A 67476-nucleotide genomic window follows, 5' to 3' on the forward strand; every position below is an offset into this window, starting at 1 on the left:
CCATCACCAAGCAGCTTGGTGAGAGGGTGACAACAGTTGGTGCGATTATTCGCAAATGGAAGAAACACAAAATAACTGTCAGTCTCCCTCAGTCTGGGGCTCCATGCAAGATCTCACCTCGTGGAGTTTCAATGATCATGAGAACGGTGAGGAATCAGCCCAGAACTACATGGGAGGATCTTGTTAATGATCTCAAGGTAGCTGGGACCATAGTCACCAAGAAAACAATTGGTAACACACTATGCCGTGAAGGACTGAAATCCTGCAGCGCCCGCAAGGTCCCCCTGCTCAAGAAAGCACATGTACAGACCCGTCTGAAGTTTGCCAATGAACATCTGAATGATTCAGAGGAGAACTGGGTGAAAGTGGTCTCAGATGAGACCAAAATCAAGCTCTTTGCCATCAACTCAACTCGCCGTGTTTGGAGGAGGAGGAATGACCCCAAGAACACCATTCCCACCATCAAACATGGAGGTGGAAACATTATGCTTTGGGGCTGTTTTTCTGCTAAGGGGACAGGACAACTGCACCGCATCAAAGGGACGATGGACGGGGCCATGTACCGTCAAATCATGGGTGAGAACCTCCTTCCCTAAGCCAGGGCATTGAAAATGGGTCAAATACTTATTTCCCTCATTAACATGCAAATCAATTTATAACTTTTTTGAAATGCATTTTTCTGGATTTTCTTGTTGTTATTCTGTCTCTCACTGCTAAAATACACCTACCATTAAAATTATAGACTAATCATTTCTTTGTCAGTGGGCAAACGTACAAAATCAGCAGGGGATCAATTACTTTTTTCCCCCACTGTACATACATATATATGGAAAAGAAACATTACAAGTATAAATCACAATAAGATGTAATAAGGTACAGATAAACAAAGTGTAATAAAATGTGATCTGTTTGAAAATGCAGGGACGTCACTGGAAAAGATGATGTCTGGATGGCAGCATATGTTGCTCCAAAATGTGTACATCTCTTCTGCAAAAATGGTGCCCTCACAGATGTGCGAGTTACATGACAGACAGACAGACAGACACTCGCACACACTGTCACACCCACACACACACTTTCACAGAGAGACATATACACACACACACACACACACACACACACACTTTCACACAGAGACAGGCACACACACGTACAGACACACACACTAACTTTCACACAGAGACAGACACACACACACACACACACACACACATACATACATACATATGGAAAAGAAACAATACTTTTATAAATCACAATAAGATGTAATAAAGTACAGAAAAACTAAATGTAAGAATGTGATCTTTAATACACACAAATATGTATGGCTGGTCGGATGCGTCTTGGACTCGGGTTCCTCTTCATTACGTATAACGCTTTTGCCTTTTGCTAAAGCTTTCCGTGGAGGGGATCGTGGGTGAGTTTGTACCATTCTTGGGGGGCTCTGCCTTGTTGGGGCGGAGCTGTGATCCAGGTGAACAGCAGATCGGGCATAGGTGGGCATGTGGGCAGAGGAGTAGGAAGGCCGGTCAAGCAAATAAGCTTGCTAAGGTACGCAGCAGCAGCAAGCAGCCCCCCCATCCAGCCAGCCAGCCAGTCTGGCTGGCAGTGACTGAGTGGTTGACAGACGGCAAGCAACGGAATGTACGTGCTCTGTGATGTCATAGCAGTCAGCTGAGAGAGGCTCGTGATGTCATCGCTGAGCTGGCTGGCTGGCTGGCTCTGTGTGTGTGTGTGTCTGTGTCTGTCTGTTTTTCTGTTTGTCAGTCTGTCTGTCTGTCTCTCTCTCTCTCTCTCTCTCTCTCTCTCTCTCTCTCTCTCCCTCTCAATTCAATTCATTTGTATTGTCAAAGCAATTGGACATACATACATACATACATACATATATGTAGCGTAAGGTACACTTATACATTTCAATTAAAGAAGTGAATTCATAGTATCACCTTATCACGAATCCTGGAGTCTTGTAGAACTCAATTTCTGTAATAATTGGACGCAGACACCAATTCCAAAGATATAAATTGTCAAATTTATTTAAAAACAAAGACTAAATGTAGCACTACACTAATTATACAAAAGGGAAAAACTAATTAAAATTCAACTCTAGATCAACAAATCAAAGACAAATCACTTCCGTGACCAAATCAAAGACCATGGGATCCCATAGGATAACACACAAATCGTTAAACAAAAAAGGTTATAAACACATTGACTACAATACCGGTTAGTAATTCTAGGAATCACTAAGAAACAGTTGAAAGTGCTAAATTGCAGTTTCAGAAGATGAAAAAAAACTGTAACTGATGGGATATGTAGTACTTTATACTCGAGTGGTCTATGCGATTACACCCTATTGGTGTTATTAAGAACGCCAAGTACCAGAATGCAGAGCGGGACTGTTTTTTGTGCCGTGACTTGTCGGGGGAAAAAGGCGCAGAAAAAACGGACGAGAAGGTGAAGGTAGTATGGCGGTGATGCACGCGTTGGTGAAGTGGGAAAGCGGGGTCGACAAAGACTCTTACAGCGTGATTCCCACTGCTTGCTTTCGCAATTTTGATTTATTCAGCATTGCTGATGATGACGAAGAGACGACTCGAAACTTCAGAGCAGAGTGGAGAGACACGAACAAACCTCCAAAAGGTGGATGGCCTGTCCATGAAGCGCAGATCATTATGACTGGTAACAATGTTTATTTAAAAAAAAAACATTAAAGTCTTTACATGCTATTTGATATATACAATCACAGTATATTTGAAATGAATGTTTAAGTTATTAATGTGTTGTACTTCTAACATACTCTTATAACATGGTAGGTGGTGGTGAGGGTGCTAAAACTCGTCATACTTGACTGGCATTTGTAAGAACGATTTATTGTGTGTTGTGCTTTACAATAAAATCCCCCAAATCACAAAATAAATTAAACCAGATATAATTTAACTTCAGTTTTGATTCAGTGTTGGCTGTTCATCTTAATTTGTATGGTCAAAGCACAGTATTTTTATGACAAATAAATATAATCCCCAAATATCTGTGGACATAATGCAGGGTTTTATTTATTTTGTTTTTATTTTAGGAAAAGAAGGCGAACTAAGAAGAAAACTTAATGACCTAACAAAAATGCCCTGTCCTAAAATGAAGAGAGTACCTAAACCAAACAAAAAACTTCAAATTTCAGATGATAGTGACCTTGATGAACCACAGTTACCGGTGAGATAATTACTGCAAATATTAAATAAATGTATTGCAGGATTGTTTTTTTTTAATCATTTTCATATATATATATATATATATATATATATATATATATATATATATATATATATATATATATATATTCATTTTAAACTCTTTTCCTCTCTGAATACAGCACAAAATAAGAAAGAAAACCGATGGAGCTTCAAGAATTAGATCCCGTCATATTCTACAGACATTTAAAGAGTCCAGTGAAGTTGAGCTACAGCAAAAAGTTAAGCAGCTCGAAAAGGAAAACACAAGACTTAAAAATGAAAACCAATGTCTTCGAAACCGTATGGTTGATGGTAAGTTTTTTTATTTATAGCAAATAATTCCTTACCTTGATAAATGTTATTCTTCAGTAATTTAGATTCCAGAGTAATGTATTATAGTTGATCATACTGAAGTAATCTAGAACCACAATACACTGTGCACTGTCTAATAGTTTAATAATACTGATTATTAAATAAAGTTTTTCAACATAACTTCATAATCCTACATTAATGACTATATGCATTACATTAGACCTGGTAATTCTTGTATTTTATCTTTTTTATTTTTTTCGTAGCTAATGTTAATGACCCACAAAAAGGTCAGTTTCCCAATAACATAGAGCAAGTCTCTCAAGTATAATTGCAGGCATTGATGGTTTTGTTTTCACTTTGTATTAAATATATTACTAGAAATGATTATCATTTAATACTAAGGTTTTTTTCTCCAGAGATTCCAGACCTTTTGGACAATCTGAAAAAAATTGTAACAAAAGCCACATTTATCAGCAATGAAGACAAAAGTGTGTCACCATCAAGTGGTTCTGACAGCCCCACAGCAAATTGTTCTGAATCTGACAAAGAATCACCAAAACAGGTATAACACTCTTGGTCTACAATATTACAAAGACAAGGTAAAAATATATATATTGAAAACAAATATTGGTTGTAAACAATCTAATGATGCTACAGTATCAGTTATATTCATAGTTAAAGTTGATAATAAGAATGTAATTGAATTATGGGTGTCACAGATTCACTGACTTTATTATGTCTGTAAATTAATAAACTTAGAATTGAGACATACTGTGGTCTTTAATAACACATTTCTGTAACAAAATCACAGCCTTACTGATAATGTATTCCACTTAACATAATATAAGAATAGTTTGGGGATAAACTTGTTTTTTATTTACCATTGTCTTTTAGGTGGAAATATTCCCAGGCACTGGAGTTTACATTGACAAACTGTCCTGGATCCTTGCAGAGAGGTGCAGCACGAATACGTCATATGCAAGAACCCTGACGGTTGCTGTCTTTGACTTTCCAACATTACTAAAGAGCAATCTTCGTGGTGGTGGCAGCAAGAGAGATCCAACTTCGGAGACATTAAGATCCTCATTGATGTTATTGAGGATCATATACAGCTGCCTTCGGAAGGACACGACGTGTTTCAGTTGCGGGGCTTTGCAGCCCAGCGGGACCCTCTTAATGCCGGACATCAGCTGCCCGAGCCGGTGCGGATGAACGGAGGGACGTTAGACAGCGTTACCTTCCGGGCAGGAGCAGCGAGCGGCAACACCGGGGTGAAAGTGTCGTCTAACACTGTGCCATTAGCCACTAGCTGATTGAGCAGATCAGTGGTTTTTAAGAAGATAACAATGGCAGCAGACTTGATATTTTCACACCCTGCTACCTCCCCAACCGCTAACACACACTGCTCTAGGGGGCAGAACTGCACCGGAGCGATCTTGACTCCATGGCGTCGGGTCAGTTTTTCAAAAGACGCATTCAGGGGGTCCGACCCCCCGACCCGGGAAGAACTACCGGTACTCCCCCCTCCCCTCCCCTGTTCCCCCACAATAAGAAAAGCACTGAAAACAGAAGACAAAATAAACAAACTGAAAAAAGTAAAGCAACAAAAAAACGCAGCCAAAGGACAGAGCTCTCAGCAGCACTCCCGCTCACTGCAGACCCCTCCCACACACTCCCAGCTGAGAGAGAGAGAGAGAGAGAGAGAGAGAGTTAGTGTCTGTCTCTCTCTCTCTCTCTGTAGATGCATCATAGGGAACATATGTAACAATCTCTCTTTTTGTTTACCAAAAATGAGAATGAACGTATTTCAAGTGGGTGTTGCCTTGGTTGGAAACGTTTTAAGATTATTTATGAAGTGTAAAGTGGATTTGTCTCAGTTCTCCGTAGTTTTCAATGTATGTGCCATTCAGTAGCGTTCATGTTACAGATGTGCCCTATGCAGTGGTAGGGTCAATAAAATGTCAGTAAAACTTTATTTTAGCAATTATGGAGGGGAAGAACTGCAAATAGCGGGTCCCCACTAATTATCTAACTTACCAACAACGTTTCAAATTAGGTCTTGCGAAGCTGCCAAATAATGCTGTATAATCGTATGTGTCTTCATACACCGGCTGCTATAGTCTGATAGCTTTGATTATATATATATATATTTTCTCGTGAACCACAAATGCTATTTGCTTGATTTTTACAGAGTATGTTATAAATACCATTCTTATGAAGCCTGACAAATTGTATGCTGTAATTATGAATATTTTCAAATCATTTGTTTGTTTTTCCTAACATGTTACAAATGTTCCCTATGTGAAAGATGCATTATATCTTAATAACGTCTAAACAATTACAGATATACAGATTATTATTTTCGGTAAAGTTATAACACATTGCTATTAACTATGTGTGTCAGTAAAAGTTTAAATTTCTTAAAGGATTTTTATTGATCTTGCAAAATAAGTGTTTAGGGAACATTTGTAACATAGAGGTGGGTTAGCCACCGGCTACGGGCAGCGGCTCCGGCTCCAGCACCGTCACCATGTCGCTGGAAAAGCGCTAAGTGAGCTCACAGTGAGCTCAGTGTAATGTCTGCTCTGGTGAGCTCACAGTGTGACCTAGTCGTGAGTTCACGTCTTCACTGGGTAGTCCTTGACAACTTAATTGACTCAAATCTTGGGCTTAATTGGTCAAAATGACCATTGGTTGAAGGTACTCAGGGACTGATGTGTAGAGAGACTTATTAAACCTGCAGGATTGTGGTTTTCCCAGATCAGAATTAACCAGATCACCACAAAGGAACATGGTAGGTGCTATTGCAACACAGATTACACAAATACATTGAAATCCAAGTTTGCAGTGGTCCTTGGGCCATTGGGTGGTGATCCAGATCACTTCAGCAGGAATTTTGCAGTGGTCTGGACTACAACTCTCTCTCTCTCTCTCTCTCTCTCAATTCAGTGCATTTGAATTGTCAAAGCAATTGGACATGCATACATACATACATACATATACACTCACCTAAAGGATTATTAGGAACACCTGTTCAATTTCTCATTAATGCAATTATCTAACCAACCAATCACATGGCAGTTGCTTCAATGCATTTAGGGGTGTGGTCCTGGTCAAGACAATCTCCTGAACTCCAAACTGAATGTCTGAATGGGAATGAAAGGTGATTTAAGCAATTTTGAGCGTGGCATGGTTGTTGGTGCCAGACGGGCCGGTCTGAGTATTTCACAATCTGCACAGTTACTGGGATTTTCACGCACAACCATTTCTAGGGTTTACAAAGAATGGTGTGAAAAGGGAAAAACATCCAGTATGCGGCAGTCCTGTGGGCGAAAATGCCTTGTTGATGCTAGAGCTCAGAGGAGAATGGGCCGACTCGATTCAAGCTGATAGAAGAGCAACTTTGACTGAAATAACCACTCGTTACAACCGAGGTATGCAGCAAAGCATTTGTGATGCCACAACACGTACAGCCTTGAGGCGGATGGGCTACAACAGCAGAAGACCCCACTGGGTACCACTCATCTCCACTACAAATAGGAAAAAGAGGCTACAATTTGCACAAGCTCACCAAAATTGGACAGTTGAAGACTGGAAAAATGTTGCCTGGTCTGATGAGTCTCGATTTCAGAGTCAGAATTTGGCGTAAACAGAATGAGAACATGGATCCATCATGCCTTGTTACCACTGTGCAGGCTGGTGGTGGTGGATGTAATGGTGTGGGGGATGTTTTCTTGACACACTTTAGGCCCCTTAGTGCCAATTGGGCATTGTTTAAATGCCACGGCCCGTTGTTTCTGACCATGTCCATCCCTTTATGACCACCATGTACCCATCCTCTGATGGCTACTTCCAGCAGGATAATGTACCATGTCACAAAGGTCGAATCATTTCAAATTGGTTTCTTGAACATGACAATGAGTTCACTGTACTAAACTGGCCCCCACAGTCACCAGATCTCAACCCAATAGAGCATCTTTGGGATGTGGTGTGTAGCGTTATGTTGGGTGTATTTGGATAAGAGTATTTGGGCTCTGAGCTGAAGCACGGATCTAAAGAAGACCTCTCCCCCCCAAAGTTATCAGATTTCCTTAGCTCATCAGCTTGGAACTGGTTTGCATCAAAGTGACAGTTTTGGGGAGGATGGCACCGAGAATAGGCCAAATAGTTTGTTATTCTGCTATGAGATGTCTGGAGAAAGGGGCCTGTGGGTGATAAAAACTCTTTGAAGTGGATGAGAGCCGAAATCCCGACATAGAGCTACGAACCCAGGCCAACCGGCATTTCCAAAAGATGGCATGGATTGACATCAGTCATAAATCCAAAGTCACAAAAGATTAAGTCTGTTTTAGTTACTTGTGATAAATTGTTGATATCCTAAGCGTTGGCATTAGAGTCATTAGGTGATTAATCGAGTACTGTTCTGTTGGGTTGTTACTGAATAGCCAAAACAATGATTACCCAAATGTCCCCATGTGAAGCATTGATTGTTAAGGTACCAGGAACAGAGATTCCTGAATTCCTTGGACGCCTAGGCAGTTTGGACTTTGAAGTAGAGTCGCGTCGAACTCAGTTGGTAAACGACACTACGACGCAACTCGAAAAAGAGTCGATAGAGGTGATGAAAGTTATGGCTAGCTTAGCACTTGCGAGCTCAAGGGTAGTGAACTGGATCATAAGCAAGTTTGAAAAACTGAAAAAGCTAGGAGAAAAGTATGCTAAAGCGAAAGAAGAAAGAGCCAAACGGCATGGAATGGTTTTAGAATTTGAAGGAAAGCTAGATACTTGTGGAAAACAAGTCATTGTGTTGAATGCTGAAAAAGAGGACTTAATTGAACAGAGAGAGCAATTAGGAAATGATTTAAGACAATGTCAAGTTGAATTGGAAACAACTCTGATCCAAGTAAAAGGTCTGCAAAATGACAGATGTAAAGCGGTTGAAAATGAAAGGATAGTTTTGAAGGACCGGGATGTTTTGGAAATGCGTCTTTGCAAAACAGTCAGGAAGAAAGATTTGGGCACTGTAAAAATGGAGATACTCGAAGGCGAGGTCATACATTTAAAAAGGGACAGTGAAGAAATGAGGAGAGTAAATCAGGTGCTTAGGGGAGAACTCAAATCAACTGAAGTTGAAAATGAGCGTCTCAAGCAACAAATAGGGGCCCTGAAAGCTGCCTCTTGGTGGGCTGCAAAGCTGACACCTGACAGCATAAAGGAACAGCCGGAACCGGCCAATGCACGGAGTCGCACACCGTCTCCACATTTAGGCCCCGGGTTGCCTCGTCCTGATCGTACCCCTCCCTGTAGTCTTTCTCCACCCAGGGTAAGAAGCTCGTCGCACAGACGAACTTCCTCTCCCGAGAGTCCAGACCGAAAGGTTAACATGCGCCAGTTGAGAGAACTGGCTAAAGATTGTGAAACCTTTAACCCAGCAGACAAGGAAGGAAATGTGGAAGCGTATATTAAGGACATTAAGTATGCTTTGAGTTTCTATCCTGAGGCTACGGAGAAGGAAAAGGTTCTCCTAATCCGCAAAACTACCTCTCGCCAAGTCCATTCTTGGATGGAGAGGCAAGGGTCCATGGTCTGCGATAGGTTTCAACGCTTGTGCAGAGCATTAGTTAGGGACTATTCCAGGTTCATTGATCCAGTGGCAGCAGTGACTGCCGCACACCAGATCAAACAGGGTAAGCATGAGTCCCCCCGTGATTACTATGAAAAGCTTAGGAAAACCTATTTTGCGGGTCAAGATCGACCCGGGGCCGAGGAAGAGGTGAGCTTTAAAGGGTTGTTTGTTGCTAATTTGTTCCCAACGATTAAGGAAATGATCATATTACATGCAGACGCAACGTATATGAACATAGCTGAAATTCAAAAAAATGGCACAGAAAGCTTGGGAAAGCAAGTACAATAGCACTTCTGATCGTAAAGATTCAAGCACCCAAGTACTGGCAAGGCGCTCTGAGAGCCCTATTTCTCCACTGGAGTTAGAGGGGACAGAGATTCAAAGAAGGAAAGAACCTCCCAAGGATGGAATCCAAGACACCCAGGCTTACAATAAAAAAAAGAAATCTGCTCCTAGCCTAGGTGGGTTAACTCAGTCTCTGAGCAATGTTGCAGTTTCTGAGCTACTGCTACGCTTAGCTCTGCTCCCTTTGCCCCCTCTTCCCAAACTGGAAGTTAGTAGCCAGGGTAAAGGGCCGGACTCGCCACCTAAGGAATGACTAGCTCTGGAACCACCCCCTGTCCCCGCCTCTGTGTTTTTGATTGGATGTGAGGAACAGCAGGGGGGTTTCTCTGACACATCAGCCCACTGGGACCTCCCAGTGGGGGAAGTTGCCTGCAGGCAAGCTGAACCTTTGGTGATGTTACTGGGTGATCTGACACAGAGAGGCAGAGCCAAGCAAGTTTACATAGAAGTGACCATTGAGAATGTGTGGGAGTGAGGAGCCTTGTTGGACACTGGGGCTGAAATTTGTTTAATGTCTGCCACCACAATGGGCAACCTGAAACAAATTATGGAAACCTCAGACCAACGACTGAAAGTGGAAGCTTGTAGTGTGAACATTACAAGTTACACAGAGACTAAGGCACAGCTCACTCAAAAGGCATTGTTAGAGTTCACCTTTGGGAAGATTAAGTTGGTTCATCCAGTTTATATTTCCAAATTTGAAACAGAGAAGTTGATCATTGGTCAGGACCTATTGAACAGGTTGTGGGCTCAAGTTGAATCACCAAAGCCTGTGGAATTGAATGACAGATATGATACAGCCACCAAGGTACAACTTCCCAATGAGACCATTTTTTGTGCATGTCCCTAAAGGGGGCACCGGCTTACCATGTAAGCCAACCATTCGAACCCAGGTCCCTACCAACTATTATAGACATAGTGAAGGTCAGGTGCCTGAATAACACCTGAATTCCCAGTCACCTCCCTCTGTTAATCAACTTCCACCTATTGGTTACCGTCAGTAACCATACTCAATACTGAGTAATACCAATTGTTTTTTTGTTTTAATGTACTTGTGTTATAATATGTAACCTGTATATGTGCTAGTATAGGATTGTCAATTTGATTGGAATACATTCTGCTTAAATAATGAACTATTAGTTTGTTTTCTTTGATTTCTCGGGGTCATGAATGGTGAAGTCCACTGTTGAATTCTGTTACATAACTTTGAGATAAATGCTTAACGTCTTATTTTGTCTTGAAGGGGATAACGCCCTAGTCGACCTCAGTCCCATTCAAGAAAGGGGGTATGTAGCGTTATGTTGGGTGTATTTGGATAAGAGTATTTGGGCTCTGAGCTGAAGCACGGATCTAAAGAAGACCTCTCCCCCCCAAAGTTATCAGATTTCCTTAGCTCATCAGCTTGGAACTGGTTTGCATCAAAGTGACAGTTTTGGGGAGGATGGCACCGAGAAGAGTCCAAATAGTTTGTTATTCTGCTATGAGATGTCTGGAGAAAGGGGCCTGTAGGTGATAAAAACTCTTTGAAGTGGATGAGAGCCGAAATCCCGACATAGAGCTACGAACCCAGGCCAACCGGCATTTCCAAAAGATGGCATGGATTGACATCAGTCATAAATCAAGCCCCCCTCCAATAGGACACTGGGGGCTGAAACCGAAATCCAATCTCAAGAACTCAGGAACCAATCACCTATTGATCTGATAGACTATAAAGGACAAACACGGCCTTTCTTTCTCTCTCTCTCTCACCTGAACCAGTAACTCGCTGCCACAGCTCAACCTGTAGCTCTGTTGACCGAACCGGAACCAGAAACCAACCAAGTCTTTGCCGGCAACAGAAGAGTTAAACTGGGAGAAGGAGATTGAGCCGTACAAAGAATTCTTTTAAAGGACTTTATTAAATAAAGAACTTTACAGACTGCGCTGCCCGCCTGTGCCCACCTGATCAGTGGAGTTTTACAGCTGGACAAATGACTAAGTCGACTGAATACGAAAGTGTCAGTCATTTAAATAGCTATTTGAGTTTTAAGAAACTTGACCCTTGGAACAAACAGGGCCCTGCTTTCCTCAAAGACTTTGTCTTCAAGTAACTACGGGGGAAACCTGCTTACAAAGAAGATTTTGTGCACAACCTTGGAGCCTTCAAACCAGTGGAAAATCTGTTTGGAAACGACTCTACTTTCGCGAAACCCCAACTTCCAGGTGCATCGACTGAGTGGAAGTTCTTGGACAAAGCCGAACCGGACTGCCTTTGTTCCAAACCACACGGACCTTGTGCCGTGTGCTGTTATCTGAGCCCGAAGCCAGAGAGGCCTCTCTGCGACGAAGTTCAGATAAGTTTAACAGTTTGGAGTTCATGATTCATGACATTTGAGAAATCAATTAGAAATGTTAATCTGTGATTCATAACTCTAGAATGTGTAATATCATTTAGTTTTCTTAAATATAAATGTGTGTTGCATTAAACTGTTTTGTTGATAATTTTAGAAATAAAATCTGTCAACGCCGAGAAATATCTTCTCATTCCTGTTTAACTGTTTAGTCTGAAATTGACACAAGTTAATAGACACCAGATTATAGGTGGCCCTGCCTATCCTTAATCATTGAATAATAATCAGTTAAGGGAAATTGTGGTAACAAGTAATGATAGGGTCTTTCTCTCCACCTAAACGTTAATGAGACTGATATATATATAACGAGAAGTTACCTGACATAAATACTAACCTGCGTAGTTATTTAATGTCTGACTAATAATACTAACAAGAGACTCACCTTCATCTTACTAACTGGTATTGTAGTCAATGTGTTTATAACCTCTTTTGTTTAACGATTTGTGTTATCATATGCGATCCCATGGTCTTTGATTTGGTCACGGAAGTGATTTGTCTTTGATTTGTTGATATAGAGTTGAATTTTAATTAGTTTTTCCCTTTTGTATAATTAGTGTAGTGCTACATTTAGTCTTTGTTTTGAATAAATTTGACAATTTATATCTTTGGAATTGGTGTCTGTGTCCAATTATTACAGAAATTGAGTTCTACAAGATTCCAGGATTCGTGATAAGGTGATACTATAAATTCACTTCTTTAATTGAAATTTATAAGTGTACCTTACGCTACAGGTGGAACGGGAGCTTCGTGCCCTGGATGTGCATCCCACAAATCTCCATCAACTGCAAGATGCTATCCTATCAATATGGGCCAACATTTCTAAAGAATGCTTTCAGCACCTTGTTGAATCAATGCCACGTAGAATTAAGGCAGTTCTGAAGGCGAAAGGGGGTCAAACACAGTATTAGTATGGTGTTCCTAATAATCCTTTAGGTGAGTGTATATGGAAAAGGAACAATATGTGTACATCTCTGCATATGGTGCCCTAACAGATGTGCAAGTTACATGACAGACAGACACTCACACACACTTTCAAAGACAGACAGACAGACAGACACTCACACACACTTTCACACACTCACTTTCACAGACAGACAGACACAGACACAGACACACTCACTTTCACACAGAGACAGGCACATTTTCACACAGAGACAGACACACAAACACACACAAACAGACACAGACACATACTTTGACAGACAGACAGACAGACAGACACATGCATATTATGGGTCTTTGTTGGGTAGTGAAATGGGTAGCATCAGTCGCAGTGTGGGTAATGTCAGGGAGCCAATCATAGTTATTTGCATATCGTGGCGCAAAGCATTCTGGGAAAAGCAACTAAACACGTTTAGTCATGTATTTGTCCATAGTTTACACATGAGATGAACGAGACAGTATGACGTATTGAGCACCTAGGATTCCTCATGTGTATGTGAGGGGCAGAGGAACCGGATCCCAAGTGTGCGTCCCAGGTGCTATAGGTTTCAAAGCATGCAGGGGAATAGGCACCCCACCCTGACACGTATATAAGATTGGATAGGGAGATATAAATAGCAATGGGGAGACTCTTGTACTAGGTGTGGCTCTATCCATATAGTGGGGCCAGCAGCCACTTAGCAGGTGCAGCAATAGAAGCTCAGCCTGGGGAGACTGGATTTAGCATTTCCTCTCCATTTTGATAACTATCCAAAATCATTTCTGCAAAATACTTCTATGATACCTATGTATGTTTTTTACTTGTACTATATTATACTATCAAGTATCAGTGTATACATACAATGTGACCTGTTACATTAATACAGAGGCCACGGAAGGCCAGATCAGTAATAGCCACTGTCCCCTGATATTACACTTTTTTACAATCACTTTGGCACTCATTTCAGAACCTTGATGTCATTTTTCAAAACTCTAGACACTAAACTCACACCCGATGATCAAAATGCACATTTTTCAAAACTCTAACACTTTTTTACAATTGCTTGGATACAATACACATCAACCTCAGATCATTTGTTCATTGAACTAAAATGACACAACTTAACATCAAAGTATTACCATTTCAAAATGCAATTCACACATTACATCTGAGATCACTGTCTATTCATTTCATTACAAAGATCTAACTATCAATTGATACAGCTGCTCAAAATGATAAGTGACTGTTGCATTACTCTTAATGCATAGTTTTATGGAAACTGACAAACAGTATTCCATGTTTCGATCATGAAAGTTTCAGGATAATGAGATCCATTGACACCAATAACCGAGGAGCATGGTTTCTTAGGGTTACCATAGACTTGACTGTGTCTTCTTGTTTGTGAAGGAACAGGACTGTGTTTTCCTGTCTGGGTTCCCGCAGGCTTAAGTGGGTTTGACCTACTATTAGAAAAAAAAAAAAAAAGGAGCGCTAATTAATTGTTCAATATCTGATACGCCGGTGATAATATAAAATAACGTGTTTATAGTTTATAGAAGTTTATAGTGTTTATGGTAAATGAAGAAAAGTCATTAAGTTATATACAAGTTCTATAAATGCAAACATTGAAAAGCATGTTTGTTGTTATTCCTATATAGGATTTAGTATTATTTGTGTTTTCTTGTTTTTTGCTATGTTTTCTCCCCTGTCGTTTATTGTTATTTTGCGGGCTTGCACGCCTTGGTTGTTGTGTACAAAACGATACATAGAAAATGGGAAAACGTGTTACTGTGTGGGAACAGCTCTAGTAAGACGGGCGACCCGCCACTTAAAGGTACACATGTAAGGTACATGTATGATAACTATGGAGTGAAGCGGTGCGTTTGACTGGACAATAGGTGACAGAAAATTAAGGTTTCCAGAAGATGGGACTTTTGATTCAGATAGACTTGAGCACCTAAAAACGGTTTTGCAAAATAGGAATACAAAGCATTAAGAAATGAGAAACCAAAGCTAGCTATCTTAAAACATTTGTTAGAGAAAAGAAAGAAAAGACAACAGGCATAATTCAATCTGAATGCCCCGAAGACAAATTAAAAATATATATATATGTTTTTCAGTATAAATGACAGTCCTCAAGATACTGAAGGAAAATTACTAGATAAGTAATAAATAAGGGTAGTTTGAGACACTGCAGGTCAATATAACATGCCAACCAAAACCATGGTATCTGAATTTACTATGGATATAAATTAATATGTGTCTCTTTGTATGTTTGTACGTTTTCAGTTTGCGCAAGGTAAATGTCCATATTTTGACTTTTTCATGTACTGTATAGTCCAGAATATGACTAAGAGAGTCATAAGTCACAAATAGTTACAGAATGATAGCTAAAAAACGCCAGTTAAATATGTTGTAATAACAGACCTACAAGAAAGTCAGCATTTAACTGTACACAGAATGCTATTGCAAACAGAAATAATAATACAAAATTAAGTTATTTAAATAGGTCTTACGAATACAGAAGTTAAAAGTAACATGTTAGAAATGGAATTAGAGCCAAATTTAGAAATAGGAATCCGAGGCAACCACAAACATTCGGTGAAGGTTTCTTACATATTGATAAATAGATAACCAGATACTCCAGGAAATTAACGATGTGCTCATTTGGAAGCTATGAGTTCCACAATGAAGAGTTTTTAAATCCCTAGTAATAGATCCCTAAATACAATGTGTAGGTAAGAAATTAACTATTGATCAGTTCAATCTGGATTCGGGAACAGTTCTTCTGAACCTGTACTGGTGTAGATTGGACTTCAATAGGAGGAAGTGACACAATAAAGACATGAGCCACGCAGGAGGACAGTCTTAGTGCCCACGCAGGTTCTTAGTTGGGGAAATCATTGACTGGACACATTTTTTGAAAATGTGCTTTCCTGAAGTACCTGGACATCATTATTCAGATCAATGAAAAGGCTTATTTTCCAAAGATTAAATACATTCATTAACTACAATAATGTAGTGAAATGTATATAAATAGTAATAATACAAATCGATCAAATATAACTTGCATTTTCTTGTAAGAAATTACGAATAGGAGAAAGAACAGCTGTTGGGATGCAGTGCGATGTTATCCAAAATTGAAAGCGGTTGAGAAAGGAGAGTTTGTTCTGTGTGAGACAAATGTACTGCCACGAGAGACTCTGATGGTGATTGACTGGAATATGAGGGAAAATAATGAAGTTACTACAGGTATAACTAAAGGTGTAACATAACTAATTTAATGAAACATAGTCATGGCAAGTTATAAAACTGTTTGGAAATAGTCCTTTCACAAACAGAAATACCCTATCAATTAGGAAGAGGGGGGCAGGGGGCAAGGGCCGTATGTGCTCCTCTGCTCCCCCTGTTCGCCTGAGCAGACAAGCAGCCTGAGATGAGAGAGAGAGAGAGAGAGAGAGAGAGAGAGAGAGAGAGAGAGAGAAGTCAGAGACAAGGCAGAGACTGTAAGTACGTGTAAGGGTTCATAACTTATTACAAACAGAGCAAGAGTGTAATGAATGGTAATTTACACTGCTTGTATTAATAATGATAATAATATTGATGTTGATACAGACGAATACGTCACATACTAGATGACAACCGCATAAAACTAATAATAATGAAAATAGGAATAATAGGAGTATGGAAATAATTTCAAATTATGGTTTATTGGTAAAAAATGAATTGAGAAACAAAGATTAATAACTGCCATCATTTACCCAACTACTATTAACTATGGTGTTGAAGGAGCTGCTGTAATAGTTATTGTAATGGTCTCAGGTATTTAAGTTAGATAAAAGGACAAAGATAAGCACATTGTTTTGAAACTTTGACAACTCCACACAAAAAGAGTATCTACACTAGGAAGTAAAGCTGATTCAATAAACACAGGAGATATGATGCTGCTGACGACAGCTGAGTGCTGTACTGAAATAATTTGATAAATGAGATAAATTGGAATCAAGATTATTATTATTTTGAATTGTCCCTTTACTAGAAACCTTATAGATTGTGCGAATGTCAACTAATGTGATAGAGATGCCTTTTATAAGGACGATCTCTGATGTTGTGTGAACCACACATTGTGTCTTCAGACTGATTTATTCCACATGGCAGATATGCATATTATGAATCGTGTCCTGAAGGAACCGATGTCTGACCCATATGGAGAAGATGCTGGTGTTCTTGTTGAGACACAGTAGGCCAAGGGCGCGGCTTTAAAGACAGCCTCACAGCAACTTGAACAGACCAATGCTGAGGTCCACTACGCTGAAGTGATGCTTGACTCAGTGGAGAAATAAGTTAAAATACTATAATTAAAGGTTTTCCAGATTATAGGAATCTACAATATATTGTGAAACTGCTCAGATGACGTCCGCAGTAGCACATATTCTTCTATTGATAGTTTAATTTATAATGTACTATTAGTGGAGATGTCACATTATTCAAATGAATAGAATGACAGCCATGAAGTCAGAATCAGTCCATTGCCCTTTACTTAAGATTTGTACAATGTATAATGTTTATAAATCAAAACGCAACAAATATATGTACAATACAGTTTACAAACTGAATTTGTAAAAAAGAATGTTTTGCTGACTTTTGTATTCTCTTTGAAGCAACAAAATGTATGTGTTATGTATGTCGTAACTAGGGTTTGACTTTTATGACCTGGGGCTGGATGAAATTTAATTTGAGATGCACTGTAAAAGCTCCAGGAAATTGCAACTGGCCACTGCACCTTCCATAAGAGAGCTCAAACATTTGCTAATGCATTGGTTGCCTCACAGGCACTCTTTCCCTGGTTTGCCCATGTGGCGCATGGTGTTGGCCACACGGGCAAAGGGGGGATGTGTGCATCAGTCTTTTAAATTGGTTTGCCCCAGGTTTTATAGTAACAGCTTAGCAATATTGTAGAACTTGCCACATTTGTCAAGCTCATAATCCTGCAATATGCAAATAGATTGTGTTCAAGAGCTTAAATGTTGTGGATATGAATATATACTTGTAATAATATATAGGTGTTCTAAATGGGTTGAAGCCTATCCCGTAGGAAGGCTGAAGTAGTAAAAGTAGCAAAAATACAGTTAAGGGATGTTATATGTAGATTTCGCATTCCAGGGAAATTTCCAGTGATAGGAACACTCACTTCACTGGGACAATAGTGCAGGAACTATGCAAAGCCCTGCGAGGTAAACAACATTTTCACTGCCCCATCAGGCTCAGTCAGCTGGAGCAGTGGAGAAACAAAATGGGATATTAAAGAATAAGCTGTCTAATATATGCAAACAAACAGGACTCAAACGTCCAGATCCCCTTCCTATAGTCCTAATGACAATGAAATCGTCAGCAAATTGAGAAAAACAGGTCTTTCTCCGTGTGAGATTATTATGGGATGACTTATGAGACTCTCCATCACTCCTCCATTGTCTGTAAGGGAAATGGACATCCACTTGATGGATGATGCTATGTTGTCTTTTTGTATGGGACTAACACGTGCTTTCGAAGCTGTCCATTCACAGATGAAAGCCGCCCAGACTGAACCATCCCAGCAGGTTTACCACCCCTTCCAGCAAGATGACTGTGTATATCAAAGCACACAAGAGAAAGTCCTCCCAACAGCCCAGGTGGACAGGGCCCTACCAGGTGCTCCTGACCACCCACACAGCTGTGAAGTGCCTAGGAACGACGACATGGATCCACTCCTCACACTGCAAACTTGCCAATCGAGGCGATCAGCACAACCCTGGTGGAGAACAGAGGGATAAAGGAATTGTTCTTCCACATCAGATTTGACATTACTGCATGTATGCAGGCCCTTGTAATTGCTTTTCCAATACTGCCAACTGGTTATTGATGATTGATTTCACATTGTGGTACGAGTATCGAGTGAAATGCGTGCTATCCACCTCAACAACACAGCGATAACATGGAGCCGGCAGGTGATCCAGGTCACAATAGAGGTCAAGCAGTGGGAGGAGGAAGACGTGGTGGTCAAAGGTGTAGCGTAAGGTACACTTATAAAATTCAATTAAAGAAGTGAATTTATAGTATCACCTTATCACGAATCCTGGAATCTTGTAGAACTCATTTTCTGTAATAATTGGATGCAGACACCAATTCCAAAGATATAAATTGTCAAATTTATTCAAAAACAAAGACTAAATGTAGCACTACACTAATTATACAAAAGGGAAAAACTAATTAAAATTCAACTCTAGATCAACAAATCAAAGACAAATCACTTCCGTGACCAAATCAAAGACCATGGGATCGCATATGATAACACACAAATCATTAAACAAAAAAGGTTATAAACACATTGACTACAATACCGGTTAGTAAGACGAAGGTGAGTCTCTCGTTAGTATTATTAGTCAGACATTAAATAACTACGCAGGTTAGTATTTATGTCAGGTAACTTCTCGTTATATATATATCAGTCTCATTTACGTTTAGGTGCCGAGAAAGATCCTATTTGTTACCACAATTTCCCTTAACTGATTATTATTCAATGATTAAGGATAGGCAGGGCCACCAATAATCTAATGTCTATTAACTTGTGTCAATTTCAGACTAAACAGTTAAACAGGAATGAGAAGATATTTCTCGGCGTTGACAGATTTTATTTCTAAAATTATCAACAAAACAGTTTAATGCAACTCACATTTATATTTAAGAAAACTAAATGATATTACACATTCTAGAGTTATGAATCACAGATTAACATTTCTAATTGATTTCTCAAATGTCATGAATCACAAACTCCAAACTGTTAAACTTATGTGAACTTCGTCGCAGAGAGGCCTCTCTGGCTTCGGGCTCAGATAACAGCACACGGCACGAGGTCCGTGTGGTTTGGAACAAAGGCAGTCCGGTTCAGCTTTGTCCAAGAACTTCCACTCAGTCGATGCACCTGGAAGTTGGGGTTTCGCGAATGTAGAGTCTTTTCCAAACAGATTTTCCATTGGTTTGAAGGCTCCAAGGTTGTGCACAAAATCTTCTTTGTAAGCATGGTTCCACCGTAGTTACTTGAAGACGAAGTCTTTGAGGAAAGCAGGGCCCTGTTTGTTCCAAGGGTCAAGTTTCTTAAGACTCAAATAGCTATTTAAGTGACTGACACTTTCGTATTCAGTCGACTTAGTCAATTGTCCAGCTGTAAAACTCCACTGATCAGGTGGGTCTGTGAAGTTATTTATTTAATAAAGTCCTTTAAAATAATTATTCGCTCAATCTCCTTCTCCCAGTTTAACTCTTCTGTTGCCGGCAAAGACTTGGTTGGTTTCTGATTCCGGTTCTGGCAACAGAGCTACAGGTTGAGCTGTGGCAGCGAGTTTCTGGTTCAGGTGAGAGAGAGAGAGAGAGAAAGACTGTCCGCTGTTCCTTATAGTCTGTCAGATCAGTAGGTGATTGGTCCCTGAGTTCTTGAGATTGGATTTCGGTTTCAGCCCCCAGTGTCCTATTGGAGGGAGGCTTTATTTATGACTGATGTCAATCCATGCCATCTTTTGGAAATGCCGGTTGGCCTGGGTTCGTAGCTCTATGTCGGGATTTCGGCTCTCATCCACTTCAAAGAGTTTTTATCACCTACAGGCCCCTTTCTCCAGACATCTCATAGCAGAATTCCAAACTATTTGGCCTCTTCTCGGTGCCATCCTCCCCAAAACTGTCACTTTGATGCAAACCAGTTCCAAGCTGATGAGCTAAGGAAATCTGATAACTTTGGGGGGGGAGAGGTCTTCTTTAGATCAGTGCTTCAGCTCAGAGCCCAAATGCTCTTATCCAAATACACCCAACATAACGCTACATATGTATGTATGTATGTATATATGTGTAGAAGGAAAATTAGAAATTATTTTCTTACACCTGTTTTTCTCTCTTGTATACTTAAGAAAGATACGGTCAAGCTAGAAGGTCAGCCCAGACGATAGTTTGATTTCTGTTTGTTATTTACGATGAGAACCTTGGAGACATTGTCAAACGGTATGACCTACGTGCCTGTTCCCTAAAACCATGTGTTGACCTATGAACTCTGTTCTATAATGATATATGTTCTGCTTAGTTAGCCTTTAAGATAACATTGTAATGACTTTCTAGCATGTATGGATGTATGTATGTATGTATATATATATATATATATATATATATATATATATGTATGTATGTATGTCCAATTGCTTTGACAATACAAAAGAATTGAATTGAGAGGAAGAGAGAGAGAGAGAGAGAGAGAAAGAGAGAGAGAGAGAGACAGACAGACAGACAGACAGACAGACAGCTCAGTGATGACATCACGAGCCTCTCTCAGCTGACTGCTATGACATCACAGAGCACGTACATTCCATTGCTTGTCGTCTGTCAACCACTCAGTCACTGCTAGCCAGACTGTCCCTAAGACAAAGTGTACAATACTTCAATTATATCTCCTCCAGACAGATAAAGAGTATTAAGAGCTACGATGAAGTTACCCAGGAGACGTAAAAAGCTTGCATCACCTGGTATTTCCTGGAGGTCACCCATCCAAGTACTAACCAGGCCCTGGCCCGTTTAGTTTCCAAGGTCTGACGAGATCGGGCACGTTCAGGACGGTGTGGCCGCAAGCCGAGATGCCTGGCTGCATGATGTCTCTTAAAGGCTGGCGGGTATTGACGGAATTTCCAGCAAAAAATAAAAAATAAAAAAATAAAAAAATGGAGGGAAAAATAACAGTGCAGGAAAGGGTGTTGAAAGTAGCCGGGAACGTGTACAATTCTTCAATTATATCTCCTCCAGACAGAAAGAGAGTATTAAGAGCTACGATGAAGTTACCCAGGAGACGTAAAAAGCTTGCAGCACCTGGTATTTCTAGGAGATCTCCCATCCAAGTACTGACCAGGCCATGCCCCGTTTAGCTTCCGAGATCTGACGAGACGGGGTGGGTCCAGGACGGTGTAGCCGCAAGCCGAGAGGCCTGGCTGCATGATGTCTCTTAAAGGCTGACGGGTGTTGACGGAACTTCCAGCAAATAAAAAAAGAAAAATGGAGGGAAAAATATCAGTTCAGCAAAGGGTGTTGAAAGTAGCCGGGTACGTGTACATTTCTTCAATTATATCTCCTCCAGACAGAAAGAGAGTATTAAGATCTACGATGATGTTACCCAGGAGACGTATAAAGCTTGCAGTACCTGGTATTTCCAGGAGGTCACCCATCCAAGTACTGACCAGGCCCTGCCCTGTTTAGCTTCCGAGATCTGATGAGATCGGTCGTGTTCAGGACGGCATGGCCGCAAGCCGAGAGGCCTGGCAGCATGATGTCTCTTAAAGGCGGGCGGGTTTTGACGGACCTTCCAGCAAAAAAAAAAAGAAAAAAGAAAAATGGAGGGAAAAATATCAGTGCAGCAAAGGGTGTTGAAAGTTGCCGGGTACGTGTACATTTCTTCAATTGTATCTTCTCCTGACAGAAAGAGAGTATTAAGAGCTACGATGAAGTTACCCAGGAGACGTAAAAAGCTTGCAGTACCTAGTTTTTCCAGGAGGTCACCAATCCAAATACAGACCAGGTCCTGCCATGTTTTGCTTCCTAGATCTGACAAGATCGGGCGCGTTCAGGACGGTGTGGCCGCAAGCCAAAAAGCCTGGCTGCATGATGTCTCTTAAAGGCTGGAGGGTATTGACGGAACTTCCGGCAAAAAAAAAAGAAAAAAGAAAAATGGAGGGAAAAATATCAGTGCAGCAAAGGGTGTTGAAAGTAGCCGGGTACGGGTACAATTCTTCAATTATATCTCCTCCAGACTGAAAGAGAGTATTACGAGCTACGATGAAGTTACCCAAGAGACGTATAAAGCTTGCAGCACCTGGTATTTCCAGGAGGTCACCCATCCAAGTACTGACCAGGACCTGCCCCGTTCAGCTTACGCGATCTGACGAGATCAAGCGCGTTCAGGACGGTGTGGACACAAGCCGAGAGGCCTGGCTGCATGATGTCTCTTAATGGTTGGCGGGTATTGACGGAACTTCCAGCAAAAAAAAAAAAAAAGAAAAACGGAGGGAAAAATATCAGTGCAGCAAAGGATGTTGAAAGTAGCCAGGTACGTGTACAATACTTCAATTATATCTCCTCCAGACAGAAAGAGAGTATAAAGAGCTACGATGAAGTTACCCAGGAGACGTAAAAGCTTGCAGCACCAGGTATTTCCAGGAGGTCCCACATTCAAGTAATGACCAGGCCCTGGCCCGTTTAGTTTCCAAGGTCTGACGAGATCGGGCGCGTTCAGGACGGTGTGGCCGCAAGCCAAGAGGCCTGGCTGCATGATGTCTCTAAATGGCTGGAGGGTATTGACAGAACTTCCAGCAAAAAAAAATGAAAAAAGAAAAATGGAGGGAAAAATATCAGTGCAGCAAAGGGTGTTAAAAGTAGCCGGGTACGTGTACAATACTTCAATTATATCTCCTCCAGACAGAAAGAGAGTATAAAGAGCTACGATGAAGTTACCCAGGAGACGTAAAAGCTTGCAGCACCAGGTTTTTCTAGGAGGTCTCACATTCAAGTACTGACCAGGTCCTGCCCCGTTTAGCTTCCGAGATCTGATGAGTTCGGGCGCGTTCAGGACAATGTGTCCGCATGCCAAGAGGCCTGGCTGCATGATGTCTCTTAAAGGCTGGAGGGTATTGACGGAACTTCCAGCAAAATAAAAAAGAAAAAAGAAAAATGGAGGGAAAAATACCACTGCAGCAAAGGGTGTTGAAAGTAGTCGGGTACGTGTACAATTCTTCAATTATATCTCCTCCAGACAGAAAAAGAGAATGAAGAGCTATGATAAAGTTACCCAGGAGACGTAAAAAGCTTGCAGCACCAGGTATTTCCACGAGTTCTCACATTCAAGTACTGACCAGGCCCTGCCCCGTTTAGCTTCCGAGATCTGATGAGATCGGGCACATTCAGGACAATGTGTCCGCATGCCAAGAGGCCTGGCTGCATGATGTCTCTTAAAGGCTGGAGGATATTGACGGAACTTCCAGCTAAATAATGAAGAAAAAAGAAAAATGGAGGGAAAAATATCAGTGCAGCAAAGGGTGTTGAAAGTAACCGGGTACGTGTACAATACTTCAATTATATCTCCTCCAGACTGAAAGAGAGTATCAAGAGCTACGATAAAGTTACCCAGCAGACGTAAAAAGCTGGCAGCACCTGGTATTTCCAGGAGTTCTCCCATCCAAGTACTGACCAGGTCCTGCCCCGTTTCGTTTCCGAGATCTGACGAGATCAAGCGCGTTCAGGTCTGTGTGTCCGCAAGCCGAGATGCCTGGTTGCATGATGTCTCTTAAAGGCTGGCGGATATTGATGGAACTTCCAGAAAAAATAAAAAATAAAAATAAAAATGGAGGGAGAAATATCAGTGCAGCAAAGGCTGTTGAAAGTAGCCGGGTACGTGTACAATTCTTCAATAATATCTCCTCCAGACTGAAAGAGAGTATTAAGAGCTACGATGAAGTTACCCAGGAGACGTAAAAAGCTTGCAGCACCAGGTATTTCCAGGAGGTCACCCAACCAAGTACTGGCCAGACCCTGCCCCGTTTAGTTTCCGAGATATGATGAGATCAGGCGCGTTCAGGACGGTGTGGCCGCAAGCCAAGAGACCTGGCTGCATGATGTCTCTTAAAGGCTGGCAAGTATTGACGGAACTTCCAGCAAAAAAAAAAAAAAAAAAAAATAGAAAAAGGGAGGGAAAAATATCAGTGCAGCAAAGGGTGTTGAAAGTAGCCGGGTACATGTACAATTCTTCAATTATATCTCCTCCAGACAGATAGAGAGTATTAAGAGCTACGATAAAGTTACCCAGGAGACGTAAAAGCTTGCAGCACGAGGTATTTCAAGGAGGTCTCACATTCATGTACTGACCAGGTCCTGCCCCGTTTAGCTTCCGAGATCTGACGAGATCGGGCGCGTTCAGGATGGTGTGGCCGCAAGCCGAGATGCCTGGCTGCATGATGTCTCTTAAAGGCTGGCGGGTATTGACGGAACTGCCAGCAAAAAAAAAAAAGAAAAATAGAGGGAAATATACCAGTGCAGCAAAGGGTGTTGAAAGTAGCCGGGTACGTGTACAATTCTTCAATTATATCTCCTGGAGACAGAAAGAGAGTTTTAAGAGCTACGATGAAGTTCCCCAGGAGACGTAAAAAGCTTGCAGCAGCTGGTATTTCTAGGAGGTCTCCCATCCAAGTACTGACCAGGCCCTGCCCGGTTTAGCTTCCGAGATCTGACGAGATCGGGCGCATTCAGGACGGTGTGGCCACAAGTCCAAAGGCCTGGCTGCATGATGTCTCTTAAAGGCTGGCGGGTATTGACGGAACTGCCAGCAAAAAAAAAAAAGAAAAATAGAGGGAAATATACCAGTGCAGCAACGGGGGTTGAAAGTAGCCGGGTACGTGTACAATTCTTCAATTATATCTCCTGGAGACAGAAAGAGAGTATTAAGAGCTACGATGAAGTTACCCAGGAGACGTAAAAAGCTTGCAGCACCTGGTATTTCTAGGAGGTCTCCCATCCAAGTACTGACCAGGCCCTGCCCCGTTTAGCTTCCGAGATCTAACGAGATCGGGCGCATTCAGGACGGTGTGGCCACAAGCCGAAAGGCCTGGCTGCATGATGTCTCTTAAAGGTTGGCGGGTATTGACGGAATTTCCAGCAAAAAAAAAAAAGAAAAAAAGAAAAAAGAAAAATGGATGGAAAAATATCAGTGCAGCAAAGGGTGTTGACAGTAGCTGGATACGTGTACAATACTTCAATTATATCTCCTCCAGACAGAGAGAGAGTATTAAGAGCTACGATAAAGTTACCCAGGAGACGTAAAAGCTTGTAGCACTAGGTATTTCCAGGAGGTTTCACATTCATGTACTGACCAGGTCCTGCCCCGTTTAGCTTCCGAGATCTGACGAGATCGGGCGTGTTCAGGATGGTGTGGCCGCAAGCCGAGATGCCTGGCTGCATGATGTCTCTTAAAGGCTGGCGGGTATTGACGGAACTGCCAGCAAAAAAAAAAAAGAAAAATAGAGGGAAATATACCAGTGCAGCAAAGGGTGTTGAAAGTAGCCGGGTACGTGTACAATTCTTCAATTATATCTCCTGCAGACTGAAAGAGAGTATTAAGAGCTACGATAAAGTTACCCAGGAGACGTAAAAGCTTGCAGCACCTGGTATTTCCAGGAGGTCTCACATTCAAGTACTGACAAGGTCCTGCCCCGTTTAGCTTCCGAGATCTGACGATATCATGCGCATTCAGGACGGTGTGGCCGAAAGCCGAGAGGCCCGGCTGCATGATGTCTCTTTAAGGCTGGCGGGTATTGACGGAACTTCCAGCAAAAAAAAAAAGAAAAAAGAAAAATGGAGGGAAAAATATCAGTGCAGCAAAGGGTTTTGAAAGTAGCCGGGTACGTGTACAATTCTTCAATAATATCTCCTACAGACTGAAAGAGAGTATTAAGAGCTATGATGAAGTTACCCAGGAGACGTAAAAAGCTTGCAGCACCTGGTATTTCCAGGAGGTCACCCATCCAAGTACTGACCAGGCCCTGCCCCGCTTAGCTTCCGAGATCTGATGAGATCGGGCGTGTTCAGGACGGTGTGGCCGCAAGCCAAGAGGCCTGGCTGCATGATGTCTCTTAAAGGCTGGCGGGTATTGACGGAACTTCCAGCAAAAAATAAAAAATAAATAAATAGAAAAATGGAGGGAAAAATATCAGTGCAGGACAGGGTGTTGAAAGTAGCCGGGTACATGTACAATTCTTCAATTATATCTCCTGGAGACAGAAAGAGAGTATTAAGAGCTACGATGAAGTTACCCAGGAGACGTAAAAAGCTTGCAGCACCTGGTTTTTCTAGGAGGTCTCCCATCCAAGTACTGACCAGGCCCTGCCCCGTTTAGCTTCCGAGATCTGACGAGATCGAGCGCATTCAGGACGGTGTGGCCACAAGCCGAAAGGCCTGGCTGGATGATGTCTCTTAAAGGTTGGCGGGTATTGACGGAACTTCCAGCAAAAAAAAAAAAAAAAAATGGATGGAAAAATATCAGTGCAGCAAAGGGTGTTGACAGTAGCTGGGTACGTGTACAATACTTCAATTAAATCTCCTCCAGACAGATAGAGAGTATTAAGAGCTACGATAAAGTTACCCAGGAGACGTAAAAGCTTGCAGCACCAGGTATTTCCAGGAGGTCTCACATTCATGTACAGACCAGGTCCTGCCCCGTTTAGCTTCCGAGATCTGACGAGATCGGGCGCGTTCAGGATGGTGTGGCCGCAAGCCGAGATGCCTGGCTGCATGATGTCTCTTAAAGGCTGGCGGGTATTGACGGAACTGCCAGCAGAAAAAAAAGAAAAATAAAGGGAAATATACCAGTGCAGCAAAGGGTGTTGAAAGTAGCCGGGTACGTGTACAATTCTTCAATTATATCTCCTGGAGACAGAAAGAGAGTATTAAGAGCTACGATGAAGTTACCCAGGAGACGTAAAAAGCTTGCACCACCTGGTATTTCTAGGAGGTCTCCCATCCAAGTACTGACCAGGCCCTGCCCCGTTTAGCTTCCGAGATCTGACGAGATCGGGCGCATTCAGGATGGTGTGGCCGCAAGCCGAGATGTCTGGCTGCATGATGTCTCTTAAAGGCTAGCGGGTATTGACGGAATTTCCAGCAAAAAAAAAAAAAAAAAAAGAAAAATGGAGGGAAAAATATCAGTGCAGGAAAAGGTGTTGAAAGTAGCCGGGTACGTGTACAATTCTTCAATTATATCTCCTGGAGACAGATAGAGAGTATTAAGAGCTACGATGAAGTTACCCAGGAGACGTAAAAAGCTTACAGCACCTGGTATTTCTAGGAGGTCTCCCATCCAAGTACTGACCAGGCCCTGCCCCGTTTAGCTTCCGAGATCTGACGAGATCGGGCGCATTCAGGACGGTGTGGCCACAAGTCAAAAGGCCTGGCTGCATGATGTCTCTTAAAGGTTGGCGGGTATTGACGGAACTGCCAGCAGAAAAAAAAGAAAAATAAAGGGAAATATACCAGTGCAGCAAAGGGTGTTGAAAGTAGCCGGGTACGTGTACAATTCTTCAATTATATCTCCTGGAGACAGAAAGAGAGTATTAAGAGCTACGATGAAGTTACCCAGGAGACGTAAAAAGCTTGCAGCACCTGGTATTTCTAGGAGGTCTCCCATCCAAGTACTGACCAGGCCCTGCCCCGTTTAGCTTCCGAGATCTAACGAGATCGGGCGCGTTCAGGATGGTGTGGCCGCAAGCCGAAAGGCCTGGCTGCATGATGTCTCTTAAAGGTTGGCGGGTATTGACGGAACTTCCAGCAAAAAAAAAAAAGAAAAAAACAAAAAAGAAAAATGGATGGAAAAATATCAGTGCAGCAAAGGGTGTTGACAGTAGCTGGATACGTGTACAATACTTCAATTATATCTCCTCCAGACAGAGAGAGAGTATTAAGAGCTACGATAAAGTTACCCAGGAGACGAAAAAGCTTGCAGCACTAGGTATTTCCAGGAGGTCTCACTTTCATGTACTGACCAGGTCCAACCCCGTTTAGCTTCCAAGATCTGACGAGATCGGGCGCGTTCAGGATGGTGTGGCCGCAAGCCGAGATGCCTGGCTGCATGATGTCTCTTAAAGGCTGGCGGGTATTGACGGAACTGCCAGCAAAAAAAAAAAGAAAAATAGAGGGAAATATACCAGTGCAGCAAAGGGTGTTGAAAGTAGCCGGGTACGTGTACAATTCTTCAATTATATCTCCTGGAGACAGAAAGAGAGTATTAAGAGCTACGATGAAGTTACCCAGGAGACGTAAAAAGCTTGCAGCACCTGGTATTTCTAGGAGGTATCCCATCCAAGTACTGACCAGGCCCTGCCCCGTTTAGCTTCCGAGATCTGACGAGATCGGGCGCATTCAGGATGGTGTGGCCACAAGCCGAAAGGCCTGGCTGCATGATGTCTCTTAAAGGTTGGCGGGTATTGACGGAACTTCCAGCAAAAAAAAAAAAGAAAAAAAGTAAAAAGAAAAATGGATGGAAAAATATCAGTGCAGCAAAGGGTGTTGACAGTAGCTGGATACGTGTACAATACTTCAATTATATCTCCTCCAGACAGAGAGAGAGTAATAAGAGCTACGATAAAGTTACCCAGGAGACGTAAAAGCTTGCAGCACTAGGTATTTCCAGGAGGTCTCACTTTCATGTACTGACCAGGTCCTGCCGCGTTTAGCTTCCGAGATCTGACGAGATCGGGCGCGTTCAGGATGGTGTGGCCGCAAGCCGAGATGCCTGGCTGCATGATGTCTCTTAAAGGCTGGCGGGTATTGACGGAACTGCCAGCAAAAAAAAAGAAAAATAGAGGGAAATATACCAGTGCAGCAAAAGGTGTTGAAAGTAGCCGGGTACGTGTACAATTCTTCAATTATATCTCCTGGAGACAGAAAGAGAGTATTAAGAGCTACGATGAAGTTACCCAGGAGACGTAAAAAGCTTGCAGCACCTGGTATTTCTAGGAGGTCTCCCATCCAAGTACTGACCAGGCCCTGCCCCGTTTAGCTTCCGAGATCTGACGAGATCGGGCGCATTCAGGACGGTGTGGCCACAAGCTGAAAGGCTTGGCTGCATGATGTCTCTTAAAGGTTGGCGGGTATTGACGGAACTTCCAGCAAAAAAAAAAAATAAAAAAAAGAAAAAAGAAAAATGGATGGAAAAATATCAGTGCAGCAAAGGGTGTTGACAGTAGCCGGGTACGTGTACAATTCTTCAATTATATCTCCTGGAGACAGAAAGAGAGTATTAAGAGCTACGATGAAGTTACCCAGGAGTCGTAAAAAGCTTGCAGCACCTGGTATTTCTAGGAGATCTCCCATCCAAGTACTGACCAGGCCCTGCCCCGTTTAGCTTCCGAGATCTGACGAGATCGGGCGCGTTCAGGATGGTGTGGCCGCAAGCCGAGATGCCTGGCTGCATGATGTCTCTTAAAGGCTGGCGGGTATTGACGGAACTGCCAGCAGAAAAAAAAGAAAAATAAAGGGAAATATACCAGTGCAGCAAAGGGTGTTGAAAGTAGCCGGGTACGTGTACAATTCTTCAATTATATCTCCTGGAGACAGAAAGAGAGTATTAAGAGCTACGATGAAGTTACCCAGGAGACGTAAAAAGCTTGCAGCACCTGGTATTTCTAGGAGGTCTCCCATCCAAGTACTGACCAGGCCCTGCCCCGTTTAGCTTCCGAGATCTGACGAGATCGGGCGCGTTCAGGATGGTGTGGCCGCAAGCCATGATGTCTGGCTGCATGATGTCTCTTAAAGGCTAGCGGGTATTGACGGAATTTCCAGCAAAAAAAAAAAAAAAAAAAAGAAAAATGGAGGGAAAAATATCAGTGCAGGAAAAGGTGTTGAAAGTAGCCGGGTACGTGTACAATTCTTCAATTATATCTCCTGGAGACAGAAAGAGAGTATTAAGAGCTACGATGAAGTTACCCAGGAGACGTAAAAAGCTTACAGCACCTGGTATTTCTAGGAGGTCTCCCATCCAAGTACTGACCAGGCCCTGCCCCGTTTAGCTTCCGAGATCTGACGAGATCGGGCGCATTCAGGACGGTTTGGCCACAAGTCAAAAGGCCTGGCTGCATGATGTCTCTTAAAGGTTGGCGGGTATTGACGGAACTTCCAGCAAAAAAAAAAAAAAAAAGAAAAATGGATGGAAAAATATCAGTGCAGCAAAGGGTGTTGACAGTAGCTGGGTACGTGTACAATACTTCAATTATATCTCCTCCAGACAGAAAGAGAGTATTAAGAGCTACGATGAAGTTACCCAGGAGACGTAAAAAGCTTGCAGCACCAGGTATTTCTAGGAGGTCTCCCATGCAAGTACTGACCAGGCCCTGCCCCATATAGCTTCCGAGATCTGACGAGATCGGGGGCGTTCAGGATGGTGTGGCCGCAAGCCGAGATGCCTGGCTGCATAATGTCTCTTAAAGGCTGGCGGGTATTGACGGAACTGCCAGCAAAAAAAAAAAGAAAAATAGAGGGAAATATACCAGTGCAGCAAAGGGTGTTGAAAGTAGCCGGGTACGTGTACAATTCTTCAATTATATCTCCTGGAGACAGAAAGAGAGTATTAAGAGCTACGATGAAGTTACCCAGGAGACGTAAAAAGCTTGCAGCACCTGGTATTTCTAGGAGGTCTCCCATCCAAGTACTGACCAGGCCCTGCCCCGTTTAGCTTCCGAGATCTGACGAGATCGGGCGCATTCAGGATGGTGTGGCCACAAGCCGAAAGGCCTGGCTGCATGATGTCTCTTAAAGGTTGGCGGGTATTGACGGAACTTCCAGGAAAAAAAAAAAAGAAAAAAAGAAAAAAGAAAAATGGATGGAAAAACATCAGTGCAGCAAAGGGTGTTGACAGTAGCTGGATACGTGTACAATACTTCAATTATATCTCCTCCAGACAGAGAGAGAGTAATAAGAGCTACGATAAAGTTACCCAGGAGACGTAAAAGCTTGCAGCACTAGGTATTTCCAGGAGGTCTCACTTTCATGTACTGACCAGGTCCTGCCGCGTTTAGCTTCCGAGATCTGACGAGATCGGGCGCGTTCAGGATGGTGTGGCCGCAAGCCGAGATGCCTGGCTGCATGATGTCTCTTAAAGGCTGGCGGGTATTGACGGAACTGCCAGCAAAAAAAAAAGAAAAATAGAGGGAAATATACCAGTGCAGCAAAGGGTGTTGAAAGTAGCCGGGTACGTGTACAATTCTTCAATTATATCTCCTGGAGACAGAAAGAGAGTATTAAGAGCTACGATGAAGTTACCCAGGAGACGTAAAAAGCTTGCAGCACCTGGTATTTCTAGGAGGTCTCCCATCCAAGTACTGACCAGGCCCTGCCCCGTTTAGCTTCCGAGATCTGACGAGATCGGGCGCATTCTGGACGGTGTGGCCACAAGCCAAAAGGCCTGGCTGCATGATGTCTCTTAAAGGTTGGCGGGTATTGACGGAACTTCCAGCAAAAAATAAAAATAAAAAAAAGAAAAAAGAAAAATGGATGGAAAAATATCAGTGCAGCAAAGGGTGTTGACAGTAGCCGGGTACGTGTACAATTCTTCAATTATATCTCCTGGAGACAGAAAGAGAGTATTAAGAGCTACGATAAAGTTACCCAGGAGACGTAAAAGCTTGCAGCACCTGGTACTTCCAGGAGGTCTCCCATCCAAGTACTGACCAGGCCCTGCCCCGTTTAGCTTCCGAGATCTGACGAGATCGGGCGCGTTCAGGATGGTGTGGCCACAAGCCGAAAGGCCTGGCTGCATGATGTCTCTTAAAGGTTGGCGGGTATTGACGGAACTTCCAGCAAAAAAAAAAAAGAAAAAAAGAAAAAAGAAAAATGGATGGAAAAATATCAGTGCAGCAAAGGGTGTTGACAATAGCTGGATACGTGTACAATACTTCAATTATATCTCCTCCAGACAGAGAGAGAGTATTAAGAGCTACGATAAAGTTACCCAGGAGACGTAAAAGCTTGCAGCACTAGGTATTTCCAGGAGGTCTCACTTTCATGTACAGACCAGGTCCTGCCCCGTTTAGCTTCCGAGATCTGACGAGATCGGGCGCGTTTAGGATGGTGTGGCCGCAAGCCGAGAGGCCTGGCTGCATGATGTCTCTTAAAGGTTGGCGGGTATTGACGGAACTTCCAGCAAAAAAAAAAAAAAAAAAGAAAAATGGATGGAAAAATATCAGTGCAGCAAATGGTGTTGACAGTAGCTGGGTACGTGTACAATACTTCAATTATATCTCCTCCAGACAGATAGAGAGTATTAAGAGCTACGATAAAGTTACCCAGGAGACGTAAAAGCTTGCAGCACCAGGTATTTCCAGGAGGTATCACATTCATGTACTGACCAGGTCCTGCCCCGTTTAGCTTCCGAGATCTGACGATATCATGCGCGTTTAGGACGGTGTGGCCGAAAGCCGAGAGGCCCGGCTGCATGATGTCTCTTTAAGGCTGGCGGGTATTGACGGAACTTCCAGCAAAAAAAAAAAGAAAAAAGAAAAATGGAGGGAAAAATATCAGTGCAGCAAAGGGTTTTGAAAGTAGCCGGGTACGTGTACAATTCTTCAATAATATCTCCTACAGACTGAAAGAGAGTATTAAGAGCTATGATGAAGTTACCCAGGAGACGTAAAAAGCTTGCAGCACCTGGTATTTCCAGGAGGTCACCCATCCAAGTACTGACCAGGCCCTGCCCCGTTAGCTTCCGAGATCTGACGAGATCGGGCGCGTTCAGGACGGTGTGGCCGCAAGCCAAGAGGCCTGGCTGCATGATGTCTCTTAAAGGCTGGCGGGTATTGACGGAACTTCCAGCAAAAAAAAAAAAAAAAAAAAAAAGGAAAATGGAGGGAAAAATATCAGTGCAGCAAAGGCTGTTGAAAGTAGCCGGGTACGTGTACAATACTTCAATTATATCTCCTCCAGACAGATAGAGAGTATTAAGAGCTACGATGAAGTTTCCCAGGAGACGTAAAAAGCTTGTAGCACCTGGTATTTCCAGGAGGTCTCCCATCCAAGTACTGACCAGGCCCTGCCCCGTTTAGCTTCCGTGATCTGACGAGATCGGGCGTGTTCAGGACGGTACGGCCGGAAGCCAAGAGGCCTGGCTGCATGATGTCTCTTAAAGGCTGGCGGGTATTGACGGAACTTCCAGCAAAAAATAAAAAATAAATAAATAGAAAAATGGAGGGAAAAATATCAGTGCAGGACAGGGTGTTGAAAGTAGCCGGGTACGTGTACAATTCTTCAATTATATCTCCTGGAGACAGAAAGAGAGTATTAAGAGCTACGATGAAGTTACCCAGGAGACGTAAAAAGCTTGCAGCACCTGGTATTTCTAGGAGGTCTCCCATCCAAGTACTGACCAGGCCCTGCCCCGTTTAGCTTCCGAGATCTGACGAGATCGGGCGCGTTCAGGATGGTGTGGCCGCAAGCCGAAAGGCCTGGCTGCATGATGTCTCTTAAAGGTTGGCGGGTATTGACGGAACTTCCAGCAAAAAAAAAAAAGAAAAAAACAAAAAAGAAAAATGGATGGAAAAATATCAGTGCAGCAAAGGGTGTTGACAGTAGCTGGATACGTGTACAATACTTCAATTATATCTCCTCCAGACAGAGAGAGAGTATTAAAAGCTACGATAAAGTTACCCAGGAGACGAAAAAGCTTGCAGCACTAGGTATTTCCAGGAGGTCTCACTTTCATGTACTGACCAGGTCCTACCCCGTTTAGCTTCCGAGATCTGACGAGATCGGGCGCGTTCAGGATGGTGTGGCCGCAAGCCGAGATGCCTGGCTGCATGATGTCTCTTAAAGGCTGGCGGGTATTGACGGAACTGCCAGCAAAAAAAAAAAGAAAAAAGAAAAATGGAGGGAAAAATATCAGTGCAGCAAAGGGTGTTGAAAGTAGCCGGGTACGTGTACAATTCTTCAATTATATCTCCTGGAGACAGAAAGAGAGTATTAAGAGCTACGATGAAGTTACCCAGGAGTCGTAAAAAGCTTGCAGCACCTGGTATTTCTAGGAGGTCTCCCATGCAAGTACTGACCAGGCCCTGCCCCATATAGCTTCCGAGATCTGACGAGATCGGGGGCGTTCAGGATGGTGTGGCCGCAAGCCGAGATGCCTGGCTGCATAATGTCTCTTAAAGGCTGGCGGGTATTGACGGAACTGCCAGCAAAAAAAAAAAGAAAAATAGAGGGAAATATACCAGTGCAGCAAAGGGTGTTGAAAGTAGCCAGGTACGTGTACAATTCTTCAATTATATCTCCTGGAGACAGAAAGAGAGTATTAAGAGCTACGATGAAGTTACCCAGGAGACGTAAAAAGCTTGCAGCACCTGGTATTTCTAGGAGGTCTCCCATCCAAGTACTGACCAGGCCCTGCCCCTTTTAGCTTCCGAGATCGGGCGCATTCAGGATGGTGTGGCCACAAGCCGAAAGGCCTGGCTGCATGATGTCTCTTAAAGGTTGGCGGGTATTGACGGAACTTCCAGCAAAAAAAAAAAAGAAAAAAAGAAAAAAGAAAAATGGATGGAAAAATATCAGTGCAGCAAAGGGTGTTGACAGTAGCTGGATACGTGTACAATACTTCAATTATATCTCCTCCAGACAGAGAGAGAGTAATAAGAGCTACGATAAAGTTACCCAGGAGACGTAAAAGCTTGCAGCACTAGGTATTTCCAGGAGGTCTCACTTTCATGTACTGACCAGGTCCTGCCACGTTTAGCTTCCGAGATCTGACGAGATCGGGCGCGTTCAGGATGGTGTGGCCGCAAGCCGAGATGCCTGGCTGAATGATGTCTCTTAAAGGCTGGCGGGTATTGACGGAACTGCCAGCAAAAAAAAAAGAAAAATAGAGGGAAATATACCAGTGCAGCAAAGGGTGTTGAAAGTAGCCGGGTACGTGTACAATTCTTCAATTATATCTCCTGGAGACAGAAAGAGAGTATTAAGAGCTACGATGAAGTTACCCAGGAGACGTAAAAAGCTTGCAGCACCTGGTATTTCTAGGAGGTCTCCCATCCAAGTACTGACCAGGCCCTGCCCCGTTTAGCTTCCGAGATCTGACGAGATCGGGCGCGTTCAGGATGGTGTGGCCGCAAGCCGAGATGTCTGGCTGCATGATGTCTCTTAAAGGCTAGCGGGTATTGACGGAATTTCCAGCAAAAAAAAAAAAAAAAAAAAGAAAAATGGAGGGAAAAATATCAGTGCAGGAAAAGGTGTTGAAAGTAGCCGGATACGTGTACAATTCTTCAATTATATCTCCTGGAGACAGAAAAAGAGTATTAAGAGCTACGATGAAGTTACCCAGGAGACGTAAAAAGCTGGCAGCACCTGGTATTTCCAGGAGGTCTCACATTTAAGTACTGACCAGGTCCTGCCCCGTTTAGCTTCCGAGATCTGACAAGATCGGGCGCGTTCAGGACGGTGTGGCCGCAAGCCGAGATGTCTGGCTGCATGATGTCTCTTAAAGGCTGGCGGGTATTGACGGAACTGCCAGCAAAAAAAAAAAAGAAAAATAGAGGGAAATATACCAGTGCAGCAAAGGGTGTTGAAAGTAGCCGGGTACGTGTACAATTCTTCAATTATATCTCCTGGAGACAGAAAAAGAGTATTAAGAGCTACGATGAAGTTACCCAGGAGACGTAAAAACCTTGCAGCACCTGGTATTTCTAGGAGGTCTCCCATCCAAGTACTGACCAGGCCCTGCCCTGTTTAGCTTCCGAGATCTCACGAGATCGGGCGCATTCAGGACGGTGTGTCCACAAGCCGAAAGAACTGGCTGCATGATGTCTCTTAAAGGTTGGCGGGTATTGACAGAACTTCCAGCAAAAAAAAAAATAAAAAAGAAAAAAGAAAAATGGATGGAAAAATATCAGTGCAGCAAAGGGTGTTGACAGTAGCTGGATACGTGTACAATACTTCAATTATATCTTCTCCAGACAGAAAGAGAGTATTAAGAGCTACGATGAAGTTACCCAGGAGACGTAAAAGCTTGTAGCACGAGGTATTTCCAGGAGGTCTCACATTCATGTACTGACCAGGTCCTGCCCCGTTTAGCATCCGAGATCTGACGAGATCGGGCGCGTTCAGGATGGTGTGGCCGCAAGCCGAGAGGCCTGGCTGCATGATGTCTCTTAAAGGCTGGCGGGTATTGACGGAACTGCCAGCAAAAAAAAAAAAGAAAAAAGAGGGAAAAATACCAGTGCAGCAAAGGGTGTTGAAAGTAGCCGGGTACGTGTACAATTCTTCAATTATATCTTCTCCAGACAGAAAGAGAGTATTAAGAGCTACGATGAAGTTCCCCAGGAGACGTAAAAAGCTGGCAGCACCTGGTATTTCCTGGAGGTCTCACATTTAAGTACTGACCAGGTCCTGCCCCGTTTAGCTTCTGAGATCTGACAAGATCGGGCGCGTTCAGGACGGTGTGGCCGCAAGCCGAGATGTCTGGCTGCATGATGTCTCTTAAAGGCTGGCGGGTATTGACGGAACTGCCAGCAAAAAAAAAAAAGAAAAATAGAGGGAAAAATACCAGTGCAGCAAAGGGTGTTGAAAGTAGCCGGGTACGTGTACAATTCTTCAATTATATCTCCTGCAGACTGAAAGAGAGTATTAAGAGCTACGATAAAGTTACCCAGGAGACGTAAAAGCTTGCAGCACTAGGTATTTCCAGGAGGTCTCACAATCAAGTACTGACCAGGTCCTGCCGCGTTTAGCTTCCGAGATCTGACGAGATCGGGCGCGTTCAGGACGGTGTGGCCACAAGCCGAGAGGCCTGGCTGCATGATGTCTCTTAAAGGTTGGCGGGTATTGACGGAACTGCCAGCAAAAAAAAAAAAAAAAAAAAAAAAAAAAAAAAAGAAAAATAGAGGGAAAAATACCAGTGCAGCAAAGGCTGTTGAAAGTAGCCGGGTACATGTACAATTCCTCAATTATAACACCTCCAGACAGATAGAGAGTATTAAGAGCTACGATGAAGTTTCCCAGGAGACGTTAAAAGCTTGCAGCACCAGGTATTTCCTGGAGGTCTCCCATCCAAGTACTGACCAGGCCCTGCCCCGTTTAGCTTCCGAGATCTGACGAGATCGGGCGCATTCAGGACGGTGTGGCCGCAAGCCGAGAGGCCTGGCTGCATTATGTCTCTTAAAGGTTGGCGGGTATTGACGGAACTTCCAGCAAAAAAAAAAAAAAAAAAGAAAAATGGATGGAGAAATATCAGTGCAGCAAAGGGTGTTGACAGTAGCTGGGTACGTGTACAATACTTCAATTATATCTCCTCCAGACAGATAGAGAGTATTAAGAGCTACGATAAAGTTACCCAGGAGACGTAAAAGCTTGCAGCACCAGGTATTTCCAGGAGGTCTCACATTCATGTACCGACCAGGTCCTGCCCCGTTTAGCTTCCAAGATCTGACGAGATCGGTCGAGTTCAGGATGGTGTGGCCACAAGCCGAGACGCCTGGCTGCATGATGTCTCTTAAAGGTTGGCGGGTATTGACAGAACTTCAAGCAAAAAAAAAAAAAAAAAAAAAAAAAAAAAAAAATGGATGGAAAAATATCAGTGCAGCAAAGGGTGTTGACAGTAGCTGGGTACGTGTACAATACTTCAATTATATCTCCTCCGGACAGATAGAGAGTATTAAGAGCTACGATGAAGTTACCCAGGACATGTAAAAAGCTTGCAGTACCTGGTATTTCTAGGAGGTCTCCCATCCAAGTACTGACCAGGCCCTGCCCCGTTTAGCTTCCGAGATCTGATGAGATGGGGCGCGTTCAGGATGGTGTGGCCGCAAGCCGAGACACCTGGCTGCATGATGTCTCTTAAAGGCTGGCGGGTGTTGACGGAACTGCCAGCAAAAAAAAAAAAGAAAAATAGAGGGAAAAATACCAGTGCAGCAAAGGGTGTTGACAGTAGCCGGGTACGTGTACAATTCTTCAATTATATCTTCTCCAGACAGAAAGAAAGTATTAAGAGCTACGATGAAGTTCCCCAGGAGACGTAAAAAGCTGGCAGCACCTGGTATTTCCAGGAGGTCTCACATTTAAGTACTGACCAGGTCCTGCCCCGTTTAGCTTCCGAGATCTGACAAGATCGGGCGCGTTCAGGACGGTGTGGCCGCAAGCCGAGATGTCTGGCTGCATGATGTCTCTTAAAGGCTGGCGGGTATTGACGGAACTGCCAGCAAAAAAGAAAAAGAAAAATAGAGGGAAATATACCAGTGCAGCAAAGGGTGTTGAAAGTAGACGGGTACGTGTACAATTCTTCAGTTATATCTCCTGGAGACAGAAAGAGAGAATTAAGAGCTACGATGAAGTTACCCAGGAGACGTAAAAGGCTTGCAGCACCTGGTATTTCTAGGAGGTCTCCCATCCAAGTACTGACCAGGTCCTGCACCGTTTAGCTTCCGAGATCTGACGAGATCGGGCGCATTCAGGACGGTGTGTCCACAAGCCAAAAGCCCTGGCTGCATGATGTCTCTTAAAGGTTGGCGAGGAATTGACGGAACTTCCAGCAAAAAAATAAAATAAAAAAAGAAAAAAGAAAAATGGATGGAAAAATATCAGTGCAGCAAAGGGTGTTGACAGTAGCTGGATACGTGTACAATACTTCAATTATATCTCCTCCAGACAGAGAGAGAGTATTAAGAGCTACGATAAAGTTACCCAGGAGACGTAAAAGCTTGCAGCACTAGGTATTTCCAGGAGGTCACACATTCATGTACTGACCAGGTCCTGCCCCGTTTAGCTTCCGAGATATGACGAGATCGGGCGCGTTCAGGATGGTGTGGCTGCAAGCCGAGATGCCTGGCTGCATGATGTCTCTTAAAGGCTGGCGGGTATTGACGGAACTGCCAGCAAAAAAAAAAAAGAAAAATAGAGGGAAATATACCAGTGCAGCAAAGGGTGTTGAAAGTAGCCTGGTACGTGTACAATTCTTCAATTATATCTCCTGGAGACAGAAAGAGAGTATTAAGAGCTACGATGAAGTTACCCAGGAGACGTAAAAAGCTTGCAGCACCTGGTATTTCTAGGAGGTCTCCCATCCAAGTACTGACCAGGCCCTGCCCCGTTTAGCTTCCAAGATCTGACGAGATCGGGCGCATTCAGGACGGTGTGGCCGCAAGCCAAGAGGCCGGGCTGCATGATGTCTCTTAAAGGCTGGCGGGTATTGACGGAACTTCCAGCAAAAAATAAAAAATAAATAAATAGAAAAATGGAGGGAAAAATATCAGTGCAGAACAGGGTGTTGAAAGTAGCCGGGTACATGTACAATTCTTCAATTATATCTCCTCCAGACTGAATGAGAGTATTAAGAGCTACGCTGAAGTTACCCAGGAGATGTAAAAAGCTTTCAGCACCTGGTATTTCCAGGAGGTCACCCATCCAATTACTGACCAGACCCTGCCCAGTTTTTCTTCCGAGATCTGACGAGATCTTGCGTCTTCAGGACGGTGTGGCCTCAAGCCAAGAGGCCTGGCTGCATGATGTCTCTTAAAGGCTGGAGGGTATTGATGGAACTTCCAGCAAGAAACAATAGAAAAAAGAAAAATGGAGGGAAAAATATCAGTGCAGCAAAGCGTGTTGAAGGTAGCCGGGTAGGTGTACAATTCTTCAATTATATCTCCTCCAGACAGATAGAGAGTATTAAGAGCTACGATAAAGTTACCCAGGAGACGTAAAAGCTTGCAGCACGAGGTATTTCCAGGAGGTCTCACATTCATGTACTGACCAGGTCCTGCCCCGTTTAGCTTCCAAGATCTGACGAGATCGGGCGAGTTCAGGATGGTGTGGCCGCAAGCCGAGATGCCTGGCTGCATGATGTCTCTTAAAGGCTGGCGGGTATTGAGGGAATTTCCAGCAAAAAAAAATAAAAAAAAATAGAAAAATGGAGGGAAAAATATCAGTGCAGGAAAGGGTGTTGAAAGTAGCCGGGTACGTGTACAATTCTTCAATTATATCTCCTGGAGACAAAAAGAGAGTATTAAGAGCTACGATGAAGTTACCCAGGAGACGTAAAAAGCTTGCAGCACCTGGTATTTCTAGGAGGTCTCCCATCCAAGTACTGACCAGGCCCTGCCCCGTTTAACTTCTGAGATCTGACGAGATCGGGCGCATTCAGGACGGTGTGTCCACAAGCCGAAAGGCCTGGCTGCATGATGTCTCTTAAAGGTTGGCGGGTATTGACGGAACTTCCAGCAAAAAAAAAAAAAAAAAAGAAAAATGGATGGAAAAATATCAGTGCAGCAAATGGTGTTGACAGTAGCTGGGTACGTGTACAATACTTCAATTATATCTCCTCCAGACAGATAGAGAGTATTAAGAGCTACGATAAAGTTACCCAGGAGACGTAAAAGCTTGCAGCACCAGGTATTTCCAGGAGGTCTCACATTCATGTACTGACCAGGTCCTGCCACGTTTAGCTTCCGAGATCTGACGAGATCGGGCGCGTTCAGGATGGTGTGGCCGCAAGCCGAGATGCCTGGCTGCATGATGTCTCTTAAAGGCTGGCGGGTATTGACGGAATTTCCAGCAAAAAAAAAAAAAAAAAAATAGAAAAATGGAGGGAAAAATATCAGTGCAGGAAAGGGTGTTGAAAGTAGCCGGGTACGTGTACAATTCTTCAATTATATCTCCTGCAGACTGAAAGAGAGTATTAAGAGCTACGATAAAGTTACCCAGGAGACGTAAAAGCTTGCAGCACCTGGTATTTCCAGGAGGTCTCACATTCAAGTACTGACCAGGTCCTGCCCCGTTAGCTTCCGAGATCTGATGAGATCGGGCGCGTTCAGGACGGTGTGGCCGCAAGCCAAGAGGCCTGGCTGCATGATGTCTCTTAAAGGCTGGCGGGTATTGACAATACTTTCAGCAAAAAAAAAAAAAAAAAAAATGGAAAATGGAGGGAAAAATATCAGTGCAGCAAAGGGTGTTGAAAGTAGCCGGGTACGTGTAGAATTCTTCAATAATATCTCCTCCAGACTGAAAGAGAGTATTTAGAGCTACGATAAAGTTACCCAGGAGACGAAATAACTTGCAGCACCTGATATCTCCAGGAGGTCACCCATCCAAGTACTGACGAGCCCTTGCCCCGTTTAGCTTCCGAGATCTGATGAGATTGGGCGCGTTCAGGACGGTGTGGCCGCAAGCCAAGAGGCCTGGCTGCATGATGTCTCTTAAAGGCTGACGGCTATTGACGGAACTTCCAGCAAAAAAAAAATGGATAAAGAAAAATGGAGGGAAAAATATCAGTGCAGCAATGGGTGTTGAAAGTAGCCGGGTACGTGTACAATACTTCAATTATATCTCCTCCAGACAGAAAGAGAGTATTAAGAGCTACGATGAACTCACCTAAAGGATTATTAGGAACACCATACTAATACTGTGTTTGACCCCCTTTCGCCTTCAGAACTGCTTTAATTCTACGTGGCATTGCTTCAACAAGGTGCTGAAAGCATTCTTTAGAAATGTTGGCCCATATTGATAGGATAGCATCTTGCAGTTGATGGAGATTTGTGGGATGCACATCCAGGGCACGAAGCTCCCGTTCCACCACATCCCAAAGATGCTCTATTGGGTTGAGATCTGGTGACTGTGGGGGCCAGTTTAGTACAGTGAACTCATTGTCATGTTCATGAAACCAATTTGAAATGATTCGACCTTTGTGACATGGTGCATTATCCTGCTGGAAGTAGCCATCAGAGGATGGGTACATGGTGGTCAAAAAGGGATGGACATGGTCAGAAACAATGCTCAGGTAGGCCGTAGCATTTAAACGATGCCCAATTGGCACTAAGGGGCCTAAAGTGTGCCAAGAAGACATCCCCCACACCATTACACCACCACCACCAGCCTGCACAGTGGTAACAAGACATGATGGATCCATGTTCTCATTCTGTTTACGCCAAATTCTGACTCTACCATCTGAATGTCTCACCTCTTTTTCCTATTTGTAGTGGAGATGAGTGGTACCCGGTGGGGTCTTCTGCTGTTGTAGCCCATCCGCCTCAAGGTTGTACGTGTTGTGGCTTCACAAATGCTTTGCTGCATACCTCGTTTGTAACGAGTGGTTATTTCAGTCAAAGTTGCTCTTCTATCAGCTTGAATCAGTCGGCCCATTCTCCTCTGACCTCTAGCATCAACAAGGCATTTTCGCCCACAGGACTGCCGCATACTGGATGTTTTTCCCTTTTCACACCATTCTTTGTAAACCCTAGAAATGGTTGTGCGTGAAAATCCCAGTAACTGAGCAGATTGTGAAATACTCAGACCGGCCCGTCTGGCACCAACAACCATGCCACGCTCAAAATTGCTTAAATCACCTTTCATTCCCATTCAGACATTCAGTTTGGAGTTCAGGAGATTGTCTTGACCAGGACCACACCCCTAAATGCATTGAAGCAACTGCCATGTGATTGGTTGATTAGATAATTGCATTAATGAGAAATTGAACAGGTGTTCCTAATAATCCTTTAGGTGAGTGTATATGTATGTATGTGTATGTATGTCCAATTGCTTTGACAATACAAATGAAATGAATTGAGAGAGAGAGAGAGAGAGAGAGAGAGAGAGAGAGAGAGAGAGAGAGGAATATGAGCTCCTAAAAAACATTTGTTTTTATACATAAGCGGATTTAATTTGTGATTTACAAATGAATATATAGCACTATAAACATACACAGAAGACATGGAATAGAAATTCAGAAGAAAAAGTATTCAAAAAATAATAATTTTAAGAGAAACACAAAAAGAAGAAAGCAGAGAGACAGTTCAGGAAGAAAAGTCAGAAAAGAAAAGCTGAAGACAAGAATTGGAGGTAAGAGACAAATAATTAAACAAAAAAATATGTATTAATAAAATAAATAAGCATTCTCAGTAGTTGACTCAGCCAATGAAAATGCAGAGCTCCGATTTGAATAGAGTGACAGTAGGAGAGAGCCCAACTGCCACTGAGACTGATAGAAATCTATCGAACAGCAGTCTGACTGCAGAGCTGCCTTTTGAAATCCGATACCCTGAAGACATTCGCTCTGCACAGGCTAAGAAGGACTACAAACAAGCTGTGATGAGAGCATCTCCTGAGACCCTCATCCTAGACTACACCGGTAAAGGAGAAAACAGGGTCAAGAACAATCTACTGTTCTACACCGCCTTTCACAAAACCCTGTGCCAGACATACCCCAATAACAACAAGAGGGGCATTAGCAGAGGCAGGCAGATCTCAGTGCTGGTAGAGAAAGACACAGACAGTGTGATGCTCACTTTTAATGTATACCACAACGGGACCATCATGGTGCAGGGCAGCGAGAGCAGCCTGGACCAATTAGCTCTCGGCTTCCACACCTCAAAGCAGCAGACTGAGGTAGAGAAACAAGAGCCAGAGCCGGCCACCCTGCAGTCTGCCCCCAGCCACACGGAGCCAGACAGTGCCCCATCTCCCACAGACTGCCCCCCTGTCTCCCCAAAACTCTCCAGCAACATTAAAACACTAAAGGAATGCCTATCAGTGCTGGAGCTGGAGTTTGCGGAGTTCAGGGAGCAGACCTTGAGCACCCTGGCCCAGACCTCCTTGTGTGATCAGCTCCGGGATGAGATGCACAGACTAAAGATGCAGCACAAGGCTGAGATCCATGAGCTGAGAGCAGCAGTGAGAGACCTGGAGGAGCAGAGCCAAACCCTGAGGACGGAGCTGCGCAGAGCAAGGGAGGAGCTGACCTGGACACCCCAGCACAGCTAGCTGAGGAGCCTGCAGAGCCAGCTGGAGGAGCTAAGAGAGGAGCTACACATCACTGGAGCACAGAGACTGCACTGCACTGACCCCACAACACCTCCAACCCCTGACACACCCACTGATCCACCCACACTCCCCACCACTCCTGACACACCCACTATCACCAGACCTGCCACTAATACACAACCCCCTGAAACGCCACTCCCCCAAAACACACCCGCTGCCCCCACCACTCCCGACGCAAACCCGGAGTGGCAGGTCAACGCAGAGGTGGTCATTCTGAGCGAATCCAATGGGAAGTTCCTGGTTGAGAGGCGCCTCTTCCCTAGGCGAAAAGTAAAAAAGCTTTGGTGCTCCACAGCACAGAGAGCCCTGGAGCTGCTCTCCAAGAGGAGGCTTTGCCAAGTCAAACACATCCTCATCCACACCGGCACTAACGACCTGAGTGCCCGCAGGGGCGATGTGGCCTCAGCCCTGAGACAGGTAGCAACGAAAGCCACAGAGGAATTCCCAACTGCCAAAATTTCCATCTCCACACTGCTGCCCCGCACAGACGTGCCCCTGCACATCATCCAGCAATTTATGGAATTTATATGCCACCCGCAGACTCCCCCTACTATAATGAGGAAGGCTTTCATGAGCTTCAAAACGAAATCTGCCACTTCCAGACCCTGGGCTCTGTACTGCTGTGTGGCGATCTCAATGCCAGGACTGGCAGAGAGATGGACTACATCAATACAGAGGGGAACACACACCTGTTCGGAGACTCCCCGCTGTGCCACACACACACCTCCACACTGACACAGCCACGACAGCGTGGTAAACAAGAGCAGGAAGCAGGTAGTGCGCCTATGTAAAAGCCTGGGTCTATATATCATCAATGGCAGGACCAGGGGGTACTCTCTGGGGAGATTCACATACTGCTCGGCTCTGGGCAGCAGTGTGGTGGACTACGCCATAACTGACCTGGACCCACAAGCCAACAATGCGTTTATAGTCAGACAACAATCTCCACTATCAGACCACAGCCAAATAACACTTTACCTAAAAAGATCAGCGCAGCCACAAGTCAGAGCCAAACTTCCCACAAAACTGGTCTCCCTGCCACCCAGTTAGAGATGGTCCGAGCCCAGCACAGAGAACTACACAAGAGCCCTGAATAGTGATGAGATTGAAAACATGTTAGACAGATATCAATCCTCACACTATCAAATAAACCAAAACGGAATAAACTCAGCCACCAAAACACTGAATGAAATATTTGAGAGACTGGCTTTAAAATCAAACATTAAAACAATTAAAAACCAAAATATGAAATCGTCTAAAAGAAAAAAAGAACAGTGGTGTGACCAGGAGTGTGAAACTTCTAGGAAACACCTGAGACATCTCTCCAACACTAAACACAGAGAGCCCGACAACCAGGAGGCTCGCCTCAGCTACTGCCAGGCCCTGCGGCACTACAAGCAACTCCTCAGTAAGAAAAAAGACCACTATATGGGCAGAATAAATACCCCAAAATCAAAAAATGAAATACCAATTCAAAATGGAGAAATCTGGAAAACACACTTTGAAAAACTTTACCAAAATGTTGAAAACAATCCAAAGCCAGAACAGGTTAAAATATTAAAAAACCTAAATAAATTGGAAGAAATCATTAAGAATAACCAAAATCCCTTAGATAACCCATTTACAATACAGGAACTAAAACATCAACTCAAAATCCTCAAACCCAGGAAAGCCAGCGGCCCCGACAGCATCAGCCCTGAGATGCTGAAGCACAGCAGCCCGCAGCTGCAGGAGGCTCTGCTCAAACTCTTTAACCTGGTGCTGAGAGCCGGGTGTTTCCCTGAGGTCGGGAATCAAGGATTGATCACCCCGATTTTTAAAAGTGGAGACAAATTAGACCCCAATAACTACTGGGGCAGCTGTGTGAGCAGTAACCTGGGGAAGGTGTTCTGCAGTATCATCAACGCCCAGATACTGGCCATCCTTACCAAGCACAGTGTCCTGAATAAGAGTCAGATTGGCTTCCTACCAAAACACAGCACAACCGATCATATTTACACTCTACACACCCTCATAAATAAATATACCCAAAACAATAAAGGAAAAATATTTGCCTGTTTTGTAGACTTTAGAAAGGCATTTGACTCAATCTGGCACAAGGGATTATTTTATAAACTTCTACAGAGTGGTGTAGGGGGTAAAGTTTATGACATCATTAAATCAATGTATTCTGAAAACAAATGCGGAGTTCAAATTGGCAACTCAAGAACAGAGTTCTTCACTCAGGGGCGGGGAGTGAGACAGGGCTGCAGTCTGAGTCCAACACTGTTCAACATCTACATCATCGAGTTGGCCACAGTGTTGGAGCAGTCTGACGCCCGCAGCCTAACTCTCCATGACACAGAGATCAAGTTCCTGCTCTATGCAGACGACCTGGTGCTGCTGTCGCCCACAGAGCAGGGGCTTCAGCAGAACCTGGCACTGCTAGAGCAGTACTGTCAGAAATGGGCCCTGGCAGTCAATCTGGACAAGACCAGAGTTATGGTTTTCCAGAAAAAAGCCCCATCTCAGGGAAACAGGTACCGCTTCACTCTGGGCAGCACTGGATTAGAGCACTGCACCAGATACAACTACCTTGGCCTGACCATCAGTGCGTCAGGGAGCTTCAGCCTGGCTATAAACGCATTAAAAGACAAGGCACGCCGGGCATTTTATGCCATAAAGACACAATTTGGGAAAACAACAATACCAATAACTATTTGGATTAAAATATTAAACTCCATCATCCAACCAATCCTGCTATATGGGAGCGAAGTGTGGGGTCCCCTCATGAACCTCAATAACAACAATTGGGACAAAAGCCCCATGGAAATATTCCACCTAGAATTTAATAAAAACATCTTACACGTACACAGAAACGCCCCCACGGCTCTGAGGCTCACAGAGCCCGAACACACAATGACCAAAACAACAACAATTGGGAAAATTGACATGTACCTGAAAAGCAAATACACAAAAGATTAGAGACACGAATTAGAATTACAAAACAAATTGGAATGCTACCGGGCCCTGAATAGAAACATTACATTGGCTGAATACTTAAAAATCCAAAATATAAAAGAGAGACAAAATCTAACTAAATACAGGCTCAGTGACCACAGCCTCGCCATTGAAAAAGGCCGCTACAGAAAATTCTGGGTTGCCAGAGAAGAGCGGCTGTGCAGCCAGTGTGACCTAGGGGAGGTCGAAACACAGGCGCATTTCCTGCTGTCCTGCCCTAAATACACAAAAATCAGGGAGACATACTTTAAAATATTAAAAATGCATATCCCTGAGTTCAGCATGATCCCCGATTGCTGCAAACTCCCCGTCCTGCTGGGAGAGGAGGAGCGCACTGCCTTCTTAGCAGCGCAATATGTATCCACCTGCCACAGCCTGCGAGACAGTGTGTAGACACCAGCCTGTGGCACTCCATTTGCAAAACAAAATAAAAACAGTGATTTTTCTGATGTCATGACACAAATTTTGATACAAACAACAAATATGGTTTATATCCTACTTAATTTTATTTCAATGTGTACTATATTTGTTCCACTGAATCTTGTATTGCAATGTTTTGTCTTGATTGATAGAACATTTGTATCTGCTTTGGCAATATTGTGATAGATCATGCCAATAAAGCACCTTTGAATTGAATTGAAATGAATTGACAGACAGACAGAAACACGCACACACACACACACACACACACACACACAGAGCCAGCCAGCCAGACAGCCAGCCAGCTCAGCCATGACATCACGAGCCTCTCTCAGCTGACTGCTATGACATCACAGAGCACGTACATTCCGTTGCTTGCCGTCTGTCAACCACTCAGTCACTGCCAGCCAGACTGGCTGGCTGGCTGGATGGGGGGGCTGCTTGCTGCTGCTGCGTATCTTAGCAAGCTAATTTGCCTGACCGGCCTTCCTACTCCTATGCCCAAATGCCCACCTAAGCCCGATCTGCTGTTCACCTGGATCACAGCTCCGCCCCAACAAGGCAGATCCTCCCAAAAATGGTACAAACTGATCCACGTTCCCCTCCACGGAAAGCTTTAGCCCAAAATAAGGGACACATTCTGTAACAACATAACGAATGCCCACCCAACCTGTGACAAAACTGAGAAAAAAGAAAAACGCTCAGTCCTCCTGGTGGAGGGACACACAGCCACCCTGGCTGCCCAATATGTCAGCGCCTACAACAGCCTGAGGGACACAGTGACACACGAGCACCGGCTGTAAATATAATGTAAATACTTGTTTGTAATGCATGTCATTGTATTTCAAAAAGGAATCTGGAAATAGTAAACCTATTTTCTTTATTTGAATGTATTAAAGATCACATTTTATTACATTTTCTTTTTCTGTACTTCATTACATTATATTGAGATTCATAATTCTATTATTTATTTTCCGTATGTATGTATGTATGTATTATTGTATGGAAGGAAAGTTAGAATTGATTTTCTTAAACCTGTTTTTCTCTCTTGTATACTTAAGAAAGATAAGGTCAAGCTAGAAGGTCAGGAGGCCATAAGGTAGTTTGATTTCTGTTTGTTATTTACGATGAGAACCTTGGAGACAATGTCAAACGGTATGACCTACGTGCCTGTTCCTTAAAACCATGTGTAGATCTATGAACTCTGTTCTATAATGAAATATGTTCTGCTTAGTTAGCCTTTAAGATAACATAGTAATGATTTTCTAGCATGTATGTATGTATGTATGTATGTCCAATTGCTTTGACAATACAAATGAATTGAATTGAGAGGGAGAGAGAGAGAGAGAGAGAGAGAGAGAGAGAGAGAGAGAGAGACAGACAGACAGACAGACAGACAGACTGACAAACACAAACAGACACACACACACACACACACACACACACACACACACAGCCAGCCAGCCAGCCAGCCAGCCAGCTCAGCGATGACATCACAAGCCTCTCTCAGCTGACTGCTATGACATCACAGAGCATGAACATTCCGTTGCTTGCCGTCTGTCAACCACTCAGTCACTGCCAGCCAGACTGGCTGGCTGGCTGGATGGGGGGGCTGCTTGCTGCTGCTGTGTACCTTAGCAAGCTTATTTGCTTGACCGGCCTTCCTACTCCTCTGCCCACATGCCCACCTATGCCCGATCTGCTGTTCACCTGGATCACAGCTCCGCCCCAACAAGGCAGATCCTCCCAAAAATGGTACAAACTGATCCACGTTCCCCTCCACAGAAAGCTTTAGCCCAAAATAAGGGACACATTCTGCCCAATATGTCAGCGCCAACCACAGCCTGAGGGACACAGTGACACACGAGCACCGGCTGTAAATATAATGTAAATACTCGTTTGTAATGCATGTCATTGTATTTCAAAAAAGGAATCTGGAAATGGTATACCTATTTTCTTTATTTGTATGTATTAAAGATCACATTTTATTACATTTTCTTTTTCTGTACTTCATTACATCTTATTGTGATTCATAATTCTATTATTTATTTTCCGTGTATATGTATGTATGTATGTAATGTGACAAACCAAGGGGCAGGGTCATACATGGCAGATATGTCAGGCCAGGTCTGCTGCAAGGTGTGTACTCTAGGGTAGAATACCGACCCTAGGCAACTACACTCCCCAGAAACCCTCAGGCAGCCATTCTAGCACCTAATGTGGTCACTTGGTGTTACTTCCTCAATTATTCACCAGGTATATAAGGCGGGCCTGAGAGAGAGAGAAGTGAGAGACAATAGGGTGAGTTATCTGGAAAACAGAGGTAGCTCATAAGGAGAAAGCCAAGACTTATTTATTCCAGACTTTGTTTAAAATAGAATGATTATGTAAGATTAGTTACAACTCCAGTGTGAGTTAGGTTTTGTTTTCAGATTTGTTTTGTTTGAAGTAAACATACAGGCACAGCCCTGTATTTGCAACCTCCTCCCTGGGTCATGACTGGTTTTTACTCCTAAGAAGATCACAGAGAAGACCCACACATGTGTACAGCCAAGGCGTTTTGTCACATTTGGTGTAGAATGCGGGCAGCACCTCATGAAACCCAGACTGGCTGAGTGAATTTTTTTATCCAAAAAAAAAAAAACTACAGGCTGTAATAGCCCAACAGGAAGCGACCAGGGTGCAGCAGGTGGCTCACCAGGATGCTATGCGGATGCATCAGGAAGCACTGCAGGTCCAGCATGATACAAATAAAATGTTTAGAGAAGAGCAGGAAAAGGTGACTAAAGAGCTGAAAGAGAGTGTTGAAGCACTTGCAACCAGGATTGGGCCACAGGGGGCTGCAACCCATTCCACTCCCCGCACCAATCACTTTCTGCAGAAAATGACAAAACAGGACGATGTTGAGGCCTTCCTTATGACCTTTGAGAGGACAGCGGAGAGAGGGATGGCCAAAAGATTCCTGGGCAGGGCTTGTGGCACCTTATCTGGCAGGGGATGCACAGAAAGCGTACTTTGATCTGGAGCTGAAGGACGCCCAGGACTATGATAAATTGAAAGCGGAGATAATGACCCGATTGGGCGTGACCACCGCAGTGAGGGCACATCGGTTTCAGCAGTGGGCCTACCAACCAGGACAACCAATCCGAACGCAGATGTTTGATCTGATCCATCTGGCCAGGAAATGGCTACAGCCAGAGGTCCATTCATCAGCCGAGGTGGTGGAGGCCATAGTCCTTGACAACTACCAACGCTGTTTGCCCAAGGATGTTCGACGCTGGGTTGGCCAGAATGAGGTGCTGTCCGCTGACACCTTGGTGGCCATTGTAGAGCGGTTCTATACAGCCGGAGCAGCAGAGCATGTACCGGAGGTTAAAAACTCGTTCCCCAGGCCATGACGAACCAGCGGACCGGGTAAGATGGTTCCAAAGTACTCTGGGAAACATGACGCGCTGGGTTGGAAGAAAAGAGCAAGACTGGGGGGGGCAAAGGTGGGGCCTAAAGCCGAGACTAAGGGTTATAGGGGGTCACCATCACAACCAATTGTCTGCTACAATTGTGACAAAGTAGGACATATTGCGGCCCACTGCCCAGGTAGAGAGGAACCAATGCAATGTAATGTGTGTGATATGGGGAAAGAGAAACCGGTATTTTATGCCTGCCCTGTTGGGACGGATGTTTTCATAGGCGGAGTACCTAATCCAAAACACATGTGTACAGTGATAGTCGATGAGAAAGAAGTGGCTGCTCTACTCGACTCTGGCAGTATGGTTACACTGGTCACAGAAAAACTAGTAGCGACCAACAAGCTGGATAGACATCAGGAGCTCAGTATCACATGCACACATGGTGACACACGCCCCTATCCCACAGCCCTTGTAAACATACAGACAGAGGCCGGGAAACTAGATTACGAAGTCGGTGTGGTACCCAACATGCCATATGATGTGATACTGGGACGATATTTTCCTAATTTTGGAAAACTAGATAGAAAACATAGTAAATTGGAAATGCACACTGAAAACTGTAAGCCAGAAGTTGCCTCGATCCCACAACTAGAGCTAAAAGTAGACCTGGTTCCAGTTGAGTCGACAGTGAAGGTTTTGGTTGGGGAAAATTAAACTGAAAACATAGGGGTGGAATGTAGTGACGTAGATGACCCTATGGAGGGTGAGGAACCCAGCACTAGCAGGGTGGGTGAGAATCCATTCATAGAGACCCCTGAAGCTGACAATGTAGAAGTGTCAGTGTTAGAGGGACTCCCCACTGATTTTGGCAGCGCACAGGTGCGAGATCTCACTCTACACTATGCTAAAGAAAATGTGAAGGTAGTAAATGGGACCCCTATGACTACTGCAGACCCGCCAACAGCTTATCCTTATTTTATGGTAAAAAATGACCTATTGTACCGTGTAAATAAGATAGGGGTGGACATTGTGGAGCAATTGCTAGTTCCCACCCCATTCAGACGAACAGTTCTCAATCTGGCACATGGGCATATCCTGGGGGGACATCTGGGGATGGACAAAACCAAGGATAGACTCCTGAGGAGGTTTTACTGGCCAGGCGTACATGCAGACGTGACAGAACATTGTAGCTCATGTCCTGAATGTCAACTACATGCTCCTAAACCAGCCTTCAGAAGCCCACTGGTCCCTTTGCCCATCATAGAGACCCCCTTTGCTAGGATAGCTATGGATGTGGTGGGACCTCTCCCGAAATCAGCCAGAGGGCATCAGTATATACTGGTTATTTTGGATTATGCCACCAGGTACCCAGAAGCCATTCCACTGCGGACCATGGCTTCAAAAGGTATTGCAAAAGAGCTAATGTTGATGTGTAGTAGGGTGGGGATACCGAGGGAGATATTAACAGATCAGGGCACACCCTTTATGTCTAAGGTTATGACCGATCTGTGTAAATTGTTGCAGGTTAAGCAGTTGAGAACATCAGTCTACCACCCACAAACAGATGGGTTGGTTGAGAGATTTAATAGGACCCTGAAGTCCATGCTAAGAAAGGTAATCGATAAGGATGGGAAAAATTGGGAATTCATGCTGCCCTACTTGATGTCTGCCATTAGGGAAGTCCCACAGGCTTCCCTGGGCTTTTCGCCTTTTGAACTGTTATATGGGAGGCACCCCAGGGGGATATTAGACATAGCCCGTGAAACGTGGGAACACGAGTCCACTCCTTTCCGGAGTGTAGTCGAGCACATCAATGCTATGCAAGAGAGAATAGCCACAGTCACTCCCATTGTGAGAGAGCACCTAAGGCAGGCACAGGAACACCAACAATTCGCCTATAATCGTCAGGCTACACTGAGGGTGTTCCAGCCTGGTGATAGGGTGTTGGTGTTGGTTCCCACTGTAGAATGTAAATTTCTGGCTACGTGGATGGGACCTTATGAGATTATAGAGCGAATACGGGAAGTGAACTATAAGGTTCAGCAACCCGGCCGCCGACCCCCAGAACAAATATATCATGTCAACTTAATAAAAGCCTGGAAGGACAGGGAAGTGTTGATGTTGACTTACCCCCCTCAGCCACTAGGGACACCGAAGGTGAATATTGCAGCTGCCTTGTCACCTGACCAGTTGAAGGAGGTGAACGACTTGATAATACGTAATAGGGAAGTTTTCTCAGGCATACCGGGGCGTACCCATTTAGTCTCTCACAACATTGTGTCTCTCCCAGGAAAGAAGGTAAATATGAGGCCTTACAGGGTACCAGAAGCTCGCAGGAACACTATTAGAAATGAGGTTAAGGAAATGCTGGAGGCAGGGGTTATTGAAGAATCCCACAGTGAGTGGTCCAGCCCTATAGTCATGGTTTCCAAACCTGATGGCTCCTGGAGATTCTGTAATGATTTTAGAAAGGTTAATGAAATTTCAAAGTTTGATGCATACCCAATGCCCCGAGTAGATGAATTGTTAGAGAATATTGGGAATGCTCACTATATTTCAACTATTGACTTAGCCAAAGGCTACTGGCAGATTCCCTTGACCCCGGGTGCCAAAGAAAAAACAGCCTTTGCAACCCCAGATGGTCTGTTTCACTACACAGTGATGCCCTTTGGCCTGCATGGTGCTCCTGCCACCTTTCAAAGGTTGATGGACCACATACTTAGACCACACAGGACGTATGCGGCAGCATATTTAGATGATGTGGTCATTCACAGTCCAGATTGGGAATCACATTTGTCTCAGCTCCAAGCGGTATTGGATTCAATACATGCAGCAGGCCTGATGACTAATCCAACCAAATACAATTTGGGGTTGGAAGAGGCCAAATACTTGGGCTATAAAGTAGGGAGGGGTATGGTGAAACCCCAAATATCCAAGGTTGAAGCCATAAACTCTTGGCCTAGGCCTGTCAATAAAAAGCAGGTTAGGGCATTTTTAGGGTTAACTGGGTATTACCCGAGGTTTATTCCCAACTATGCTACCTTAGCGGCACCTCTGACTGATATGACTAAGGCTACAGAACCCAATATGGTTAGATGGGGTGATACAGCAAACCGGCTTTCCGGAGCCTACAGGAGGCGCTCTGCCGCAACCCCGTTTTAATGGTTCCAGACTTTCAGAAAGAATTTATAGTCCAGACAGACGCCTCTGAGGTGGGGATCGGAGTGGTTTTGTCCCAAAGAATGGGTGATCACGAACACCCGGTGTTGTTCCTTAGCAGAAAGTTGGAATCCAATGAAATAAATTATTTGGTAGTTGAAGAAGAATGTTTGGCAGTGAAGTGGGCTTTGGACAGTCTTCGATACTATTTGTTGGGCAGGCACTTCACCCTGATCACTGACCATGCCCCCCTCACTTGGATGCATCGTTCGAAAGACAGGAATGCCCGTGTGATGAGGTGGTTTTTGAGTCTCCAACATTTTCATTTCACCCTGCAGCACAGGCCAGGGAAGGCCATGGGGAATGTTGATGGGCTGTCCCGGGTGCATGCTTTTTTGCGGCTGTCGCTCGACCTATGGGGTCGCAGCTGGGGGGGAGGATGTGGGACAAACCAAGGGGCAGGGTCATACATGGCAGACATGTCAGGCCAGGTCTGCTGCAAGGTCTGCACTCTAGGGAAGAAAACCGACCCTAGACAACTACACTCCCCAGAAACCCTCAGGCAGCCTAATGTGGTCACTTGGTGCTACTTCCTCAATTATTCACCAAGTATATAAGGCGGAAAGATAGAGTCAAGCTAGAAGGTCAGGCCAGAAGCTAGTTTGATTTCTGTTTGTTATTTACGATGAGAACCTTGGAAACAATGTCAAACGGTATGACCTACGTGCCTGTTCCCTAAAACCATGTGTAGACCTATGGACTCTGTTCTATAATGATATATGTTCTGCTTAGTTAGCCTTTAAGATAACATAGTAATGACTTTCTAGCATGTATGCATGTATGTATGTCCAATTGCTTTGACAATACAAATGAATTGAATTGAGAGGGAGAGAGAGAGAGACAGACAGACTGAAAAACAGACAAACAGACACACACACACACACACAGACATACACACACACACACAGAGCCAGCCAGCCAGCCAGCTCAGCGATGACATCACGAGCCTCTCTCAGCTGACTGCTATGACATCACAGAGCACGTACATTCCGTTGCTTGCCGTCTGACAACCACTCAGTCACTGCCAGCCAGACTGGCTGGCTGGCTGGATGTGGGGGATGCTTGCTGCTGCTGCGTACCTTAGCAAGCTTATTTGCTTGACCGGCCTTCCAACTCCTCTGCCCACATGCCCACCTATGCCCGATCTACTGTTCACCTGGTCACAGCTCCGCCCCAACAAGGCAGATTCTCCCAAAAATGGTACAAACTGATCCACGTTCCCCTCCACGGAAAGCTTTAGCCCAAAATAAGGGACAAATTCTGTAACAACATAATGGATGCCCACCCAACCTGTGACAAAACTGAGAAAAAAGAAAAACGCCAGTCCTCCTGGGGGAGGGACACACAGCCACCCTGGCTGCCCAATATGTCAGCGCCTACCACAGCCTGAGGGACACAGTGACACACGAGCACCGGCTGTAAATATAATGTAAATACTTGTTTGTTATGCATGTCATTGTATTTCAAAAAAGGAATCTGGAAATAGTAAACCTATTTTCTTTATTTGTATGTATTAAAGATCACATTTTTTTACATTTTCATTTTCTGTACTTCATTACATCTTATTGTGATTCATAATTCTATTATTTATTTTCCGTGTAGATGTATGTATGTATGTATGTATGTATGTATGTATGTATATGTATGTATGTCCAATTGCTTTGACAATACAAATGAATTGAATTGAGAGGGAGAGAGAGAAAGAGAGAGAGAGAGAGAGAGAGAGAGAGAGAGAGAGAGAGAGAGAGAGAGAGAGAGAGGAATATGAGCTCCTAAAAAACATTTGTTTTTATACATAAGCGGATTTAATTTGTCATTTACAAATGAATATATAGCACTATAAACATACACAGAAGACATGGAATAGAAATTCAGAAGAAAAAGTATTCAAAAAATAATAATTTTAAGAGAAACACAAAAAGAAGAAAGCAGAGAGACAGTTCAGGAAGAAAAGTCAGAAAAGAAAAGCTGAAGACAAGAATTGGAGGTAAGACCTTTCACCTATAGAGACAAATAATTAAACAAAAAAATATGTATTAATAAAATAAATAAGCATTCTCAGTAGTTGACTCAGCCAATGAAAATGCAGAGCTCCAATTTGAATAGAGTGACAGTAGGAGAGAGCCCAACTGCCACTGAGACTGATACAAATCTATCGAACAGCAGTCTGACTGCAGAGCTGCCTTTTGAAATCCGATACCCTGAAGACATTCGCTCTGCACAGGCTAAGAAGGACTACAAACAAGCTGTGATGAGAGCATCTCCTGAGACCCTCATCCTAGACTACACCGGTAAAGGAGAAAACAGGGTCAAGAACAATCTACTGTTCTACACTCAGTACCCCACCGCCTTTCACAAAACCCTGTGCCAGACATACCCCAATAACAACAAGAGGGGCATTAGCAGAGGCAGGCAGATCTCAGTGCTGGTAGAGAAAGACACAGACAGTGTGATGCTCACTTTTAATGTATACCACAACGGGACCATCATGGTGCAGGACAGCGAGAGCAGCCTGGACCAATTATCTCTCGGCTTCCACACCTCAAAGCAGCAGACTGAGGTAGAGAAACACGAGCCAGAGCCGGCCACCCTGCAGTCTGCCCCCAGCCACACGGAGCCAGACAGTGCCCCATCTCCCACAGACTGCCCCCCTGTCTCCCCAAAACTCTCCAGCAACATTAAAACACTAAAGGAATGCCTATCAGTGCTGGAGCTGAAGTTTGCGGAGTTCAGGGACTAAAGATGCACCACAAGGCTGAGATCCATAAGCTGAGAGCAGCAGTGAGAGACCAGGAGGAGCAGAGCCAAACCCTGAGGACGGAGCTGCACAGAGCGAGGGAGGAGCTGACCAGGACACCCCAGCACAGCCAGCTGAGGAGCCTGCAGAGCCAGCTGGAGAAGCTAAGAGAGGAGCACAGAGACTGCACTGCACTGACCCCACAACACCTACAACCCCTGATGCACCCACTGACGCACCCACTGATCCACCCACACTCCCCACCACTCCTGACACCCCCACTATCACCAGACCTGCCACTAATACACAAACCCCTGAAACGCCACTCCCCTAAAACACACCCGCTGCCCCCACCACTCCCGACGCAAAACCCGGAGTGGCAGGTCAACACAGAGGTGGTCATTCTGAGCGACTCCAATGGGAAGTTCCTGGATGAGAGGCGCCTCTTCCCTGGGCGAAAAGTGAAAAAGCTTTGGTGCCCGACAGCACAGAGAGCCCTGGAGCTGCTCTCCAAGAGGAGGCTGTGCCAGGTCAAACACATCCTCATCCACACCGGCACTAACGACCTGAGTGCCCGCAGGGGCGATGTGGCCTCAGCCCTGAGACAGGTGGCAAAGAAAGCCACAGAGGAATTCCAAACTGCCAAAATCACCATCTCCACACTGCTGCCCCGCACAGACGTGCCCCTGCACATCATCCAGGCCATCAACGCAGAAGTATCCCGAAGATGTGCCCTCCTCCCCAACGTCCACCTGGCACACACTGAGACATCCAGCCACATCACCTGTATGACCACGTCCACCTCAACAAGACGGGTGTGAGGAAGGTCCGTTTTTAGTGTTTCTCTGAACACATCCAAGCTTACCTAGGCGCTACATATTATTTTCAATTACCCGTAATTCTGATCTGTATTTTGGCTTGTTAATAGAAGTTATTGAAGTTGGACTCCTAATTCAAAATAACCAATATGTATCTCAACGTAATTTACTGACAGACATCACTCTTTATCACTTTCACTTTTGAAGGAACTGCTTTGTATTCTGTGTATTGTTTTATTGTAGTGCTGCTTCCTTTCTTGGCCAGGTTTTACTTGCAAAAGTGATTTTATTCTCAATGTAAGCTCAAAGTCAAATAGTTTAAATAAGAAAACAATGTATTGAAATGAGAACATCATGAACCTGTGTAATTGTGCTGAAGGACAAGCACTGAAAGCAGAGAGAATTTTGTGTTTGGCATTGAATAGCCTTAAAGAAAACTATGCCGTTTTTGGAAACTTTCATATTTAAGTTGAATGTAGGCAAAAACATTCCAGTCACTCTGAAGAGAGAATACAGTTTACTGTTCGAATAAGTAGCCCCTGAATTGAAGATAAAAATCAAAAGTGCTGTTCGTAATTAGTTTACACTTTTACATCAGATGTCTTGTTTTTGCGTTCCAAATTGAGGAGTTGTGGCATATAATGTAAATGAAGTTACTTCACTAGTAGTGCGATTTCTACGTTGTGTATGTGTGTTTGTATATATGAAATCATACATTTTTTAAAGATTGTATTTGGAAAACAAATTCAGGTATAGCACGTGTCCCCCTTTTGAATGGGTTCTATATATAACATTTTAAAACGAATGGTTCTGTGTAGAACGCTATGTTTGGGGGTTCTTCATGTAACCCCTTTGAAGGGGTTCTACATAGAACCATAAAGGGATCCACCAGAGCGATTACTCGAGGAACCCTTTATGGTTCTGTGCAGAACAATTTCTTCTAAGAGTGTGGAGTGTCGCCACACAATTTCTCTCAGAGGGCTTTTGACCAATGGCAATCCAATCCTGAATGACGTCACCACTATCCTGTTGTACTTTATGGGAGAGATGTATTAAGTAGTTTATAATGAGAAGAATAACAATAATCACCTGTTTTTCATAGGTTTTGTATCCATGGTCTCCTTCATATTAGGAAAGGAAGTTGATCCATAGCCTACTCAGAGACAACTGAGAGTTGGTCTCTGAGCAGCAGCACAAAGGGGTCGAGTCTCTCAATGTCCGTGTGTTGGAGATATTCCACCATATTGGTCCCAGCCTTTAAAACAATGTTAAAGAAGATGTTAAAGATATTGTAGAAATATATTGCAGAAGAGCAGAACTACAATCACACTTTTTCAATGCTATTGCTGTTTTCAACCTCCCTGGTGAGGTACCAATGCGGGAAGTTTGAGAGAGTATTTCTAAAATGTGTATGATCCAATACACACAGTTATTTAAAAAGCTGACGTCTTGTACATGCTCACCAGAACCAAGCCTAATTAAATAACACATTTAATATTAAATAAGTACATGTGCAGTAGCCACTTGGACAATTACAGATCCCCAGGTCAAAACACAACAGAAAGACATGGAAGATCGTATTTTCAAATCACATCTGTGGCCCCCATAACTGTAATTTGGTATTAGTGGGTCAAAGGATTTATTTGGTTCAAGTGATAATAAGATCATATTTTGAAAACAAACACTACAGGATGTCATATTTAAAATGACTGTGAGTACCTTTCTTTAGTGACGGTTCTGAGGGGGGCAGGGATTAGTTGTGCTAATTGGAGCTGTGAAGTGTGCAGAGAAAATACAAATGTTTTCTTTTAATATGAAAACAAAGAACTTTTTTTTAACACCGACCTGGGATTGTGTTTCTTTCCAAGTTTCCTTATTGTTTCTGAGAAGAGACTGTTCACTTGCAAAGTGAACTGGACCCGTGTGACTCGCAGGTAAGGAGAGCCCGTGTTGAACTAAGATGGCTACAGTGAGTTTTCCTGGACAAAGCTCGGGCAAAGGATAGCGCAGAGTGCACCTGCACCTGAGATTGTGTTGAGAAGCTTTGTGATAAGAGCAGGTAAAGAGGGAAAAGAAACACAAGTATTTTCTTTGTTTGAAGAACACATTTTGTTTTAACTGAAACGGGACTACAACTTTTGAAAGGGAAATAGTTGCTAGTGCACTGTATTTTTATTGAGTTTATTAGAAGAAAAAAGCTTATATTTTGGACAGAACGAACTCGTTTGGCATGCAACTAGCAGCAAACGATGTGAAGCAAACAAAACAGTTAGCAAGTTAGCAAGTTAGCAAGTTACAGTCTGTCCTAGGTCCGGGGGTGCTTATGGTTGTTTATGGGTTCCCTTACCTTAGCCAGTGTCATGTACGGGTGTCCGTACCTTACTAGAGTGTTTGTTTTTATTATAATATATATATATATATATATATATATATATATATATATATATATATATATATATATATATATATAATATATAATAATGTAATATTTCAGATAAATCGTCACAGTGAGTGACACCAGCATTATTGGTTTTTTGAGAAATAAAAAAACAGAATGTAGAGAAGAAAATGTTGGAAGGAAGTTGGGAGAAAGACTGGTCTCCGAAGGAGCACCGGGACTGGTGGAAGCAACAACAACCAGATAAGACAGAGAAAGGAATTGTGATATTGTGTCAGGTTGGTGAGAATCAAGAAAAGAAAATAACAGAAATGGAAGATCATCATAAACAGTAATGTGAATTGAGAGAAGAAGTTGTGAAAAATACGATAGAATTAATAGAACTACAAGGCAAATTAGAAGGGCAAGAAAAGTGGTCAGAAAAGGTGAAGGTGTAGGTGCGCGATGTGCTGCCGTGTTAGGAGCGCGTCGCGACACAGATCACTCCGAGGACGACAGGCCCGATTGGGATGATTTAGATCGCAAAGCATGGGAATATGAAAAAGGAGGTTTTGCTAGCGCTCCTCCCCCATATAATCCGGAATATAAATCAATCACTGATTTTGGTTATAATAATACATTGTATCCAGATCTGACCGCTCTGAAAACGGTCCCAGCTGCACCCATGCAAGTCAAAACTAGACAGAGTAAAGAGGAAGGTCAATCAATAGTCTATACGACTAAAACCCATGTCCCCTTCTCCCCAGGAGAAAAAGAAATGATATGGGTGTCCCTCCCAAAATTAAAACCAAACCAGGGTAACACAACTTTTTGGGATATTCTAGATGAAAAGATGGTTATTCACCTCCTTCACCCGCACGATGTACACATCATCGTGAAGGCTAAATGTCCGCCCAACATTTGGATACAGTTACTACGAGAATATCAGACCGGGGAGTGGGCTAATGTAGCCTCTACAGATGAGGAGGAAATAACAGAACTTTTTCACAATTGATCAAGAAAACTGAGATAGTGAAATAATGAAATAATCGAGTGGGATTATTTGACATTTTATTCTAAATAATCATAAGCTTAAATAATAAGTTATAAGGGCTGTTTGAGACACTGCAGGGTCAATAAAACATGCCACAGATCGGATATCTGAATTATCTTTAGATATCAATGTGTATGTGCTTTGTGTGTTTATGAATATGTATAGTTTGAAGGTGATATAAGGTAAATGTCTATGTTTTGGCAATCATTTTAGAATTATATTTAAAAATGTAACAACAGATTTATCATATTCATGAGGATCTTTGGCTCTATACAGAGTGCCTCAAGCATCAGAAATCAGAAAGAAAGACTATTATAAGAAAAGTAATCCAAAATATACATTGAATAAACAGATGGATAATAATAGTAATACATAAATAGTCATGGTGTCTCCACAAGAAGAACCAGAATTTGTTTGTTAAACATCATGTTATGGACAAGCTCTGTCAAAAGTCAAATTCAAGGAAACGAAAGGCTAGAAGAGAGCCTGGTGCAGCCCTGACAGCCTGTGAAAGCAGGAGAATGTAAACAGTCTGGTGACATGTTACAGTCTTTCAGAAAATGTTTGGTTATTGGTGCCTAGCATATAATACCTGAAATGAAAGTCAAAGTAGACCATGGTTTTAAGATGAGTGATGTAGGAAAAGGGTAAGATACCGCAGAAGTATAAGATTACAACTATAGAATAAGTAAGCTCAAGTAATATAAAATGCTTTACAGGAGAAAAGTAAGAATGGAAAGGAAGAGTAAAAGAGAAGGTGTCCTAGGATTATGGGAATCATTATTGAGATCAATGGCCTATTGGCTAATATTTTGTTAGGTACATATATGACTTCAATAAACGAATAATGGAGTGACATCTGTATAAATATAAATAAAACATATTGATAAAAAAACCTGAATACATTTCTTGTAAGAAATTAAGAATAGGAGAAAGAATAGCTGTTAGAATGCAGAGCAATGTTAACCAAAGTTGAAGAGGGTTTGAGTAAGTTGACGAGGGTCTGAGTAAGTTGATAAGGCTTGGGAAGCAGGAAAAGGTGAGTTTGATGTGTGTGAGACAAATGTGCTGCCACTTTTAGCACAGAGAGCTTCTGATGGTGATTGAATGAAACGTGGGAAAATAAATAAACTTGATGTAGGATAAATGAATAAATAATTGAATGAGATATGAGCCGCAGAGACCTCCCACATTGGAAAGTGGACTACAGCAGATAATCCTCTCCTCTCCCAGGGCAGGGTGATTAAGTGGGGACGCGTGTGAAGAGTGCAGGTGGACCCAGGTGAGTTGTGAAAGAAAGAAGAAACAAAAATAATAAGGCACGCGTGCAAACAATCAAAATAATACTAAGTGAATAACAAATTAAACAATAAAGTGAAAGATAATCAACACACAAAATAATGGCAATATAGAACCAAACAAAATACACAAGCCATATTGCATAAAGTGAAGTGAAATATAAATATAATAAGTAATGGTGATTAAGGAGCTAATTAACACTGTCCGTGACATTTACATTGGTTGGGTGTGTGGATACCAGTAATAATTTTTGTTTTATTGAAATACAAAATAATTCTATTTTTCCGAAGTGCTGAACTTTAATACAGTCTAGAAAGATTAATATTTTTTGTCTTGGGCTATATTATTATTACCATAGTTTTTCTATTGTATAAGTATCTTGGAGTAGAGGCATAGGTGGGCATGTGGGCAGAGGAGTAGGAAGGCCGGTCAAGCAAATAAGCTTGCTAAGGTACGCAGCAGCAGCAAGCAGCCCCCACATCCAGCCAGCCAGCCAGTCTGGCTGGCAGTGACTGAGTGGTTGACAGACGGCAAGCAACGGAATGTACGTGCTCTGTGATGTCATAGCAGTCAGCTGAGAGAGGCTCGTGATGTCATCGCTGAGCTGGCTGGCTGGCTGGCTGGCTGGCGGGCTGGCTGGCTCTGTGTGTGTGTGTGTTTGTGTGTGTGTCTGTTTTTCTGTTTGTCAGTCTGTCTGTCTGTCTCTCTCTCTCTCTCTCTCCCTCTCAATTCATTTGTATTGTCAAAAGCAATTGGACATACATACATTCATACATATATATATATATATATATATATATATATATATATACATACATACATACATGCTAGAAAGTCATTACTATGTTATCTTAAAGGCTAACTAAGCAGAACATATATCATTATCGAACAGAGTTCATAGGTCTATACATGGTATTAGGGAACAGGCACGTAGGTCATTCTGTTTGACATTGTCTCCAAGGGTCTCATTGTAAATAACAAAGAGAAATCAAACTACCTTATGGCCTCCTGACCTTCTAGCTTGACCTTATCTTTCTTAAGTATACAAGAGAGAAAAACAGTTGTGAGAAAAGAATTTCTAACTTTCCTTCCACACATACATACATACATACATACATACATACATACATACATACAAACCAGAGGCATGCAAAAAAATATAAAGAGGAAGAAAATGTTGTATAGCACATACAAAAGGGATGGTGATGAAACAAAATACATAGAATATGTTGAGCTGCAAAGAGATCTTAAGAAAGGGATCAGGAAAGCAAAGAGGGAAATAGAAAGAAACATAGCTCTTGGAGCTACAACCAATGCAATGAGCTTTTTTCAAAATTACAACAGCAAGCGGTCAATTAAGGAGGAGGTGAAACAGATAAAGGGCAAAAATGGAGGTATCTTGGAAAACGAACAAGATGTGGCAAATATTCTATATGAGTATTTCACAGAGGTTTTTACAAAAGAAAAAACAGATGACATGCCACAGGTTGACAATCAATCCAGTCAAACCCTAAGAGAGATCAGGATAAATGAGGAGGAGGTACTAAAGGGACTAGCAGAATTAAAATCAAACAAATCACCTGGGCCAGATGGGATATTTCCAACAGTACTTAAAGAAATGAGGGAAATTATGTATAGGCCGTTAACTCGATTATTTCAAATGACACTTAGAACAGGGGATGTTCCCACTGACTGGAAGACAGCAAATTTCATACCAATCCACAAGAAAGGGGACAAAACTGAGCCAGGAAATTACAGACCAATCAGTCTCACCTGCATCACCTGTAAAATGTTGGAAAAAATTATTAGACAGAAAATAGAGGAGCATCTCAATGAAAACCATATTCTTGGAGATAGTCAACATGGGTTTAGACGAGGCAGATCATGTCTTACTAACTTAATACATTTTTTTGAACATGCAACTGCAGCTGTAGATCACGTGAAAGCATATGATATGATATACTTAGATTTCCAAAAAGCTTTTGATAAGGTTCCACACCAAAGACTGATCCTCAAATTGGAAGCTGTAGGCATTCAGGGTAATGTAAGTAGATGGATTATGAACTGGTTGATGTATAGGAAACAGATTAGAGGAGTCACTTCTAACTGGAGTGAGGTTGTTAGTGGAGTTCCACAGGGATCAGTACTAGGGCCTTTGCTTTTTCTAATCTATATTAATGATCTGGACTCTGGGATACTTAGCAACCTTGTCAAATTTGCAGATGATACTAAAATAGGTGGCTTAGCAGATACAATCTTGGCAGCACATGCTATTCAGAGGAACTTAGATAAATTCAGTTGTGGGCTGACACCTGGCAAATGAAATTCAATGTGGACAAGTGCAAGGTAATACATGCAGTAAAACAAAAATGTCCACTATAATTACACTATGGGAGGTACAGATCTAGATGAAGTAATGCATGAGAAAGACCTAGGAATCTATGTGGATTCACTTTCTCCATCCAAACAATGTGGGGAAGCAATACAAAAGGCATACAGAATGCTAGGGTATATCGTCAAAAGTGTAGAATTTAAGTAATGTTAAGACAGTACAATGCGCTAGACCTCATCTGGAATACTGTGTACAGTTCTGGGCACCACACTTCAAGAAGGATATTGCTGCTTTAGAGACAGTTCAGAGGAGAGCAACCAGACTTATTCCAGGTCTGAAGGGAAAGTCCTACTCGGAGAGACTGAGGGAACTGAACCTTTTCACCCTGGAACAGAGGAGATTACGTGGGTACTTGATCCAAGTCTTCAAAATCATGAAAGGTTCCTCAAACCAGAGGAGCTTTTCCAGATCAGCAGGGACACACGCACCAGGGGACAACAAATGGAAATTGGGCTTCAAGGCATTCAAGATGGAAAGTGGTAGAAGCTGAAAGTTTGGGAACATTTCAAAATAGACTGGATAGGATCCATGGATCACTTAGATATTAATGGACACCAAACGAGCATGATGGGTCGAATGGCCTCCTCTCGTTTGTAAACTTTCTTATGTTCTTATGTTCTTATGTTCTTATGAATGTTCCCTAAGCATGTTTCAAATGTTCCCTAATTTATGTTACAAATGTGCCTTAGCACCTCTCTCTCTCTCTCTCTCTCTCTCTCTCTGTCTCAATTCAGTGCATTTGTATTGTCAAAGCAATTGGACATGCATACATACATACATACATATATATGGAAAATAAACAATATGTGTACATCTCTGCATTAATGGTGCCCTAACAGATGTGCAAGTTACATGACAGACAGACAGACAGACACTCACACACACTTTCACACACACACACACACACACACTTTCACAGACAGACAGACAGACAGACACACACACACACACACACACTTGTATACCTGACACGTATAGAAGACTGGATAGGGAGATATAAATAGCAATGGGGAGACTCTTGTACTTGGTGTGGCTCTATCCATATAGTGGGGCCAGCAGCCACTTAGCAGGTGTAGCAATAGAAGCTCAGCCTGGGGAGACTGGATTTAGCATTTCCTCTCCATTTTGATAACTATCCATAATCATTTCTGCAAAATACTTCTATGATACCTATGTATGTTTTTTACTTGTACTATATTATACTATCAAGTATCAGTGTACACATACAATGTGACCTGTTACATTAATACAGAGGCCACGGAAGGCCAGATCAGTAATAGCCACTGTCCCCTGATATTACACTTTTTTACAATCACTTTGGCACTCATTTCAGAACCTTGATGTCATTTTTCAAAACTCTAGACACAAAACTCACACCCGATGATCAAAATGCACATTTTTCAATTGCTTGGATACAATACACATCAACCTCAGATCATTTGTTCATTGAACTAAAATGATACAACTTAACGTCAAAGTATTACCATTTCAAAATGCAATTCACACATTACATCTGAGATCACTGTCTATTCATTTCATTACAAAGATCTAACTATCAATTGATACAGCTGCTCAAAATGATAAGTGACTGTTGCATTACTCTTAATTCATAGTTTTATGGAAACTGACGAACAGTATTCCATGTTTCGATCATGAAAGTTTCAGGATAATGAGATCCATTGACACCAATAACCGAGGAGCATGAACCAGTTGGACTACATTATCTATGGATGTAATATTTCATCATCATTCATCATCATGTAGCACTTTTCCACACCATGTTTTCAGTGTGGAAGGAAAGTTAGAAATTCTTTCTCTAATACCTGTTTTTCTCTCTTGTATACTTAAGAAAGATAAGGTCAAGCTAGAAGGTCAGGCCAGAAGGTAGTTTGATTTCTGCTTGTTATTTACGATGAGAATCTTGGAGACAATGTCAAACAGTATGATTGAAGTGCCTGCTCCCTAATCCATGTGTTGATCTATGAACTCTGTCCTATAATGATATAAATTCTGCTTAGCTAACTTTTAAGATAACATAGTAATGACTTTCTGATTATAACCAGCTCTTTGATTTTTGTGTATAAAAGCTCTGACTGTTAAAATGAAGGCAGAGCGACTTTGGGATCTTCTTGAGTCACTGTTCCTCTCCACGCTGCGTGTATTAAAGGCATTGCAACTAACGCTCCAACCTGGTTGAAGATGATTGTTCTTCCACATCAGATTTGACATTACTGTATGTATGCAGGCCCTTGTAATTGCTTTTCCAATACTGCCAACTGGTTATTGATGATTGATTTCACATTGTGGTACGAGTATCGAGTGAAATGAGTGCTATCCACCCCAGCAACACAGTGATAACATGGAGCCGGCAAGTCATCCAGGTCACAATAGAGGTCAAGCAGTGGGAGGAGGAAGACGTGGTGGTCAAAGGAATGGAAGGGGACATGCACCCCTTCTGAGAGGTGGTCGTGGGCCTCGTCATAGAGGAGGGCTTAGGCCTCACCAGAGAGGCAGCCATGGGCCTCATTTGAGAGGTGTTGGGGGAACGTGG

The 67476-nt window shown here is 43.2% G+C and overlaps 19 non-coding genes and 40 pseudogenes across 19 annotated transcripts; 1 reads left to right on the forward strand and 58 right to left on the reverse strand.

The window, feature by feature from the left end:
• Positions 1 to 1345: 1345 nt before the first annotated feature.
• Positions 1346 to 1460, forward strand: LOC136731573 (U5 spliceosomal RNA). The gene has a single exon (XR_010809567.1). It is a non-coding gene; the product is annotated as a U5 spliceosomal RNA (small nuclear RNA).
• A 19887-nt stretch (positions 1461 to 21347) lies between these two features.
• On the reverse strand, positions 21348 to 21466 carry LOC136731930 (uncharacterized; annotated as a pseudogene).
• Positions 21467 to 21687: 221 nt separating this feature from the next.
• Positions 21688 to 21806, reverse strand: LOC136731364 (uncharacterized; annotated as a pseudogene).
• A 209-nt stretch (positions 21807 to 22015) lies between these two features.
• On the reverse strand, positions 22016 to 22134 carry LOC136731537 (5S ribosomal RNA). The gene has a single exon (XR_010809555.1). It is a non-coding gene; the product is annotated as a 5S ribosomal RNA (ribosomal RNA).
• Positions 22135 to 22350: 216 nt separating this feature from the next.
• Positions 22351 to 22469, reverse strand: LOC136731532 (uncharacterized; annotated as a pseudogene).
• A 215-nt stretch (positions 22470 to 22684) lies between these two features.
• Positions 22685 to 22803, reverse strand: LOC136731435 (uncharacterized; annotated as a pseudogene).
• Positions 22804 to 23015: 212 nt separating this feature from the next.
• Positions 23016 to 23134, reverse strand: LOC136731375 (uncharacterized; annotated as a pseudogene).
• A 214-nt stretch (positions 23135 to 23348) lies between these two features.
• Positions 23349 to 23467, reverse strand: LOC136731479 (uncharacterized; annotated as a pseudogene).
• Positions 23468 to 23683: 216 nt separating this feature from the next.
• LOC136731216 (uncharacterized) lies at positions 23684 to 23802 on the reverse strand (annotated as a pseudogene).
• Positions 23803 to 24353: 551 nt separating this feature from the next.
• LOC136731184 (uncharacterized) lies at positions 24354 to 24472 on the reverse strand (annotated as a pseudogene).
• A 220-nt stretch (positions 24473 to 24692) lies between these two features.
• On the reverse strand, positions 24693 to 24811 carry LOC136731321 (uncharacterized; annotated as a pseudogene).
• Positions 24812 to 25021: 210 nt separating this feature from the next.
• LOC136731104 (uncharacterized) lies at positions 25022 to 25140 on the reverse strand (annotated as a pseudogene).
• Positions 25141 to 25350: 210 nt separating this feature from the next.
• Positions 25351 to 25469, reverse strand: LOC136731603 (5S ribosomal RNA). Its single transcript, XR_010809596.1, has one exon. It is a non-coding gene; the product is annotated as a 5S ribosomal RNA (ribosomal RNA).
• Positions 25470 to 25693: 224 nt separating this feature from the next.
• LOC136731393 (uncharacterized) lies at positions 25694 to 25812 on the reverse strand (annotated as a pseudogene).
• Positions 25813 to 26356: 544 nt separating this feature from the next.
• On the reverse strand, positions 26357 to 26475 carry LOC136731099 (5S ribosomal RNA). The gene has a single exon (XR_010809512.1). It is a non-coding gene; the product is annotated as a 5S ribosomal RNA (ribosomal RNA).
• A 221-nt stretch (positions 26476 to 26696) lies between these two features.
• LOC136731646 (5S ribosomal RNA) lies at positions 26697 to 26815 on the reverse strand. Its single transcript, XR_010809637.1, has one exon. It is a non-coding gene; the product is annotated as a 5S ribosomal RNA (ribosomal RNA).
• A 209-nt stretch (positions 26816 to 27024) lies between these two features.
• On the reverse strand, positions 27025 to 27143 carry LOC136731123 (uncharacterized; annotated as a pseudogene).
• A 208-nt stretch (positions 27144 to 27351) lies between these two features.
• LOC136731671 (5S ribosomal RNA) lies at positions 27352 to 27470 on the reverse strand. The gene has a single exon (XR_010809660.1). It is a non-coding gene; the product is annotated as a 5S ribosomal RNA (ribosomal RNA).
• A 217-nt stretch (positions 27471 to 27687) lies between these two features.
• Positions 27688 to 27806, reverse strand: LOC136731791 (uncharacterized; annotated as a pseudogene).
• A 208-nt stretch (positions 27807 to 28014) lies between these two features.
• Positions 28015 to 28133, reverse strand: LOC136732052 (5S ribosomal RNA). The gene has a single exon (XR_010809747.1). It is a non-coding gene; the product is annotated as a 5S ribosomal RNA (ribosomal RNA).
• Positions 28134 to 28357: 224 nt separating this feature from the next.
• Positions 28358 to 28476, reverse strand: LOC136731358 (uncharacterized; annotated as a pseudogene).
• Positions 28477 to 28685: 209 nt separating this feature from the next.
• LOC136731628 (5S ribosomal RNA) lies at positions 28686 to 28804 on the reverse strand. Its single transcript, XR_010809620.1, has one exon. It is a non-coding gene; the product is annotated as a 5S ribosomal RNA (ribosomal RNA).
• Positions 28805 to 29028: 224 nt separating this feature from the next.
• On the reverse strand, positions 29029 to 29147 carry LOC136731402 (uncharacterized; annotated as a pseudogene).
• Positions 29148 to 29354: 207 nt separating this feature from the next.
• LOC136731431 (5S ribosomal RNA) lies at positions 29355 to 29473 on the reverse strand. The gene has a single exon (XR_010809545.1). It is a non-coding gene; the product is annotated as a 5S ribosomal RNA (ribosomal RNA).
• A 226-nt stretch (positions 29474 to 29699) lies between these two features.
• Positions 29700 to 29818, reverse strand: LOC136731614 (5S ribosomal RNA). The gene has a single exon (XR_010809606.1). It is a non-coding gene; the product is annotated as a 5S ribosomal RNA (ribosomal RNA).
• A 208-nt stretch (positions 29819 to 30026) lies between these two features.
• Positions 30027 to 30145, reverse strand: LOC136731878 (5S ribosomal RNA). The gene has a single exon (XR_010809730.1). It is a non-coding gene; the product is annotated as a 5S ribosomal RNA (ribosomal RNA).
• A 218-nt stretch (positions 30146 to 30363) lies between these two features.
• Positions 30364 to 30482, reverse strand: LOC136731814 (uncharacterized; annotated as a pseudogene).
• A 215-nt stretch (positions 30483 to 30697) lies between these two features.
• Positions 30698 to 30816, reverse strand: LOC136731990 (uncharacterized; annotated as a pseudogene).
• Positions 30817 to 31025: 209 nt separating this feature from the next.
• LOC136731139 (5S ribosomal RNA) lies at positions 31026 to 31144 on the reverse strand. The gene has a single exon (XR_010809516.1). It is a non-coding gene; the product is annotated as a 5S ribosomal RNA (ribosomal RNA).
• Positions 31145 to 31368: 224 nt separating this feature from the next.
• Positions 31369 to 31487, reverse strand: LOC136731403 (uncharacterized; annotated as a pseudogene).
• A 208-nt stretch (positions 31488 to 31695) lies between these two features.
• LOC136731643 (5S ribosomal RNA) lies at positions 31696 to 31814 on the reverse strand. Its single transcript, XR_010809634.1, has one exon. It is a non-coding gene; the product is annotated as a 5S ribosomal RNA (ribosomal RNA).
• Positions 31815 to 32039: 225 nt separating this feature from the next.
• LOC136731969 (5S ribosomal RNA) lies at positions 32040 to 32158 on the reverse strand. Its single transcript, XR_010809739.1, has one exon. It is a non-coding gene; the product is annotated as a 5S ribosomal RNA (ribosomal RNA).
• A 224-nt stretch (positions 32159 to 32382) lies between these two features.
• LOC136731467 (uncharacterized) lies at positions 32383 to 32501 on the reverse strand (annotated as a pseudogene).
• Positions 32502 to 33051: 550 nt separating this feature from the next.
• On the reverse strand, positions 33052 to 33169 carry LOC136731627 (5S ribosomal RNA). Its single transcript, XR_010809619.1, has one exon. It is a non-coding gene; the product is annotated as a 5S ribosomal RNA (ribosomal RNA).
• Positions 33170 to 33390: 221 nt separating this feature from the next.
• On the reverse strand, positions 33391 to 33509 carry LOC136731124 (uncharacterized; annotated as a pseudogene).
• A 221-nt stretch (positions 33510 to 33730) lies between these two features.
• On the reverse strand, positions 33731 to 33849 carry LOC136731891 (5S ribosomal RNA). The gene has a single exon (XR_010809732.1). It is a non-coding gene; the product is annotated as a 5S ribosomal RNA (ribosomal RNA).
• Positions 33850 to 34073: 224 nt separating this feature from the next.
• Positions 34074 to 34192, reverse strand: LOC136731271 (uncharacterized; annotated as a pseudogene).
• Positions 34193 to 34408: 216 nt separating this feature from the next.
• Positions 34409 to 34527, reverse strand: LOC136731987 (uncharacterized; annotated as a pseudogene).
• A 209-nt stretch (positions 34528 to 34736) lies between these two features.
• Positions 34737 to 34845, reverse strand: LOC136731373 (uncharacterized; annotated as a pseudogene).
• Positions 34846 to 35069: 224 nt separating this feature from the next.
• Positions 35070 to 35188, reverse strand: LOC136731415 (uncharacterized; annotated as a pseudogene).
• Positions 35189 to 35396: 208 nt separating this feature from the next.
• LOC136731902 (5S ribosomal RNA) lies at positions 35397 to 35515 on the reverse strand. The gene has a single exon (XR_010809733.1). It is a non-coding gene; the product is annotated as a 5S ribosomal RNA (ribosomal RNA).
• A 218-nt stretch (positions 35516 to 35733) lies between these two features.
• On the reverse strand, positions 35734 to 35852 carry LOC136731196 (uncharacterized; annotated as a pseudogene).
• A 210-nt stretch (positions 35853 to 36062) lies between these two features.
• Positions 36063 to 36181, reverse strand: LOC136731968 (uncharacterized; annotated as a pseudogene).
• Positions 36182 to 36403: 222 nt separating this feature from the next.
• On the reverse strand, positions 36404 to 36522 carry LOC136731449 (uncharacterized; annotated as a pseudogene).
• A 209-nt stretch (positions 36523 to 36731) lies between these two features.
• On the reverse strand, positions 36732 to 36850 carry LOC136731414 (uncharacterized; annotated as a pseudogene).
• Positions 36851 to 37059: 209 nt separating this feature from the next.
• On the reverse strand, positions 37060 to 37178 carry LOC136731305 (uncharacterized; annotated as a pseudogene).
• A 231-nt stretch (positions 37179 to 37409) lies between these two features.
• On the reverse strand, positions 37410 to 37528 carry LOC136731727 (5S ribosomal RNA). The gene has a single exon (XR_010809714.1). It is a non-coding gene; the product is annotated as a 5S ribosomal RNA (ribosomal RNA).
• A 215-nt stretch (positions 37529 to 37743) lies between these two features.
• Positions 37744 to 37862, reverse strand: LOC136731493 (uncharacterized; annotated as a pseudogene).
• Positions 37863 to 38087: 225 nt separating this feature from the next.
• Positions 38088 to 38206, reverse strand: LOC136731869 (uncharacterized; annotated as a pseudogene).
• Positions 38207 to 38416: 210 nt separating this feature from the next.
• Positions 38417 to 38535, reverse strand: LOC136731197 (uncharacterized; annotated as a pseudogene).
• A 210-nt stretch (positions 38536 to 38745) lies between these two features.
• On the reverse strand, positions 38746 to 38864 carry LOC136731996 (uncharacterized; annotated as a pseudogene).
• Positions 38865 to 39089: 225 nt separating this feature from the next.
• Positions 39090 to 39208, reverse strand: LOC136731404 (uncharacterized; annotated as a pseudogene).
• Positions 39209 to 39418: 210 nt separating this feature from the next.
• Positions 39419 to 39537, reverse strand: LOC136731629 (5S ribosomal RNA). Its single transcript, XR_010809621.1, has one exon. It is a non-coding gene; the product is annotated as a 5S ribosomal RNA (ribosomal RNA).
• A 221-nt stretch (positions 39538 to 39758) lies between these two features.
• Positions 39759 to 39877, reverse strand: LOC136731552 (uncharacterized; annotated as a pseudogene).
• Positions 39878 to 40092: 215 nt separating this feature from the next.
• Positions 40093 to 40211, reverse strand: LOC136731432 (uncharacterized; annotated as a pseudogene).
• Positions 40212 to 40430: 219 nt separating this feature from the next.
• LOC136731907 (uncharacterized) lies at positions 40431 to 40549 on the reverse strand (annotated as a pseudogene).
• A 215-nt stretch (positions 40550 to 40764) lies between these two features.
• LOC136731168 (uncharacterized) lies at positions 40765 to 40883 on the reverse strand (annotated as a pseudogene).
• A 218-nt stretch (positions 40884 to 41101) lies between these two features.
• On the reverse strand, positions 41102 to 41219 carry LOC136732029 (uncharacterized; annotated as a pseudogene).
• A 218-nt stretch (positions 41220 to 41437) lies between these two features.
• LOC136731397 (uncharacterized) lies at positions 41438 to 41556 on the reverse strand (annotated as a pseudogene).
• Between the last annotated feature and the right edge of the window lie 25920 nt (positions 41557 to 67476).

Source organism: Amia ocellicauda, unplaced genomic scaffold (genome assembly GCF_036373705.1).
Source record: "Amia ocellicauda isolate fAmiCal2 unplaced genomic scaffold, fAmiCal2.hap1 HAP1_SCAFFOLD_33, whole genome shotgun sequence".
Classification (NCBI taxonomy): domain Eukaryota; kingdom Metazoa; phylum Chordata; class Actinopteri; order Amiiformes; family Amiidae; genus Amia; species Amia ocellicauda.